This window comes from Haliotis rubra, unplaced genomic scaffold (genome assembly GCF_003918875.1).
Source record: "Haliotis rubra isolate DU_JTF1 unplaced genomic scaffold, ASM391887v1 Scf1239, whole genome shotgun sequence".
NCBI classification, from domain to species: Eukaryota; Metazoa; Mollusca; class Gastropoda; order Lepetellida; family Haliotidae; genus Haliotis; species Haliotis rubra.
The window spans coordinates 17581-88238 of record NW_025765158.1 but is presented as its reverse complement, the minus strand read 5'-3'; the positions used below and the strand labels follow the sequence as shown (position 1 = coordinate 88238).

Genomic DNA, 70658 nt, shown 5'->3' with positions numbered 1-70658 from the left:
GTTCAAGTTTGAGGCCTCCGAATCCTTCGGGATTGGTCGTTGCTATGAAGCCCTCACATGCTGCTTCTGGTTTGGTTAATGAAGTCCTGTCTGTGATGCTGGGCTCTGAGGTCTGTACGTCATCTGACTTCATGATGTCCTCGATGGAGAATGGAACACGGCGTCTGGGAGGCGCTCTCTGGGCCTCTGAGGACAACGTATTTGTGGGACCTTGGAACACACGTCTAGATGGAGTCGGGACAGCCTCGGGCACAACCTGAAACGTAATAACGAAGGCAGATGCAATATTCATAGGCGTACGGGTATGCTACAAAGTCAATGCCAGATAATAACCAGTCTCGATTATCCGACTAAATACTTTCCATTGGGCGTAAAAGGTGAGCATGTCCTGACTCACAGGAAGCAGTTACAATGTCAGTAGTCAGCCTTGTACACAATCAACCATCACCACATTTTTAGATTTTACGCTAACAGAATGCCTCAACTTACACGGATGGAATGTGCTCTCTACTTACTATGGGCAGATAGATATATGAAGTGGAAAGGTAAAAGGTATAATACAAGAAATTGCATTAGTAACCATAGTCTACAGACATGTGTTATATTAAACATCAACATTTTCAAAAGGAACAATTTTCGGTGAAAGGTGTTGAGACATAACTGACTATGGGCAGATAGATATATGAAGTGAAAAGGTATAATACAAGAAATTGCATGAGTAACGATAGTCTAGGAAGTCTACAGACATGTGTTATATTAAACATAAAATTTTTCAAAAGAAACAATTTTCAGTGAAAGGTGTCACAGGTTGAGACATAACATACTTGAATAACACTCACATACAGGCACAAAATGAAATTCATCTTCAGTAAGATTTTCTGCATTATATATGAAATGTGTTGGACGGGACATGCAAATAGGTGTTAGTGAATTCTGACGCAACATGTTTCTGTATAACACATCATGACATGTTAATTCAATGTAAACCATTCACTGTTCTTTACATTAACACTTATGAGCACGGGATTTACTTATGGGGCTGTATAGTTGAACTGTATAGCTATGGCTTACAACATATTCATGTGTGTACCTGTGAAGAATCCATTTGGGTTGAGCTGTATTCAGTACATGTATATTCAAAATGCTTCAGGACAGGCAGGAGGTGTTATAAAGACCATGGAGAACTATCCTACCATTTTATAGTGATGAGTGAGTTCACTTGTCGTCTCACTCAGACAAAGGGACAGATTGGGGAAGGATTAAATGATCACAGTGACATGACGTCTCAATCAGCAGCAGCATCTGTAACAACATCTAATCATTGCCGGTATGCGTAAAGGGTTCATTCTCGGGAAGACGACAACAAATCAGTGGAACATGCAAGGATTTTGTGTGATTTTAAGCACAGGGATGATACTAAATTGTTAACCGGTAAATATGAAATACTCCCACGAACCATTAAAATACATATCACATTTTAATCCGTGACCATTTTATCGATAACAAACAATTTATATACATTGAATGTCATTATTTTCATAGAAAGTATATTTTTACAAGATAGCATTGAATGATGTCCACAGTATTAAATACATATTGATATACATTATTCATAATATGAATTCATTAATTACATAGATGTAAATTATAAACAAGAACACTTCAATTATTTATACACTATCCACAATCAAGAAGCATTTATTAATGTAAACATCACACATGAATGAAAATTCCTCTCACACTCACCTTTAGGACATTATTTACCGGTCCGTGGTTATGTTGGCCAGGACGTTTGGTGATGATGTCGTCAACTGTAGAAACAGTTGAAGTGCAGTTCTTATCTAGGCACATCCATGACGTCCACGATGCAGCATTGCGTTTGCGATTCACTCTAAACTTGTATCCATCTGCACAGAGATACCTCCCTCTACGTGAAGTTGGAATGAACTTGTACTCTAACTGCTGATTTGCCATTTCGAAAGTGATGCATTGGGTTGCGGATAAACAGGATATATACCCATAATAATTAGTGAGTAAATATAAACACATAATTAGTGAACTAAAATCAGTGTCAAAGGCAATCAGTTAGTAGTGAGTCAATGTCAATCAATAAGCAGTGAGTTGATATCAATGGAAATCAACAACCAGTGAGTTGATATCATGTTCATATTACTATGTGAGTTGATATCATGTAAATGAACACCGATTTCGTTATGCAGTTCAGTTTATAGTATAACCCACCTCACTGATCCATTAAAACAACATGAGTCTACCTCGGCGAAACATCAAAGGATTTTCACAGTAATACCAAATGTCGTCTTCCCGGGAAGACACCGCGTAAAGATGCAGATAGGGGAAAATGGCGGTAAAATGCATGTTTAATCCCTTTTCTAGAATTAAGTGAGTAGAAAAATAGAAATAGTATTTCATCAATTCCTTATACATCGAAGCATTCATGAAATGTATACTTTCTTTGTAACATATGATTCATGTTAAAGGTTCCGCCATACATTTTAATTGGGTTGTTATATATAGGTACTTTTAACATAGTGTCATTATTTATAAACTGATTACTGGGATGGTAATATAATATACCCCCTTGCCTTTTCACTTTTTTAATCTACTTTTTCAAACTGCAAACATGTTTTGAAGCGTTGTAGTATTTGCTGGAAGTTACGACTTTATCTATTTTACGGAACAATACACAAAGTTGTGAGTTTCGGAAACTGAATTAGAGTTTCAGAATAGCTAACGAGATAACTGAACTGACAGATAAAAGAAAGCATACACATATATTTGACGGCGGTTAAAATTGACACAAATAAAAATGGTTATTGGATTGCGATGTATTTTATACGGATGTCATAGTGCCGTGTTCGACCTTCAGTTTGCAGCCTTTCGACGTTTGTTTTAAGACCTGGACGTTTTGGTCATAGACACCTTTCACTTGTGTACTTTCTTTTGCAGGCCAATTTACAAGCGTATCGTAATGTTGTTTATTAGAGGTGAATCATTTACAAAACAGAAGTTATATATAATCATATTTTTCAACAGTACATATAGACATAAAATGTTTCAACTTTGATAGATATTAATTGACACAACGCTTAAATCTGGGGAGTTGACATGGTTATGACCTAAATCCACGTATGGATCGGAAGTTTGTTCATTAGCTTATGATCGGAAGTGAATCTTACCTAGTACAAACATTCACACTTGGTATCTATTCAGCAAATGATCTTTACTCACCAAGACTCACCCGTCACTCAGTTGACACTAGTGTAATTAATCTTGACTGACTAACTTCATCCGGGACATTGTGAAGCGTTGATTGTTTGTGTGTTTATTATGAGTTATTTACGTCACTCATCTTCTGATCACAAAGCGGCTTGTGTTTTTGTAGAATGGCGTGCGATGGTGAGGTCCGTGGTGTCAAAAATTGGCGTATGAGGTTAAAAGTATTGTGTCAAGCATTGGATAAAGTGAAATATGGTTACGGCAGGAATTACTACTATATTATCAAATAGTTGTGAATCAAAGAAAATATGATCAAGCTATTCAGTTTATCTTTAACGAATCGAATACTACAACAATGTTTTGAAAAGAAATCTATCTACTCCCGACATGGATTATGCTTCCCGGAACCGTATCTTTAGCGGTACTCCCTCTTTAAATTGTCTCGTCACACCGTTTTTAAAGTAATCAAAACTATAAATCAATACATTATTACAAAGCATTCTTTCCTGTATAAAATGGACACAGTGATGATCAATATATGTGAAAGCGAAAACTCTTGCGCATCTATTTTTCCACTTTTTTATAGATCGTTTATAGAAACATTTAAATAAACAAACAAACAAACAAATAAATAATACCAAAACACTAGCTGTGTACTTTCTTTTGTACGTCAGTTTAGTTGAGCATATACACGTGCTAATGATATAGGTGAGGTGAGGTAAAATGGGGTTTAACGTCGTATTCAAGAATATTTCGCTCTAATGACGACGTGCATGCGTGTGTATGTGTGGCTGCCTGTACTAGCCCAGACTTTTAATTTATAGTGCTAGCTCATTGCCACATGAATACCCAGCTCAGAACATTATACTGACTCCGAGCCGACCAGGCCTCGTTGTACACATTAATGCCGAGCGCCATACAGGGACCACGTCTTTTGGTATGACGCTGCATTAGGGATCGAACCCGCGACCCTCTCCTGGCGTAAAACCTCCAACACCGGGTGTCCCACACCGGGTGTCCCACAGTAACAGTCGTGGCGACGGATGTAGCCATGGTGACAAATATCAGTATTCATTGTATGTCTTTATTTCACGTTATTTTCAACAAAAAACAGTACATAAGGTCCGCTTCAATGTCTAACAAGCACTATCTGGGGGTTCAGCTCCGTCACTGCTGATAGTGGAACGGGTAGGGATACCCTGGGTACAGACTGGGAGGGTACATCATCGGTACGTGGGGTGCCGGGTACTGATACATGGGCTGGTGCATCATGGGAGGCATGTAGCCGTATCCTCGATCAGACGACAACATGGCCGCCATGTTTTGCTGCTATCTCCATACAACTCTACATCCGGGTATTTGTTCTCCAGAAACACCTGCTTCAACCGCCTCGCTTGCTTCTCGCTGTAGTTCTTCCTCAGATTCGCGGAGACACAGTCTTCCTCCAGTGTCTTTGGTGAGGACCTCTCTGACACAATTTCTTCTTCCTCGGTAATGGAGGATGTTTCCACAGAGACATGATCTTCTTCCTGACCATTTGGGGAACCACGATCATCCTGAGTACCTGTAGAGGTTCGCCCTGAGAGGGAGGAACTGTCGGGGCTGTGGGTCGGGCTGGAGTTGCTGTAGAAACCACTGGAAGCTGTACTTCCGTTTGGACTGGCGCTTTCGACATCAATGAGGTCATCTGCTGATAAAAGGTACGGTTTGTCTTTAGAAACTCATATTAACAACATAAAAGCAGCGAGTGATGTTTTACGCCGCAATATCCCAGCAATATCACGGTGGGATACACAAGAATTGGGCTTCACGTACCGTGTCCACCGTATCCATGTAGGGTCTCCAGCATTACGGCCGAACGCTAAGCTACCCCACCGACTTAAAAGCAGTGGTGTGCATGCTAGGATAATAGTATTTATTCGTAGTAGTACATGATATACTGTCTCTTGGTGTATAGCATTCATGGATGAATCGACCAATTCATCAGTTAATACATAAATAATTACTGTAAATTGAGAACATAATTTCTTGGACAGAATATTAGTATGTTACAGGTTCTTGATCCCTGTATGTGTAATACAGCAATCTTACCATAAGGATCGCTTAATGATGGAAGCGTCCTCGTCTTCAGAATCCGGACATCCAGTTGTTCTATGTGTGATGGAGACAGGCTAACCGGTAGGCTGATGGTTGGGGGCGTGTCTGTACAGGTCTGGAGACTGAGGGGTAACTCAGAGTAGGACTGGAGGTGGTGAAGACTGACAGGAAAAGCAGGAATTTCACATCTTTCGATTTTGTTTTGAAGGTAACATCTGTAAGGGTGACTGAGCTTTCCATCAACTTTGGATGTCTGCGGAGACTCTGGTATCTGACAACGAAGAAGATGTTCAAGTTTGAGGCCTCCAAATCCTTCGGGATTGGTCGTTGCTATGAAGCCCTCACATGCTGCTTCTGGTTTGGTTAATGAAGTCCTGTCTGTGATGGTGGGCTCTGAGGTCTGGACGTCACCTGACTTCATGATGTCCTCGATGGAGAATGGAACACGGCGTCTGGGAGGCGCTCTCTGGGCCTCTGAGGACAACGTATTCGTGGGACCTTGGAACACACGTCTAGATGGAGTCGGGACAGCCTCGGGCACAACCTGAAACGTAATAACGAAGGCTGATGCTATATTCACAGGTGTACGGGTATGCTACAAAGTCAATGCCAGATAATAACCAGTCTCGATTATCCGACTAAATAGTTTCCATTGGGCGTAAAAGGTGAGCATGTCCTGACTCACAGGAAGCAGTTACAATGTCAGTAGTCAGCCTTGTACACAATCAACCAGCACCACATTTTTACGATTGTACGCTAACAGAATGCCTCATTCGGATGGAATGTGCGCTCTACTTACTATGGGCAGATAGATATATGAAGTGGAAAGGTAAAAGGTATAATACAAGAAATTGCATGAGTAACGATAGTCTAGGAAGTCTACAGACATGTGTTATATTAAACATAATTTTTTTCAAAAGAAACAATTTTCAGTGAAACGTGTTACAGGTTGAGACATAACATACTTGAATAACACTAACATACAGGCACAAAATGAAATTCATCTTCAGTAAGATTTTCCGCACTCTATATGAAGTATGTGTTGTACGCGACATGCAAATAGGTGTTATTGAATTCTGACGCAACATGTTTCCGTATAACACCTCATGACATGTTAACTTAATTCAATGTAAACCATTCACTGTTCTTTACATTAACACTTATGAGCACAGGATTTACGTATGGGGCTGTATAGTTGAGCTGTATAGTTGAACTGTATAGTTGAGCTGTATAGTTCAGCTATGGCTTACAACATATTCAAGTGTGTACCTGTGAAGAATCCATTTGGGTAGAGCTGTATTCAATATATTCAAGATGCTTCAGGACAGGCAGGAGGTGTTATAAAGACCAAGGAGAACTATCCTACCAATTTACAGTGATGAGTGAGTTCACTTGTCGTCTCACTCAGACAAAGGGACAGATTGGGGAAGGATTAAATGATCAGTGACATTACGTCTCAATCAGCAGCAGTATCTGTAACAATATCTAATCATTGCCGGTATGCGTAAAGGGTTCATTCCCGGGAAGACGACAACAAATCAGTGGAACATGCAAGGATTTTGTGTGATTTTAAGCACAGGGATGATACTAAATTGTTAACCGGTAAATATGAAATACTCCAACGAACCATTAAAATACATATCACATTTTATCCGTGACCATTTCATCGATAACAAACAATTTATATACATTGAATGTCATTATTTTCATAGAAAGTATATTTTTAAAAGATAGCATTGAATGATGTCCACAGTATTAAATACATATTGATATACATTTTTCATAATATGAATGAATTAATTACATAGATGTAAATTATAAACAATAACACTACAATTATTTATACACTATCCACAATCAAGAAGCATTTATTAATGTAAACATCACACATGAATGAAAATTCCTCTCACACTCACCTTTAGGACATTATTTACCGGTCCGTGGTTATGTTGGCCAGGACGTTTGGTGATGATGTCGTCAACTGTAGAAACAGTTGAAGTGCAGTTCTTATCTAGGCACATCTATGACGTCCACGATGCAGCATTGCGTTTGCGATTCACTCTAAACTTGTATCCATCTGCACAGAGATACCTCCCTCCACGTGAAGTTGGAATGAACTTGTACTCTAACTGCTGATTTGCCATTTCGAAAGTGATGCATTGGGTTGCAGATAAGCAGGATATATACCCATAATAATTAGTGAGTAAATATTAACACATAATTAGTGAACTAAAATCAGTGTCAAAGGCAATCAGTAGTAGTGAGTTGAAATAAATCAATGTCAATCAACAACCAGTGAGTTATATCATGTTTATATTACTATGTGAGTTGATATCATGTAAATGAACACCGATTTCGTTATGCAGATCAGTTTATAGTATAACCCACCTCACTGATCCATTAAAACAACATGAGTTCTACCTCGGCGAAACATCAAAGGATTTTCACAGTAATACCAAATGTCGTCTTCCCGGGAAGACACCGCGTAAAGATGCAGACAGGGGGAAATGGCGGTAAAATGCATGTTTAATCCCTTTTCTAGAATTAAGTGAGTAGAAAAATAGAAATAGTATTTCATCAATTCCTTATACATCGAAGCATTCATAAAATGTATACTTTCTTTGTAACATATGATTCATGTTAAAGGTTCCGCCATACATTTTAATTGGGTTGTTATATATAGGTAATTCTAACATAGTGTCATTATTTATAAACTGATTACTGGGATGGTCTGTTTTAATATACCTTGTCACTTTTTTAATCTACTTTTTCAAACTGCAAACATGTTTTGAAGCGTTGTATTATTTGCTGGAAGTTACGACTTTATCTATTTTACGGAACAATACACAAAGTTGTGAGTTTCGAAAACTGAATTAGAGTTTCAGAATAGCTAACAAGATAACTGAACTGACAGATAAAAGAAAGCATACACATATATTTGACGGCGGTTAAAATTGACACAAATAAAAATGGTTATTGGATTGCGATGTATTTTATACGGATGTCATAGTGCCGTGTTCGACCTTCAGTTTGCAGCCTTTCGACGTTTGTTTTAAGACCTGGACGTTTTGGTCAAAGACACCTTTCACTTGTGTACTTTCTTTTGCAGGCCAATTTACAAGCGTATCGTAATGTTGTTTATTAGAGGTGAATCATTTACAAAACAGAAGTTATATATAATCATATTTTTCAACAGTACATATAGACATAAAATGTTTCAACTTTGATAGATATTAATTGACACAACGCTTAAATCTGGGGAGTTGACATGGTTATGACCTAAATCCACGTATGGATCGGAAGTTCATTAGCTTATGATCGGAAGTGAATCTTACCTAGTACAAACATTCGCAATTGGTATCTATTCAGCAAATGATCTTTACTCACCAAGACTCACCCGCTACTCAGTTGACACTAGTGTAATTAATCTTGACTGACTAACTTCATCCGGGGTATTGTGAAGCGTTGATTGCTCGTGTGTTTATTATGAGTTATTTACGTCACTCATCTTCTGATCACAAAGCGGCTTGTGTTTTTGTAGAATGGGGTGCGATGGTGAGGTCCGTGGTGTCAAAAATTGGCGTATGAGGTTAAAAGTATTTTGTCAAGCATTGGATAAAGTGAAATATGGTTACGGCAGGAATTACTACTATATTATCTAATAGTTATGAAACAAAGAAAATATGATCAAGCTTACAGTTTATCTTTAACGAATCGAAAACTACAACAATGTTTTGAAAAGAAATCTATCTACTCCCGACATGGATTATGCTTCCCGGAACCGCATCTTTAGCGGTACTCCCTCTTTAAATTGTCTCGTCACACCGTTTTTAAAGTAATCAAAACTATAAATCAATACATTATTACAAAGCATTCTTTCCTGTATAAAATGGACACAGTGCTGATCAATATATGTGAAAGCGAAAACTCTTGCGCATCTATTTTTCCACTTTATTATAGATCTTCATATAAAAATAAATAAATAAATAAATAAATAAATAAATAAATAAATAAATAAATAAATAAATAAATAAATAAATAAATAAATAAATAAATAAATAAATAAATAAATAAATAAATAAATAAATAAATAAATAAATAAATAAATAAATAAATAAATAAATAAATAAATAAATAAATAAATAATACCAAAACCCTAGCTGTGTACTTTGTTTTATACTTCAGTTTAGTTGAGCATATACACGTGCTAATGATATAGGTGAGGTGAGGTGAAATGGGGTTTAACGTCGTATTCAAGAATATTTCGCTCTAATGACGACGTGCATGCGTGTGTATGTGTGGCTGCCTGTACTAGCCCAGACTTTGAATTTATAGTGCTAGCTCATTGCCACAGCCAATACCCAGCTCAGAACATTATACTGACTCCGAGCCAACCAGGCCTCGTTGCACCCATTAATGTACAAACAAACAAATAAATAATACCAAAACACTAGCTGTGTACTTTCTTTTGTACGTCAGTTTAGTTGAGCATATACACGTGCTAATGATATAGGTGAGGTAAAATGGGGTTTAACGTCGTATTCAAGAATATTTCGCTCTAATGACGACGTGCATGCGTGTGTATGTGTGGCTGCCTGTACTAGCCCAGACTTTTAATTTATAGTGCTAGCTCATTGCCACATGAATACCCAGCTCAGAACATTATACTGACTCCGAGCCGACCAGGCCTCGTTGTACACATTAATGCCGAGCGCCATACAGGGACCACGTCTTTTGGTATGACGCTGCAAGGGATCGAACCCGCGACCCTCTCCTGGCGTAAAAACCTCCAACACCGGGTGTCCCACAGTAACAGTCGTGGCGACGGATGTAGCCATGGTGACAAATATCAGTATTCATTGTATGTCTTTATTTCACGTTATTTTCAACAAAAACAGTACATAAGGTCCGCTTCAATGTCTAACAAGCACTATCTGGGGGTTCAGCTCCTTCACTGCTGATAGTGGAACGGGTAGGGATACCCTGGGTACAGACTGGGAGGGTACATCATCGGTACGTGGGGTGCTGGGTACTGATACATGGGCTGGTGCATCATGGGAGGCATGTAGCCGTATCCTGGAGCAGACGACAACATGGCCGCCATGTTTTTGGAGAGTGTAGTTCATCATCTTGGTGTCGGATGCTCTCTTGTTGCGTGATCGCCTGTTCTGAAACCACACCTGTGAGGCAAAACAAGAATGATTTGGTAACTCAAAGAAACAGCATTAGCACCACTAGTAAATTGATTCTGGCTGTTTGACATCACATAAGGAGAAATGTTTTCAATCAGATAGCATGGGACTTCTCTCAAACAAAAGGCTCAATTAGGAGGAATGTTTTCACAGTCACATCACTTGACATCTTACTCCAACAGAAGACTGAATGAGAAGAAATGAACAATCATCATTACACACTTCTAAGGTATGCTGGCATAGTGTACGTAATGTACGTAACAAGGTACAATCAGATTACAATAGAATGTTTACCTTTAATCTCTTTACTGGAATATTCAGCTCCTGGGACAAATCTTCATACAAGTCTATATCCGGGTATTTGTTCTCCAGAAACACCTGCTTCAACCGCCTCGCTTGCTTCTCGCTGTAGTTCTTCCTCGGATTCGCGGAGACACAGTCTTCCTCCAGTGTCTTTGGTGAGGACCTCTCTGACACAATTTCTTCTTCCTGGGTAATGGAGAATGTTTCCACAGAGACATGATCTTCTTCCTGACCTTTTGGGGAACCACGATCATCCTGAGTTCCTGTAGAGGTTTGCCCTGAGAGGGAGGAACTGTCGGCGCTGTGGGTCGGGCTGGAGTTACTGTAGAAACCACTGGAAGCTGTACTTCCGTTTGGACTGGCGCTTTCGACATCAATGAGGTCATCTGCTGATAAAAGGTTTGTCTTTAGAAACTCAACAACATATTAACAACATAAAAAGCAGCCAGGTTGTTTTATGCCGATTACCAGGCCATTCAAACATATTAGGAAACGACACAGCAGATACAGCAGCCAAATTAGCAACAACACATAAATCACCAAATATAAACTTTCATACATCCAAAACAGAAACTAAACAACTCATTAAATCAAATATTCTTCATACTGACTTTCAACACAACATAAACAACAACAAATCAACATGGGTTACTTCCATTATAAAATCACCCTTAAGGAAAATCCCTACATTTTCAAACATTAAAAATATTGACACGGCCATAAACAGACTCATCACAGGCATCACAAACCTCAACCACACACTTTACAAACAAAATAGACATGCAGATGGACTATGCACACACTGTAATACCCAAGAAGACATAAATCACATACTCATACACTGCCAGCTACAAAAGACAAACATTAAGCAACTACAAAACAGCATTCCCTCTAAATATCACAATAACATCCCACTACTCCTCAACCCACACAACCCAACAAGTATCTTCAACGCCCTAACATTATTTCTACAAAACTCAAACCTTCTAAAAAGAATCTAGAACTCATTAAATAAGCTTCAGCCACCTCTCTCACCTCCCACTCACTGCAACATTCAGGCCAGCCGTTCAAACCTCAGTTATCCATTCTGCCCCCCTACAACTTTAGACACGGCTCTCAATTTCATTTATCCATACTCTGCACACGCCACGCTCGCTCTCCCCTCTCGCTAATGTAAACAACCCGTCACAAGCCCATACTGCCAAGGTCAAGGTCACTCGCCAGCCAGCTCACTACTACCGCTTGTCCCTCAACCCGGCCTATGCCTCATTGCGCCTCCCTTGCTCCCCTCAGCCCCCCCCCCAACCCCCGCCCGCCTCTACCCGTCCAACTTAACACCTTTTTTTTATTCATTCTGTATATAGCCCCTTATATAACTTATGCAGCTTAACTGCATTTAAATATCTGCCCCTATGCTATACATGTTCAGTATTCAACCCCCGTCCCCCACAATCCCCACCCCTAGGCCCCCTTTTATGTCACCTATCGTTTATTTCAACTCTATCTCTTACTTATTAACAATCACTACTCCTATTTATCCCTCCTTTCTCCTTCTTTTAACTTGGCTTTTTATTATTTTTATCTCTATTTATGTTTATAAATGTTTTTTATTCAAATTCAACTTAGGTTTAACGCCACAGCAGTTATATTTTTGGGGTAAGGTGGTTTATCCCTTATTAACATTTATTACTTATTACATTAGCTCCCACCTACCCCGTCGGCGAAATTGGCTTATGCCAGAAGCCGACGTTAAACATTTAATTTCGTCGTCGAGTTGGTATACAGTTCCATCCCCAGGCATGAATCCTGACTGCAAATTCGTTAATACGTTATTATCTAAAAAAAAGTTAAACACATGTTTAAAAATACATTTCTCAAATGCCTTTGATAAACAGCTGGTAAGAGCATCTTGTCTATAGTTTTTACATTCATTAAAACTACCTTTTTGATGAATAGGAGTGACAATAGCTTCCTTCCATATTGTTGGGAATTTACAATATTCTAGGGATAAATTGAATAGATTAGTAAGAGGAGTACAAAGGGATGGCACGATCATTTTGATAAATCTGTTACCTATTTTACTTTACATTCAAGTGTAGGAGTCTCCTTATCAGGATAGTCAACTTGTGCATGGTTAGCAAAATATTCATTAAATGTATTTGCTTTATCTTTACTATCATTGATCAGATTATCGTTATGAATAATCGAAGGAAATTTCTTATAATCTCCATTTTTGGATTTTATATACTTATTCACTAAAGCTCACCCAAATGTAGAGTTACTCCCCTGATTGATCTTATCATTTAAATCAGAAATATATTTCAATTTGACTGCTCTCACGGCTGCTGTTACTTTGTTCCGTAAAAGCCTAAATTTGTGCCAGTCTTTATCATAATTTCGAGTCTTTGCTTTCTTATGCTGTCTATTTCTTTTCCTGATAAGTATTCTTATAGCACTATTCATCCATGGATTGTCCCGAGGTCTTATACTTACCACATTGTTTGGGACATAAATATCACATATATTTCTCAAAACATCAACACATTCATAGTATATCAATATCATTACATCTAAAGATGGAATCCCAGTCAACGTTGTTAAGGCCGCGATTCATTCCCTCAGTATTAGCTCAAACACTTTCCTTTTAAATTTTAAAGGCGTTGAATCAGAGCCCCCAACAGAGACATAAACTGGACAATGATCACTGCGAAAAGGATCAAGCACACCCGAAGTGCGAAAACAATTAGGGTTTGAAACAAAGATTAAATCAATTAACGTACTAGTCGTTTGGGTGATCCTTGTTGGTTCTGTGATAAGTTGCTGTAAGTCATATGTATCAAGATGATTGTCAATCATGTTATTAGTCTGGTTATGTATATTGATGTTAAAGTCACCAGCAATAATAGTATCGATGCCCATGTCAATGCCATTACCAACTGATTGGAGGACTGGTTCCCAATAAAGATCACTTTTATCTGCTCTGTAAAAGTTTCCAATCAAATAGCTCTTGTTTTTACACATAACTTTAACCCAGATCGCTTCTAAACCTAAGGGAGACAACTTATCAGCATATGTAACATGCAGGTTCTCTCTCACATAGATAGCAACACCTCGAGACTAGAAAGTTACGCCCACTCTCAACCAGAGGATTTGCTGTGCTTCCCCATGCATATAAGAGGCACTGTCATACGTTAGAATATTGGTGAGTGGAACGTTAATCAACGAACACAAACATAGGGTTCATATTAGCTGTCAGTAGTTGTTATTGTTGAGTTCGGTGTAAAACAACCAAAGAGTCAAGAGATGGCATATGTCCCCGGTCATGTGCATTTTGGAATTTGGCCACTTACACACCAAACCGAAACATAAGTCTCATTAACCTATTCAGACAATGACCTACTTTTCAGCCGATCCGAGTTTTCTCGTGTGAAAGGGAAAATAAAAATCACAAACAACTATTGTTACACTGAATTCCAATTCCTTGTTTCATACAAAAATGGTATTTACAACTGAATTTTAATTTTAAACTTTAATAACATCGTATTTCTAAATGATATGGCGAGGTGTAGGCAGCATGACCTTAACTAAGACGTCACAGACTGCCCCAGTTTGATGAGGTCGTAAAATTATTCATAATGCATCTGGCTCAATGGTTACACCTGTTATGTGTTTTGTGTGCTTCGTCAGTGTAGTTCTGTAACGCAAAATGTGATTAATAACATATCGGGTCCGTACCAGACCGCCAAACTTTTCTAGCGTGAGAGCCTCGTTTTGAGATTTCCACGATTTCCAGGTTTCTGTTTGTCAGTGCTCGCTGTACGACAGAGCACGCTGCACGACGTGTTTGTAAGGATCAGAAGGAGCGTACTGTTGCAATATACAAGTGCTGAGATGTATCAAATAATACGGATTAATGATTACGCATTCAGTTAAATGAATTGGTCCCAACATTCTGGACTGGTTATTGTACTAAGTTGCGCACTAGGACGGGACCCAGTCAACAGGAAACGAGACTGTTGTGTAATCAATGTTTCGACTTGAAACAATTTTGCCAAATTAGCATAATGTCACTCATGAAATACACTTCGACATATTACAAGACGCATTTCCCTCCAAACTTGTCAAACACATGCTTCATCAATCACTCAGTGTTGACCAATTAGAGATGTTATTTGATGCTGACCAGCAGTAGAGGCGATTACTGGTTGGAGACAATGGACGCGGGGAGTACTGGTCAACAACATTCCGCGCCTTTCCCACGTGCTTGTTAACATACGCGTGTGTGTATAAATAATTATAACATAGGTCAATATCAATAGTAAATGGTTAATCTTCAGTTAGCCCAATACCTCGAAAACATGCCTCTCTACAAACACTGCAAGTCGGGATTCCACCAACTGTAGACGTAATTCACACGTTGGATACCGTAGCATACATTGCATTCACGTCAGTGAATGAACGATTTCATCATCGTATATATACGGAGGCTCGTCGTTTAAGATGAATCACAAAGCTCTCTCGTTATCTGTGTTCGGTTACTTTGTTTGGCTTCTTAGTTTCACCGTGGCTTCAAGTCGTTACTACCGAGCACATATGTCGTCGTCGATGAACGTCAAATTCAACGTGACGCCGTTATTGACGTTCACGTCGACGTCCCTTCTGGCGTGCACGCAGGCCTGTACGTGTACATCAGCGTGCCACTCCTTCAATACGGGACCCGGAAGGAGATGTGAGCTTCTTGGTTCCTTCCTGTGTGACGGACGTGGGGATTTGGTACCGGAAGTGGGATTTCGACATCGACCCTGACCTTGGGGATGAAGTAAGTACTTTCATTTTATGAGTTAAGGAATTACGATTTGAATTTATTTTTACAAATCTCTCACATGCAAAACATATATTGTCATTGGTTTAAAGAAGGTGATCCTCAACTGATTAGAATTGGTCATTGGAAACCCATTGTGGTGAAGAGCGGCGGTGACGGGTTAGAGCGTATCTTCGAACGGCTTGGATCGTCCAATAACTATCAATCACTGGATTATCCGACTGGGCCCAGCGTGGTATAAACGTTATCTGTATTTTCACTGTACTTTAAACTGGGACAGACTGACATGGTAAAGTACTTGTACAGGCTGTTTAGCACAGACCTGAATTGTGGCTACATGCATAATCGAAAAGAGCACGTAGTTCAACAAAGGTGGCGCTGTACGCTGCTGCAATTTCGCACCTAGTTGAATCATGTACGTACGACAGAAGCGATTTAACGAAAACTGCATTTGATTTGGTAAGTCAGCTCACCCTGATGTCTCCACGAACCCGAGCTCCGCTTACATAAAACCATGCTGGTATAATGCCCTGACAGGTTTTATAACAGTCAAAATGCAAAGAGTGAGTGAGTTTGGTTTTACACCGCTTTTAGCAATATTCCAGCAATATCACCGCGGGGGGACACAAGAAATGAGCTTCACACACTGTACCCATGTGGGGAATTGAACCCGGGTCTTCGTTGTGACGAACGAAAAAAATTGTTAGCGTTATTTTTTAGATTTTCCTATTCAGGTTGTAGTTGCAGATAAGTATAAAGAAAAAAACATTTGGTTCTCTGTTGTTGTTTTTTTGTTTTATTTAGAAACGGCACAAATTACATTTGCAAATTTCAAGTCCAGTGTAAAATGATTCAGTTCCAGTGTAACATTACCTTCCCAGATTCTTCAAGAAATATTCAGTCATGACTTTTCAGAAAGTGAAGTGAGTTTTCTAAGAATTAAACACGTTTTCAGGCCCTGACAACGTCCTAGTTTTTTCCCATCATCAAGTATTTCAAACTCTATTACAGCGGTTCCAAAATCGTTTGTGTTCCATTATGAGAAAATGTGATCGATTGTTTGGTTGTTTGGTCACTGCGACCAATCTTCGATTATTTCAATTAATCGGATCACCACTAGAAGGTACCAATTTTGCAGAACAAAACGGTGGCAGTACATGGTCAAAGGCAAACTATAATACAAGTGCAGTGATTACAGTAATAAAGACAGTGATTACAGTAATGAAGACAGTGATTACAGTAATAAAGACAGTGATTGCATTGATAAAGACAGTGATTACAGTAATAAAGACAGTGACTACAGTAATAAAGACAGTGATTACAGTGATGAAACAGTGATTACAGTAATAAAGACAGTGAATACAGTGATAAAGACAGTGATTACAGTAATAAAGACAGTGATTACAGTGATAAAGACAGTGATTGCAGTGATAAAGACAGTGATAACAGTAATAAAGACAGTGATTACAATGATAAAGACAGTGATTACAGAAATAAAGACAATGATTACAGTAATAGAGACAGTGATTACAGTAATAAAGACAGTGATTACAGTAATAAAGACAGTGATTACAGTAATAAAGACAGTAATTACAGTGATGAAACAGTGATAACAGTAATAAAGACAGTGAATACAGTGATAAAGACAGTGATTACAGTAATAAAGACAGTGATTACAACGATAAAGACAGTGATTGCAGTGATAAAGACAGTGATAACAGTAATAAAGACAGTGATTACAGTGATAAAGACAGTGATTACAGAAATAAAGACAATGATTACAGTGATAAAGACAGTGATTACAGTAATAAAGACAGTGATTACAGTAATAAAGACAGTGATACAGACAGTGATTACGGTAATGAAGACAGTGATTACAGTGATAAGGACAGTGATTACAGTGATAAAGACAGTGATTACAGTGATAAGGACAGTCATTACAGTGATAAAGACAGTGATTACAGTGATAAGGACAATGATTACAGTGATAAAGACAGTGATTACAGTGATAAAGAGAGTTATTACAGAAATAAAGACAATGATTACACTGATAAAGACAGTGATTACAGTAATAAAGACAGTGATAACAGTAATAAAGACAGTGATACAGACAGTGATTACGGTAATGAAGACAGTGATTACAGTGATAAGGACAGTGATTACAGTAATAAAGACAGTGATAACAGTAATAAAGACAGTGATACAGACAGTGATTACGGTAATGAAGACAGTGATTACAGTGATAAGGACAGTGATAACAGTGATAAAGACAGTGATTACAGTGATAAGGACAGTCATTACAGTAATAAAGACAGTGATTACAGTGATAAGGACAGTGATTACAGTGATAAAGACAGTGACTACAGTAATAAAGACAGTGATTACAGTGATGAAACAGTGATTACAGTAATAAAGACAGTGAATACAGTGATAAAGACAGTGATTACAGTAATAAAGACAGTGATTACAGTGATAAAGACAGTGATTGCAGTGATAAAGACAGTGATAACAGTAATAAAGACAGTGATTACAATGATAAAGACAGTGATTACAGAAATAAAGACAATGATTACAGTAATAGAGACAGTGATTACAATAATAAAGACAGTGATACAGACAGTGATTACAGTAATAAAGACAGTGATTACAGTAATAAAGACAGTAATTACAGTGATGAAACAGTGACTACAGTAATAAAGACAGTGAATACAGTGATAAAGACAGTGATTACAGTAATAAAGACAGTGATTACAGTAATAAAGACAGTGATTGCAGTGATAAAGACAGTGATAACAGTAATAAAGACAGTGAATACAGTGATAAAGACAGTGATTACAGTAATAAAGACAGTGATTACAGTGATAAAGACAGTGATTGCAGTGATAAAGACAGTGATAACAGTAATAAAGACAGTGATTACAGTGATAAAGACAGTGATTACAGAAATAAAGACAATGATTACAGTGATAAAGACAGTGATTACAGTAATAAAGACAGTGATACAGACAGTGATTACGGTAATGAAGACAGTGATTACAGTGATAAGGACAGTGATAACAGTGATAAAGACAGTGATTACAGTGATAAGGACAGTCATTACAGTGATAAAGACAGTGATTACAGTGATAAGGACAGTGATTACAGTGATAAAGACAGTGATTACAGTGATAAGGACAGTGATTACAGTGATAAAGACAGCGATTACAGTGATAAAGAGAGTGATTACAGTAATAAAGACAGTGATTGCAGTGATAAGGACAGTGATTACAGTGATAAAGACAGTGATTACAGTGATAAGAACAGTGATTACAGTAATAAAGACAGTGATTACAGTAATAAAGACAGTAATTACAGTGATGAAACAGTGATTACAGTAATAAAGACAGTGAATACAGTGATAAAGACAGTGATTACAGTAATAAAGACAGTGATTACAGTGCTAAAGACAGTGATTGCAGTGATAAAGACAGTGATAACAGTAATAAAGACAGTGATTACAGTGATAAAGACAGTGATTACAGAAATAAAGACAGTGATTACAGTAATAAAAACAGTGATACAGAGAGTGATTACGGTAATGAAGACAGTGATTACAGTGATAAAGACAGTGATTACAGTGATAAAGACAGTGATTACAGTGATAAGGACAGTGATTACAGTGATAAAGACAGTGATTACAGTGATAAAGACAGTGATTACAGTGATAAAGAGAGTGATTACAGTAATAAAGACAGTGATTGCAGTGATAAGGACAGTGATTACAGTGATAAAGACAGTGATTACAGTGATAAGAACAGTGATTACAGTGATAAAGACAGTGATTACAGTGATAAGGACAGTGATTACAGTGATAAAGACAGTGATTACAGTGATAAGAACAGTGATTACAGTGATAAAGACAGTGATTACAGTGATAAAGACAGCGATTACAGTGATAAAGAGAGTGATTACAGTAATAAAGACAGTGATTACAGTGATAAGGACAGTGATTACAGTGATAAAGACAGTGATTACAGTGATAAGAACAGTGATTACAGTGATAAAGACAGTGATTACAGTGATAAGGACAGTGATAAGGACAGTGATTACAGTAATAAAGACAGTGATTACTGTTGATAAAGACAGTGATTACAGTGATAAAGACAGCGATTACAGTGATAAAGAGAGTGATTACAGTAATAAAGACAGTGATTACAGTTATGAAAACAGTGATTACAGTAATAAAGACAGTGATTACAGTGATAAAGACAGCGATTACAGTGATAAAGAGAGTGATTACAGTCATAAAGACAGTGATTACAGTAATAAAGACAGTGATTACAGTAATAAAGACAGTGATTACAGTGATAAAGACAGTGATTACAGTATTAGAGACAGTGAATACAGTGATAAAGACAGTGATTACAGTAATAAAGACAGTGATTACAGTAATAAAGACAGTGATTACAGTGATAAAGACAGTGATTACAGTAATAAAGACAGTGATTACAGTGATAAAGACAGTGATTACAGTAATAAAGACAAGTAATTACAGTAATAAAGACAGTGATTACAGTGATAAAGACAGTGATTACAGTGATAAAGACAGTGATTACAGTGATAAAGACAGTGATTACAGTAATAAAGACAGTGATTACAGTGATAAAGACAGTGATTACAGTGATAAAGACAGTGATTACAGTGATAAAGACAGTGAGTTTGATATTCCCCTCAGTAACAGTAAGCCTCGTCCAACTTCTGAAATAACGTCCACACAAGAGTGTCCCAGGGTACAGAGAGATCACACAAAATGATGGTCTTCTTGTGGCTTGAGATGTAATGTGAAAATCTCATATGTAACAACATGGATCTTTCTATAAAAACTCATATGGTCATAACATGGGTGGAAGCCACTAGAGCTCTGTCTAAATTAAGCACACCACTGCCCCTTACTGAATCCACAGGTATATCGTTGGTTGGTTTGGTTGGTTTGTTGTTTAACGCCGCACTCAGTAATATTCCAGCTATATAGCGGCGGTCTGTAAATAATCGAGTCTGGACAAGACAATCCAGTGATCTACAGCATGCGCATCGATCTACGCAATTGGGATACGATGACAAGTGTCAACCAAGTCAGCGAGGCTGACCACCCGTTCCCGTTAGTCGGCTCTTACGACAAGCATGGGTTACTGAAGATCAATTCTAACCCGGATCTTCACTGGTCACAGGTATAATGTACAGATGAAACGTTGTTACACAAGGTATAACACTGCCTCAAAACAACTCACACTTTACAAAATTGATAATATGTACTTTCGTATTTCAGCCACCGATTAAAGGTTATGATACTAAAATCAGTAAAAAAATACAGTCCCTGTCATTGATATTCACAGAGTTTACAGACGGCCTACACGAGGCCTGCATGCATGGAAGACCACAAGTGCTCCCCAAAGTGTCGTAAGTCTCTGGTACTTTATACAGTAAAACCTCTCTACACCAAACTTTCTCTAATTGTCACCCTGTATGTCATATGATGCACCGTAAAACACGGCATCATCTTACTATTTTTTATCCTACGTTTGAACATCTATCTGATCCTTCATTTCTGCACTGATCTAATTGTTGCGTGGTGGACACAGGGGGTCAAGTTGTTTGTGTACAGTTGCGTCGTTTAGTTCTGCCAGGAACCTACAAATCCAATCCAAAGACTTCCGTTGTCACTGAGGATTTCCTCCTCATTGTCCTGACACGCCGTGATGAAGCTGGAACACTTTGAAAAGCGGTGTTAGTTTCAATTCACATATTCATTGTTGATGTTTGTCTTCAATCTGTGGGTCAAAGCTGTTGTATTTGTGGCTTTGTCGCGCTTTGGTTAATTTTGACATGTTTTGCTTGTATTTGCGCCACAATGCGACAACGCAATAATGTCCCCTCTAGGATTCCATATAAACAAATTGTCTGGAAATACCTGGTCGCCACGCATTCACAAAATAGGTACAGAACCATCTAGTCATCCATCTTGAATCAGTTTCCCAGTTTATGTCATTATGTCATTACAAAAAAAATTCATGATTCATTTCATGACCAGGAACGATGCATATATTGGGGACGTCATGCACGACAGACGCTGACTGCAGGGACGTCACGGCAGCGGCGTGTAGAGAGGCCACATGTCAGTGCAAGCCACACTTTCACACCAGACACGCCTATGATTCGTGTGTAGAAGGTACATAGTATTACTTTTATTTACTTCTGAAGCTTAAAAACTATTTTTACCCAATTACTAAATTAATGTATACAGTGGAAGCCCTCCAAACCGGCTGCCCTCCAATGCGGCATGCTCTCAATATCGGCACTAGAAATCTAGACTTGCCACATTTTCTAGACTTGCGCTTTCTTGGATATATTTGCTTCAGGGTCTGTATGATAAACTAGTGCTCGACCGGATGATATCTTTGTTGATGAATAAGGAATATGATGACTATCAACACGTTGTTCACTCGTATTTTAGGGCACACGGAAGATCATTCTCAGGTTGAAAAAGAAAAATTTCTCTAAACCGGCACACCCTCTGTACCGGTATTTTTTGCCGGTCCCAACGAATGCTGGTTTAGCGGGCTTCCACTGTATATATTTATTGCATATATTATACAATGTGTAAAGCCGTGATATTGCTGGAATATTGCTAAAAGTGGGTCAAAACTATACTCATTCATTCCTTGTTGTGACTAATAGCGTGTTATCTAATCTTGAAGACTTAGACACGGACGAACACGCCGTTGAACGTTACACTGATAGTAACAGTCGCATCGCGACATTGCGGGCTTGTCAGTAGTGAAGGATTGAGTGTAAAGTCCCTGGTGACAGCATATCTTACAAGGTATTAAAGCAATCAGGTGTCAGCTTATTGGTGGACAATAACTAACACTATGGAATGCGACGTTTTGGCTATTAGTATTTGTCGCATTGTCGCGGTTATTTTGACGTGCTATGTATGCTTGGTTTTGTAAGGGTGACAACGCCAGAATGCGACAACGCGACAGCGCGAAAATGTCCTTCCTAGGATTCCAAAAAACACTGTCACAGAAAGTTTGTTTGATGTTTAAGGCCGCACTCAGCAGTATTCCAACTATATGGCGACGGTTTGTATTTGTCGAGTCTGAACCAGACAATCCAGTGATCAACATCATGAGCATCGATCTACACAATTGGGATACGATGACATATGTCAACCAAGTCAGTGAGCCTGACCACCCGATCCTGTTAGTCACCTGTTACGACAAGCATGGTTTACTGAAGCCCAGTTTTAAGCATCATGTAAGTGTCTGATCTTTTAATTACTGTATTGTCAGATCTAAATTCGAATATTTACAGCTGTAAGTTTGACAACTGCTGACATAGACAGGAATGAAGCAACATATTTGTACCGTCGACCATGGTCATCGGATCTTGGTAAGATCAATAGAGCAAAACCTTAGATGATTGGCCGTCCACACCTTCCATCTAATAGATGTCCAATGTCCAATGACAACATGTTTTAATGACGGAACAATCGGGTTCACTTAAAATTAATTAGTGTCATGCGAAGAAAGGCTATGATCCATTTTGGATATTTATTGTTTATATGATCACGTGTCTCTCCTCTACAATAGTTTGACATATTTTCGATGGATAAACTTCAAAATATGTATATTAATTTGAAACTGCTTTCTCTGTAGCTCAACACTGCACCTCCTTCAGCACCAACTTCACCGTCACACGCGGCTACGCCCTCACCGACTACAACAATGACGTATATATGTCCAGATACACTTTCAGCCAGTGCAGACTCGCCTGTATCAGCGCCACCTATCTCTGTCGCAGTTTTGAATTCGGTCCATCTTCAGGGTCCTGCTTCCTGAGTTCAAACTCCTGTTCCGACATGAAGAACGTGTTCTGCGGTACCAATGCCCAGTTTGACTACTACAGCCGCGACTGCAACTAGATCCTGACCTAGCAGCATCGGCGGCGGCGAGGAAGCCCAGTGGTAACATCTTCACTTCTTACGAAATCGGACAGGGTTCTTTTCCCGTATAGACAATCCAGCAAGATGGTGCACTGTACCTTCACCATCATTCCTTCATCCAATCACATTTATATCATATTTATCCCCCCCTAAAATTAACCTACTTAAATGAGGCAATATTGTTTGAACTACCTTCTGTATATTCATTGTTCATTAAAACGTTGCATCCAGTTCCCAAAAACATAGCACAGAGGGTTCCGGATTGGTTAGAGCATATCTAAACATGTAAGCAGATAATTCTGTACTACATTATCAGCAAGGTGGTTCAGTCAAGTCATAGTATACTTCCGCGATATCTAACGTTACGTCAGTAAATACAAACTTGTCAAACTGATAGTGACATATTGAATTTGTATTTCTAATGTTATTTCGCTCATATTATATTAAAGAAGTTGTATATCCATAGAACTCACCTCGTTGTTCATTTCTAATGCATACGGCAGCAAATCCGGTCAGTTATCTATATTTATTGAGGCTCTAACGGAATGGGAAGTGACGGAGGATGGACAACAAATACTAATACACCTTTAACATTTTTTTCCCCTGCTTTTAACTATTCTGGATATATAAATATTATATTCTCTCCTAAATACATACATGTTCTACAGAAAGAACCTCATACAGCCCATGTTAGGTGGCGACTAACGGGATCGGGCTCACTGACTTGGTTGACATACGTCATCGTGTCCCAATTGCAAAGGTCGAAGCTCATGATGTCAATCACTGGATTGTCAAGACTCGCAATATATTAAGCTGACTAGGACGTAAAAAATTAAACAAACTACACAAAGGACGGCTACTTAACACGTGCAACCAGTGAAAATCCGGGTTACAATTGGTCTTCAACAACCAATGCTTGTCATAAGATGCGACTAACGGGATCGGTGGTCACTGACGTCGTTGACATATGTCATCGTTTCCCAGTTGCGTAGATCGATGCTCATGACGTCAATCACTGGATTGTTTGCACCAGATTCAATTATTTACAGACTGCCGCCATATATGTAGCTGGAATATCGTAGAGTGTGGCGTTAAACAACAAACAAAAAACCTTTAAACTCATACACTATGGATAAGATTATTATCTCGCTTCATGGTCTTACTCATTCTCTTTCCACAGAGGTTACTTGTCATATCTTCCTCGTAGGAAGGTATGACAAGTAACCTCTGTGGGAAGAGAATGGGGTTAACTTTCAATCAGTGTTTCCGGGAGATAGTAACAGAAAACATGATGTCAAATAATTAAAACAATATTACTTTTATTTCCACAAGAGTCATTCCAATTAATCCAGACATTTATCAATAATTGTATACGGATGATGTCATTTGAAAGCGTCCATTTGATAACTGCACTAACAGTGTCCCCAAATCAAAATGTTATCTATGTTGAACAGATTTGTGCGTCGTTACATAAAGACGCTATGTCGACGCTGGAAAAATCTGTCTTGATTATTTTCCCAGTAGGATCTTGAAATAATATAAATGGATTCCTTGTGATAAAACCAGGTGTCCAGGAAAAGGGGAATCTTTTCCTAGTCACACATTCAACAGGAACATACCTGCATACATGTGTATTTACCTATTCAGCAGGAACATACATCTATATATGTATATTTACCCATTCAGCAGGAACATACCTGTATATATATGTATATTTACCCATTCAACAGGAACATACATGCATTTATTACCTACGAGTGCGAAAATATCGGGGTTCATATTTTTCATACGATGCCCAAGGGCAAAATATCACTTTGCCATGGTGACGTGACGTCATGAACAATGCTATGAGGTCACGTTTCTTCTGTGACTTTGTGTTCTACATCGGCGACGGCGGGTAGCCAGCCTATGTTTGAAAGTAGATTTGGGTTTATTTTCCTCAAATTGACGACTTCGTTAATAAACAGAATATTATATATATATATATATATATATATATATATATATATATATATTCGTGCCAATATCACACTATGTTTACGACACTCGTGCCTAATGATCGGTATATCCCTCGCTTACGCTCGGGAAATACCAACATTTAGCCACTCGTATCGTAAACATAGTATGACATGTGCACTCATATAATATTCTCTATATATGTATATTTACCCATTCAGTAGGAACATACATGTATATTTACCCATTCAGCAGGAACATACATGTATATTTACCCATTCAGCAGGAACATACATGCATATATGTATATTCACCCATTCAGCAGGAACGTACATGTATATTTACCCATTCAGCAGGAACATACCTGCATATATATATATATATATATATATATATATATATTTACCCATTCAGCAGAAACATACCTGCATATATGTATATTTACAAAGCTGAATAATGAAATTTTCTCCGAATGGTTTGGATATGGGGAAATTGTCACTGTTACTAAACGTTATAATGGAAAGTCAAAACTAATAAATGTTGAATTTTTTTGTCAATATGTATATAAATATGTATCAGTGATTCTACAAAATTAATTGTCTCAAGTATTGCACGAAGTCTCTAGATTAAAAACGACTATTAAAAAAATAATTACATGTTTTATAACACCAGCCTCGCTAAAATGAAGCGATTACTTTACATTTTCGGTGGTATTGTATCTACATATTTGATTTACAACATGTCATATTCATCAAAAAGCAAAGATAGAGTTTAGTTGATCATGTAGCGCTATATGGAGGGGGCGACACGGTGTAAACGGGGGCCGGGTTCTGCACTCCGTACTGGGGGGTGAGGGCCATGTTGTTCTGCACTACCGTCTGGCCGCCGTACATAACGGGGGAACGCTGAAAACAAATAATGTGGTATGGGGTTATCAATGAACGGGTGCGTTTGAAAAATATGTCAATGAATTCGTGTGTTGAAGACCATCCTCATGGTGTGAGGTTATTAGTAAATAAGTGCGTTTGAAAAAAATGTTTCTACCGGTGAAGATCCGGGTTAGAATTGGTCTTCAGTAACCCATGCTTGTCGTAATTATGGGGCGTTTAACGGGATCGGGTGGTCAGACTCGCTGACATGGTTGACACATGTCAAAGTATCCAAATTGTGTAGATCGATACTCATGTTGTTGATCACTGGATTGTCTGGTCAAGACTCGATGTCATCGTATCCCGACTCCGTTTGCTTATGATGCCAATCGCTTGACTACCCTGTTCAGTCCCGTTTAATTACAGACAGCTAATTAACTGGTGCTGTATGTTTTCAGCGAGTGAGTGCCACGCCGCACTCAACAATATTCCAGCTATATAATGTCTGTCTGTAAATAATCGAGCCTGAACCAGACAAACCAGTGATCAACAGCATGACTATCGATCAAAGCAATAGGGATACGATGATATGTGCCAACCAAGTCAGCGAGGCTGACCACCCGTTCCCCTTAGTCGGAGACCAATTCTTAGCCGAGTTCTCACGTGTGTCAACCTGGGGGAAAGCAAAGGTAGAAAATGTCCCAGACGTTTTTCACTTTGATGACGTCCATATTGCTGATCACAAGGATCAGAAGGATCATAATCGGAGAAACCAGAAAAAACTAAAGGGTAGTGAATGAGTGAGTGAGTAAGCGGGGTTTTTTCCCAGTTATACGGCACGTCAGCTTGTGTGAGATAATTTCGATGTGATGCTGATCTAAGATGTGATCACTTTGATTAAGTCCACGAGGACTATGGTACTGGCAAACCAAGAAACACACATGTAATTATAGCGAATATGGTATTTGAACCCACGGTCATAAGTTCCTGGCACGCACAAGGGAGGTAACTAGCATTATTCGTATGGGCCACCCGTCTGTAGTGTAAGACGTAGTACTTTGAATTAATGGAGGAGCAGGATGTACAGTTACGGAAAACAAAGTCGTTCTTTAAAAACAAATGATCAAACTACATTCCAAACCATAAAAAAAAACAATGCAGTAAAACTACGTTTATAACAGACTCAAGTGGACCACCAATTTTTGTTCGTTACAACCCTAGTTCGTTTTACCGTTTGATTAAAATATATAGCAAGAGGCGTGACCAAACAATTTGTTTTATCCGTCATTTCATTATAAACGTGTTCGGTATAATTGTAGTTTACTTCCCTGATAACGCTCTAGTCAGGACTCGAAGTGTCTTACCCAAAACACAGTCCCGTATGTTCTTCGTCTATAGACTGCAAAAGAAATGCCGAAGAATATGAGGACGGTACAGGTGACGGCGACAGCAACACCGGCGATGCTTCCTGCTCCCCAGGTACACCCGGAGGTTTCATCGGAGTCGTCGGTGCAGTCGTCGTAGCCGTCACAAGTGACGGAGCTGTCCACACATCGGCCGTTATCACACTCATATTCGCCATATTCGTCACAGACACCTGCAGAAGAGCATAACTCTGGTATTGAAGTACTTGTTTTGTTTCAAATTGTTTGTTCCTTGTTTAACGCCGCACGGGTGCGGCGTAAACCATAACTCACTCACTCACTACTGTTAGAAAGGTCTGCTTCGTATTTGTTGCTAGGTGTACCACTCAAATATATGCCTGCATTACCACATTGGAAATACTATGGTAAGTTATTGAACTAGGGTCAGACAAACCAGTGATAGATATTGTCAGCCAAGAGATGATGACACGATGACAGCTAGGTCACAAACTAGACCACCAGGCCCATTTAGTCGCCTTCCAGAAACAAAGGGTGGTGGGGACCCATCACCATAAAAAAAAATCAATTTATGAGTCGATTTATTGAGTGCGTGGGTCATGGATTGACTTTGTGAAATTTGGCGTCATCTTGTCACAATGGTATGGTCGAGGCTGATACTTTCGAACATACTGCTGCAACATTTCTCCTAGTGCATACAACTGCAACAATGAATAACTGCATCGTATGGTCCAGATTCGAATGTTTGGAACAACCATACATCTGTAATTTTAAGAACGCAGCGTTAAACGACACAACATCTAACCCTGAGTACCCGTGAAGGTCCGGGTTAGAATGTACCTTCAGCAACCCATGCTTGTCGTAAAAGGCGACTAACGGGATCGGGTGGTCAGGCTCGCTGGCTTGGTTGACACATGTCATGGGTCCCAAATTGTGCAGATCGATGCTCATGCTTTTGATCACTGGGTTTTCTGCTCCAGACTCGATTATTTACAGACCAACGCCACATAGATGGAATATTGCTGAGTGCGGCGTAAAACTAAACTCACTCACTCATTCTAACCCTGAGCGCCATTGCGGTTTAATAGCGTCGGTTTTAACATGGACCTTTGACGGACGGACGTTATATTTGACAGGCGAACTCACCATTGGCAAACTGCGACACCAAGATCCGGAATGACCCGGTCTGCCCCGACTGGAGACGTTTGAGTCTGACCACTACACTGTCGCCAGTGCTTGTCCAGGGCTGATCAAACGGCGTCGTGTAGCCACACACACCCGACTGACCTGAAACACACACACACGTGCCTCCTCATGTTATAACATATCAGGATAGATAGGTTTCAGACACGTATACAACCAGGAACAACCTTTCATTCCGAGACATAGGATTCTAATTATACTATTAATCTGCCTGAATACACTGCGGAGAACGTCTTATTTGTTGAATAACTGTAGGTCAGAAATCATTTTTTACGAATGCGATGTAGTAAGAGACTAAGGCAAAATAATATACTGAGGAAACGTGAAATTGAACCGTGAAAACGCCTTGGTTTTGCGCAAAGACACCAAGACATGATGATTGCAAACACAGAAATATCCCAATGCCTAAAGGGGTTGGTGGGGTAGCCTAGTGGTTAAATCGTTCGCTCATCACGCCGAAGACCCGGGTTCGATTCCCAAATTGGGTACAATGTGTAAAGCCAATGTCTGGTGTCCCCTGCCGTGATATTGCTGATACTCACTCACTCACTCACTCACTCACTCACTCACTCTTGCTGAAATGATCATTATGTTAATGTCAACCCATCGACAAGGCATTACCAGAAGTGGAAATGTTTCGGTGCAAAATGTGTGACATCAGTACTGCAAAAATGGCATATCATCGACCGCCGTCATATAGCAGGAATATTGCTGATTGCGGCGATACACAGCGTACAAACAAACAAAGACGCCACGAGTCACTTAAGGGGAGGTTGGATAGCCTAGTGGTGAAAGCGTTCGCTCATCCCGCCGAAGACCTGGGTTCGATTGCCCACGAAATGTGAAGCCGATTTCTGGTGTCCCCGCTGTGATATTGCTGAAATATTGCTAAAAGCGGCGTAAAACTACACTCAGTCATTCACGAGTCACTTACTGCTCAGGAAGGTGCCGTATGAATCCTTGACATCCACACGACTGCGGGGGCAGTCGCCCGAAAGACCGTCAGGAAGGGCGATGTCGAGGAACTGCACAGAGAGGTAGGCGTTGGTGTGGTAGAAGTTGCTTGCCGTGAGCGTAACTGAGCATGTATCGTCGTTAGGCCAGGAGTAACTCTTTAGCTTCAGGATCACGGAATCGAAGACAGTGATTGTACTGTCACAGTAGAAGTTGATGTTGTCTGGTGAAAAACACATGGAGAATCACGGAGTTGTTTACAACGTTTGATGTCATCGGTTCCCTTTTGCGCAGATCGATGCTCATGCTGTTGATCACTGGATTGTCTGGTCCAGACTCGATTATTTCCAGACCGCCGCCATATAGCTGGGATATTGCTGAGTGCGGCGTAAAACTAAACTAAACTCACTCACTCACTCAATTATAACATTTGATGTGTAATTTTTAATCTCTATGATCACAATTATGTATTTATTTATGATAATGATATGATAACTACCCCTGAACCGGCCACCACCGTTTCATGAAGGAAGCGACATCACCATATTCGCATAGAATTCATGTAGACTAACGCTTACTCTCTCAGTATACATAATTTTGATAGCAACAAACAATTTCTTATGAATTGAAAAGGGGCCCCAGTGAGATGGGAGATTCCAAACCTGAACCTGGGGAAATCTAGACTTACTACATTCAGAGTTTGCAGAAAGGGAAAAAGATGCGGTTCGGGGACTGTGAGACAGACTAAGGATTTATGTTTATTATTATCATAATTCTTCATTTGATCTGTGGTAATGTTCACCCAAATCCCGGAACATTACGAAATGCTGATCTTAAAATAATAAGTACCATTCCAACGTACGGAGTCTTAGAGATAAGTTAGACATACTCCAGGCTGAACTGGAATCATATGATGTCATTTGTATTTCAGAATCATGGTTGCACCATGGTATAGATAGCAATGATATCAACATTCCAGGATTCCATTTACCATTAAGAAAAGACAGGCAGAGTAGGGGTGGAGGTGTAGAAGTATATATTTATACTACTTGTCTTTCGAATGTATGAATGATTTAGACTTGCCTGAGCTTGAAGCAATATGGGTCAAAATAAGATGTAAGAAACGAAATTATCCAATTGGGACATTTTACAGGGCAGATAAAAGCGACGCCTATTAGAATTTAATAGAAGAATCTGTTGGTAACGCTAATGATCTTGGCTTGATTATAATTGTGACGGGTGATTTTAATGAAGATATTCTAACCACAGATTCGAGCAGAGTTGATCAAATCAAAGTGATAAATGGATTATCTCAAATCATAACCGATCCTACCTCTAGTACTTTGATTGATCTTATCTTTGTTTCACATGTTGCTACTGTACTAGAATCCGGTGTACTTGATCCTATATGTAGTGATCACTGTCCTGTGTATGCTACTTTGAAGGAAATAATAACTAAAACAGTTACATATAAATGAAAAATCTATGACTATACTTCAACCTACATCGAAGCCCTTACTGATGAACTCTTTTGATTGGAATACAATACTTTCCTCTCGTGATGTAAATCAAGTAGTAGATCAATTAACCAATAATTATCATAATTAATCTACTAGTATGTAACAAACACGTGCCTAACAAAATTATCACTATCAGGCCAAATTATGTGCCATGGATGAACAATGAAACCCGGAGTTTGATCCGAAAACGTATACGCTGACACAAGATTGCTAAACGGCGCAACTTACCTTCCGATTGGACAAAATTCATACTATACAGAAATACAGCTGTATCATCCGTCAGAACGGCAAAACAATTATGTACAGACAAAACTGATAATTTAAGTAATGACATTGTCAAGCATAGAACTAAAGTCTGGTGGCGTCTGATTACAAATTATACAAAAGGTCCTTTCCCCCAGTATTAAATAATGATCAACGTTATGACGCTAGCACTGAAATTGCAAATATAATGAATGAATATTTCACAAATCAAACAAAAGTTAGTTATCCAGACTGGGACGTTGAAGAAGTTGTTTCGTATACTGAGAATTCTTTATGTGATGTTTATCTGAACCCAAGCGAAGTCTATGATATTCTTTCTTCTGTAGATACTACAAAAGCAACATGCCCAGGCGAAATTAGTAATGTTTCTGAAAATGAATGCTCGATTTTTGGCTGCTCCTCTATCAGATGTCATTGAGCAATCCCTTTCTGAAAGTACCTTTCCTCAAGTTTGGAAGGAAGCCTCTGTCGTCCCTATTCACAAAAAGGTAGTATTAATGACTGTTCCAAGTATAGACCCGTTGCACTCTGGCAAATTCTTTTTTCAAAAGTGCGTTTTCAAACAGTCTTCAATTATTTCAGAGAAAACGAAATAGTTTCTAATCTCCAATGAATCCGGATTCAAACCAGGAGATTCTACTGGTAATCAAGTACGTATCTATATGATTTCATTGCCGGTGCAGTAGATAAGGGAAAAGAAATTAGAGCAGTATTTGGTGATGTAAGCAAAGCATTCCACAGGGTTTGGCACAAGGGTATCATTTATAAATTAAAAAGATATCGTATATATTAAATGGTTTGAGAGTTATCTTGAAATTAGAGAACAACGTGTCGTTATTAATGGATATAGATCTGATAATGCTGTTTTTGCCGGTGTACCCCAGGGTTCAGTTTTGGGGCCGGTCTTGTTTATTGTTCATATAATTGATATAGTTGAAGGCATAAATAGTAATATACGCCTTTTTGCGGATGATACAACTTTATATGCGATCATTGATGATCCCGAGGTAAGTGCTATTGTAATGAACGATGATTTACAGCGAATTGCCGAATGGGCAGAAAAATGGCAAGTATCTTCTAATCCCAATAAGACAGAGTCAATATGCTTTACTCGTAAATTGCAACCAACTCCAATGCCGAACCTAACTATGAATGGCTATGTCATTAGTTCCGTTCAAAGCCATAAACATTTAGGTCTTATACTTCAGCATGATTGCTCATGGAATGAACACATTAACGACTGTGCTAAAAAAAAGTGTCTAGGAAGTCTCAAATATCGTTTAAACCGAAAAGCATTAGAAACAATGTACAAGCAGTTCATATTACCAGTTGTTTTATTATTGCAGTCATATATGGAATAATTGTTTCAAACAGCAAGCAGATATACTTCAAAAGCTCAATCTTGATGCTCAAAGAACTGTGTGTGGTGCTGTTCGTGGTACCAGCCATCATAAAATATACAAAGAAACTAATTGTCAACCGTACTTTGATACTTTCATAAAATGACAATTTTTACAAAATGGTCAGTAACACTACGCCAAGTTATCTTAGTAACCTTGTTCCGCCTAGAGTATTAGATATCGTTGGCTATAATCTGCGCGATGATTCAAGTCTTCAGACTATAAACTGTAAATCTGTAAATTATTCGAGGTCCTTTCTTCCAGATACTGTTAAATTATGGAATTCATTAGAGAATCGCCGTGCCTATCGAGATTCAAAAATGTAATTTTAAACGATTCTAATATCTACATTCATTTTGACTTCAATTTCGCTTGCAGATTTTGTCAAATCAATTTTGTTTGGAAACCAAAATTGATCCTCAATAGTGAACAAAGAACTTCTAATTTTAATTATTTTTTTGTTTGGACAATTATGGAACAAAGAACTTTTAATTTTGGAGGAATTATTTTTTTACAATTATGGAGGATTAATTTGAAACCTGTAAAAACAACTCTTACACTAGACGCCAAAAGAAGGGTTACCCTCCTACCTTTATGAATTACTGAAAAACTATCAAAGATATGTTAGAAGGTTTTAGTTAACAAGAAAGCTTAACAACACAGCTTTATGCAAATCACGAAAACAAATTTCTCAAAAGCATTCATATTGAGGTGAAATGCATCTTTTTCAGAAAAGTTAAATTGTCCTATATTCGTCCATGCCGAAATAAACCAATAATAGTGATTTTGATGTCCAAAAGAAAGGTTGAAATAAAATTAATCATTCCTATGATTTCAGTGTTTTAAAACATTTTCTGCTGATTTGCATTAGTGAAAACAAGTAAAACATGTCTTTGATATTGTGAAAAAATGTTTACGAACATCTAAAATTATCTTTGCTAATATTTTTGCTTCCAAAGTACATGTAACACTTTTCCATTTTCTGTTTACACATAGCAATATCAATCGCCGAAACGCAGCAATATTCAAGCAGTATTTACATCCATTTCACATGTGGAATGATTCTGTAGGGTATGAAGAGAGCCTAGAATACATGATCTGATGCACAAGTACCAGAAATATGCCACGATTAACAGCTGAAGGGAGAGAAAGAGCCATTGGGATGGTGCAGATGGGGTCGACATACAATGATGTTGCAAACGCCTTCGGATGCCACCGTATCACGGTTATAAGGCTGATTTAGGGCTTCGGACAGACTGGGGTCACCGTAGACAAACCAAGAAGTGGACGTCCACGCATCACAACGCCAGCTGAAGATAGGTACCTCCGTCATTAAGGAAGGAGGGTAACGTTTCTTTTGGCGTTGAGTGTATACACAAAGAATTTAATTAAGCACCCCTGTATTTTTGCAATGATAGATTTTCAACACGTACATAAAACTTCTCCTGGTGTTTTTCTGACCCGTATGATCCTTTGACTCATAAAAAAAACGACAAAATGATTGGAATCCAAGTTGATTTTATGATGATAATTGCTCATTTGAAGAAACCCACTGATTTGCGTACAAAACCATGTCTATATATACGTATGACCCTGGAATGTTTTATGTTGAATTTATTGGTGAATGTGAACATTCAAAATGTCATTTTGCGTGTCTTACACGTTCAAAGTCAATACCGAGTGTAACCGCCACGTGACTGTATGACAGCCAGCACTCTCCTCCTCATACCCCCTGTCAGCCTCCTGATCCTCTGAAGGGGAAGTCTACGCCATTCCTGTAAAGCAGCCTCCAATTGGGCCAGGTTCCGTCCAGGAGGATCCCTTTGTTGCACACGACGACCCTCATATGCTCCAAAGGGTTAAGATCGGGGCTCATTCAAGGGGTGCTTAACTAAGATTTTTGTGTATAGAAAGGATTCTAGGTGATTAATTGTAGTTATTGGTCATCTGGTCATTTGAACGCATTTCACGACACCGCAAATGGCAAAGACTGAATTGAATTGAAATAACATGGCAATAACAAGTATAATTTAAATGTGTATATAATTCAGCTTTATGCCAAAACATGTACATCAACTGAGAAAATGGTATTTTCCAGAACTATATACACATACATGTATAATTATTATTTTCACAAGACAATACAATTTGATTAAGAACATAATACATTTAAGACTAAAAGAATATCTAAGGACAACTGTGGAATATCATAGCACCAGTGTCACTCATTGACAGTGCAGTAGAGGATAATCAGCATATATAGTAGCACCAATCCGCGGATTATTTCCAACTTACCCGAGGCAAACAAAACAAGGATTATTCGCATTTTACGACAGAATACCACAACACACTTTTGCCTTGTATTGTACGTAGATTGAATAAGATCAGCTGACAGGAGAGTTACGACCAGTTTAAGAAAACCTGTAAACAATGACTGGTGCTGTTGCAATACTAGCTGTAGTTGCCAAGAAAACGCGCTGAAGGAAGACAGTAAATTTTACTAAAAACACAATTATTTTAAGAAACCCACCAAAAATAATTAAAAACATAAAAATAGCATAGATATTACGATATTGCACCTTTATGTGAAAATGATGTTTTTACATTAAAGGGTGCAATTTTGTAATAAGAGTTAATACTCAACCATCAATGCATTTTTTTGGACACTCAAAGAACACTTTTTACGTTAAGTTTGCAACGCTGATTCCGTGAGCCGAAGCTGTTCCTATGAGAAGCCGGTGAAGATCCGGGTTAGAATTGGTCATCAGCAACCCATGACTGTCGTAAGAGTTGACTAACAGGATCGAGTGGTCAGACTCGCTGACTTAGTTGACCATATCATCGTATCCCTATTACGTAGATTGATGCATATGCTGTTAATCACTGGATTGTCTGGTCCAGACTCGATATATACCACCGTCATACAAATGGATTATTGCTGAGTGCGGCGTAAAACTAAACTAACTCTCTCCTTTGTGTAATAATGGCCATTATTTTAATCATTGATAGTTGTGTTGAAACTGTTGCTCAGTGACCACCTCTTGCGTAATATTACCACTCCACATTTTCAGGTTCTCCTTTTTTTGTGTAATATGCATAATTGGAATTTGCTGCTTTTTGACGATAATTAACAATGATGTCATATCAATGCTTTACATGCATAGATTGTTGACTTCTTTTAGAATAGATAGCTGAAGCTATGAGAGAAAAACGTGTTTCCTTCTTAATTAAAATAATGCAACACACCTGTACATACCACACACACACACACACACACACACACACACACACACACACACATGGCAATCGATCTAAAGACTATGTTTATGTTTGAATGATGTGAAGTATGTGATGTTTAATGGTTATGTCGCACAAACACAATAAAAAACATAATATTATCGTTGTCACCAATTGTGAAGAAAATGCACGTGAAATGAGTGGAATTCATCAGTAGAGACAATGACTATAAAAGCCCGATTCATTTACTTCATTGTATCACACATATTCATGAGGAATGAAAGACGCAAAATGCCATGACTGAATGCCGCTGACCGGAACATTGCTATTGGACGTCTGGAAGCTGGAGAAAGCTTCATTATAACGTCCACCAAAGCACAATATCTCGTCTGTGGGCCCGTTATACAGCATTCAATTCGACACGAGATCGCCCAAGAAGTGGACGACCACGAGTGACCATCCCCGCTCAGGATAGGTACATCCGGGTGTTCCACCTACGTCATCGGCAAGCCCGAGCCACGGATGCAGCAGGACGACGAGTATCCGACCAAACGATCCGCAACTGTCTGAGAGAGGCGGGAATTCGAGCGAGACGCCCTATGGTTGGGCCTGTGTTGAGCCGTCTACATCGACGTCGACGTCCTCGTTGGTGCACCACCGTACAGCCCTGGAATCTCGCTAACTGGAGAAGAATCTGGTTCAGTGATAAATCACATTTTCTCCTGCAACGCCATGATGGGAGACAACGTGTGTACCGACGTAGGAATAAAGTTACGCGCCTAACTGCGTACGACAGGTCGATCGCTTCGATGGGGGTAGTGTTATGATGTTGGGTCTAATTTCATACACTGGTAGGACCGACTTAGTGCTGATTCAGGGGAATCTGACTGCAAACCGGTACATCAACCAGATTCTTCGTCCACACGTCCGTCCGTCCTATTATCAACCGCTAGCGAGAGATCTTACAGCAAGATAACGCTCGACCCCATTCGGCACGTGTGACAATGGCCTACCTTGCCAATGAGAACATTAATGTCTTGCCATGGCCGTCCAGGTCCCTCGACTTGATCCCCATAGAACATCTTTGGGATCAGCTGGATCGCCGTGTACGTCAACGTCAACGGGTCCCGCAGACGCTTGGAGAACTTGCAGTGGCGTTACAGGAGGAATGGCTGAGGCAAGAATCCAAAGTCTCATTTGGTCTGTTCCGAGGAGGTGTCGAGCAGTGATAGCAGCACGTGGTGCTCACACTAGGTACTGACTCTAACGCCTCCTGGGGCCACACCTTGTACAGTGACAGGTCTGACAACGTGATGACACTTTACTATTTACAATACAGTTGTCAATCTGTGTACGCAATTAGGTTCAATTTGGCTCACTAGGTTCATTCTGCTATGATATATGCTCGTTTGCATAAACACAATATAAATCCTGATTTTTCCCGATGCGTTTCTTTTTTTGAAGAGTGTAATAGTCTCGTTCAATCGCGATATCACTTTATCGCCTTTTCATGTCGTGTTTTCCCGTCGCTTTATCGCTTTTCGTGTCGTGTTATCACTGTGTTGATATTGCTATTCCCTGTTTGGTTGCATCGCAATGTTGCTACATGGTGTCGCCAGGCCGTGTCCTGCTATCTCTTTGTCGCCATACCACCTGGACTTTGGCAGTATGGCGATGGCCCCAATTAGCCCTATGCATAATCGACAATATACTCGGAGCAACGAGAAAATACTCGAAATTTCAAGTTTTTGAAATATCATAACGATTTCAATTGTCTAGTCTATTGTTTAATATATAAAGTTTTTGGCCATGCATAGAGAGTGGGATGAGTTATTTACTTCCTTATCTGACATGTCGACATGTCAGTGAATGCTGTCACAGAGCTTATCTGTACATGAATACTCAAGTTACATAATCATATACATAAAAGCATATAGAGTAACAAGTTAAGTCATTATATGGAGTCCTTAACACCTCGGAGATGGCGGACTGACGCCACAAAATACATGTATATTTTGAGAATAAAGGCTTGGCCGGTCCTTATGACGTTGTCATCTGTCATTAGGGATTGTTGATTGACGCCCCTGTAGAGACTCCCAACTTCATTATAGGTTAGTAAATTATAGCTCAAAGACAATTTATTCATGTCCATCTGATTTTATAAATACTGAGGCTGAGGGGTGGACGGACGGAGGGCGGGACAGGGACGCTCTATCATCGACACGGGACGCTCTCTCCGTCCCCTGTCCTGGGCTCTCGGTCACGTTCTTCGTCGACGCCTACCAGTGCCCGTAAATAAAGACTCTACCTTAAGACTCATGTCCAAATTGTCGATCCTGATACCCCCAAAGTAAATAATACATTCCCCACTCTCTGCACAGCTAATACTGTCAAGATGGATTATGTTGGACGTTGTACGTGGTTTAAAGATCATAAGGTTATTTCTCTACGAGGTAGTCGTACTTGTACCGGGATAGCGAAGTCTTACCTGTACTAGGGTATCCAAACACTGTCACGGTAGCCTGTAGAAGTAAACACAAGCTGAGAAGAGACGCCATTTTGATCCTTTACCGCTTATCTCACTAAAGATATGCGGTGCAGAGTGACCTGTGACGAGGTAGAAAGATAGGGTCTCGAATTACAGCTATCTATCAGGAGTCACTTCATCACGTTACTCCATTGTCAGATAACGTCATTCCAGTTTCACTATTGTCAACTGTTAAAAAAGATATATGAACAATCGCCACTATAAGATACTCATTAGATTACTGATTACTGATTCAGCAAACTTTGATTTGGGAAGAAGCGGGTTCGGGTGATTAGGCTCGCTGGTTTGGTTGATAACGACATCCCAATTTCAATATGATATCTACAAGTGGACGGTCTTGTCGAGACTGCATTATTTGCAGGAAGTCGTTATATACTTTCATTATTCTTTCAATATTCCGTGAAACCAACAAAAAAAGCTATGTGTAAAAATGTGTTGAGGTACTGATCGCGTGCAAAATGCAAGAGGTAAACCGTGACGACAAAGCATTATTAGCCTAAAATATCTGCCGAAACACACAGTTACATGGTCTGTCTCAGTCCCTGAACCATATCATTTTCCCCACTGCATAGTCCTCCCTGCAATGATGACCGCCTCAGTTGTGTAGTGGTTAGAGCGTCCGCCCGGAGAGCGGAAGGTCGCGGGTTCGATCCTCGACAGCGTCATACAAAAAGACGTTAAAATATGGTACTTGTTGGTCCCTGCCTGGCGCTCGGCATTAATGGGTACAACAAGGACTGGTCAGCTCGGAGTCAGTATACTGTGTCTGAGTGGGGTATTCATGCTTCACTCCGGCATGGTATCTCAGTGAGCTAGCTCTATAAAACCAGCTTAATTCTGGGCTAGTACAAGCAGCCGCACATACACATACACACGCATGCACGTCGTCATACGAGTGAAATATTCTCCAGCACGACGTTAAACCCAATTTCACCTCACCTCACCCTGCAATGATAAAGTCCTAAATTAAGTAAAAATGGGTTTGTGTTACTATCAAAATTATAATATTCAGAGACTCAACGTTAGTCTATCAGCAGCACGTAAAATACAAATACTGATGAATATGTGGTGTGGTGGGCGAGCTGGCTAATGCGCCAGACTAGTGATCCAACGAACTTAAGGTGACGGGATCGAGCCCACCTGTGACCGGGTGTAAAAACCTTAGAGTCAACTTTGTGTGCAGACACTTTCAGTGTTGTCACAACCTCTAGTATACTGTACAGAACCCACGAATCCGTTGGTATATGACCAGATGGTGGCCACATGAATACGTGCAAACACCTGCTTGCGGGTACAGCAACGTGCAATGAACTTAAACAAAGTACTGTGACTGTGTGTCCCAGTCCACCCAGCTGTAAATGGGTACCTCGTAAGGATGAGAAAGCCGCAATAACTCAATGCGCCTTGTGGCAGCAAGAGTTACATGATCCCCAGGGAGTTGAGATTGATAACAAGATGTACCTTTGGGATTGACATCCAGTGATCGAGGGAAAAATACCAGCGCCTAGAGCATGCACTAGTGCGTGGATATATGCGCTATATAAATATTCAATAATGATAATATTCTATGAACTAATCACAGAAAACTGTGGCAACATCAGTGTTCGCGAGAGAAACGTCCACCCTACCAGTAACACATGCCGCTCACTAACACTTATTTAATACCTAACGGGGAAATACCGTAGGGGTAACGATTTATGTTCGTTTTTGAAAATGATTGTCGCTGAAAATTTTAAAATATTAAAGAAAATTATGCTGCGGGCTGACAGAGTAGTGTATATCCTGAAATGTGTTAATCAGGCTCATTGTTTCAAAGTGTCCCGGGATATCGACCATTTCGGGTGTGCCATGAACCCAGTAACTAAACCGTCGATTTTAGAGCCAGGGGCGTGGGGCACTGGCAACAGCGCAATAGTGTAGTGTTTGCAACTTGGAAGCCACAATCAAAACAATTTTCAAAATGTTTACGTGTGTGTACTTTCTTTTGTACGTCAGTTTAGTTGAGCATATACACGTGCTAATGATATAGATGAGGTGAGGTGAAATGGGGTTTAACGTCGTATTCAAGAACATTTCGCTCTAATGACGACGTGCATGCGTATGTGTGGCTGCTTGTACTAACCCAGACTTAAGCTGATTTTATAGTGCTAACTCATTGCCACAGCCACAATACCCAGCTCAGACACATTATACTGACTCCCAGCCGACAAGGGCTCGTTGTACCCATTAATGCGGAGCGCCATACAGGGACCATGTCTTTTGGAATGACGCGGCTAGGGATCGATCCCGCGACCTTCCGCTCTCCTGGCGGACGCTCTAACCACTACGCCATGGAGGCGGTCCTAATGATATAGTCAAAATGGTTTGTCCTGATTATGAAAGGGTTTTCCTGAAGTGTACCGCTGTTACCCCACTGGCATATTGCCGAGTGCGGCGTAAAACAACCAACCAACCAGACGTGAAGTAAAAACCTCCAACACCGGGTGTCCCACAGTAACAGTCTTGGCGACGCATGTAGCAGAGGGGAGAGTCGGCAAACCATGATGACAAACATCAGTATTCATTTGTCTTTATTTCACGTTATTTTCAACAAAAAACAGTACATAAGGTCCGCTTCAATGTCTAACAAGCACTATCTGGGGGATCAGCTCCTTCACTGCTGATAGTGGAACGGGTAGGGATACCCTGGGTACAGACTGGGAGGGTACATTATCGGTACGTTGGGTGCTGGGTACTGATACATGGGCTGGTGCATCATGGGAGGCGTGTAGCCGTATCCTGGAGCAGACGACAACATGGCCGCCATGTTTTGCTGCTGGAGAGGGTAGTTCATCATCTTGGTTTCGGATGCTCTCTTGTTGCGTGATCGCCTGTTCTGAAACCACACCTGTGAGGAAAAAAAAGAATAATTTGGTAACTCAAAGAAACAGCATTAGCACCACTATTACACTGATTCTGACATCACATAAGAAACGCATAAGGAGAAATGTTTTCAATCAGATAACATAGGACTTCTGTCGAACAAAAGGCTCAATTAAGAGGAATGTTTTCAGTCACATCACTTGACATCTTACTCCAACAGAAGACTGAATGAGACGAAGTTAACAATCATCATTACATCATTATGCTGACATTGTGTACGTAATGTACGTAACAAGGTACAATCAGATTACAAAAGAATGTTTACCTTTAATCTCTTTACTGGAATATTCAGCTCCTGGGACAAATCTTCATACAACTCTACATCAGGGTATTTGTTCTCCAGAAACACCTGCTTCAACCTCCCCGCTTGCTTCTCGTTGTAGTTCTTCCTCGGATTCGCGGAGACACAGTCTTCCTCCAGTGTCTTTGGTGAGGACCTCTCTGACACAATTTCTTCTTCCTCGGTAATGGAGGATGTTTCCACAGAGACATGATCTTCATCCTGACCTTTTGGGGAACCACGATCATCCTGAGTACCTGTAGAGATTCGCCCTGAGAGGGAGGAACTGTCGGCGCTGTGGGTCGGGCTGGAGTTGCTGTAGAAACCACTGGAAGCTGTACTTCCGTTTGGACTGGCGCTTTCGACATCAATGAGGTCATCTGCTGATGTACGGAAACGCAATAACATATTAACAAGCAGAGAGTGATGTTTTACGCTGCTTTTAACAATAATATCACGGTGGGGAACACAAGAATTGGGCTTCACGTACCGTATCCACCGTACCCATGTAGGGTCTCCAGCATGACGGCCGAACGCTAAGCTACCCCACCCCCTTAAAAGCAGTGGTGTGTATACTAGGATAATATTATTTATTCGTAGTAGTACATAGTATACTGTCTCTCGGTGTAAAGCATACATTAATAAATCGACCAATTCATCAGTTAATACATAAATAATTACAGTAAATTGAGAACATAATTTCTTTCACAGAATATTAGTATGTTACAGGTTCCTGATCCACGTATGTGTAATACAGCAATCTTACCATAAGCATCGCTTGATGATGGAAGCGTGCTCGTCTTCAGAATCCGGACATCCAGTTGTTCTACGTGTGATGGACACAGGCTAATCGGTAGGCGGATGGTAGGGGGCGTGTCTGTACGGGTCTGGAGACTGAGGGGTAACTCAGGGTAGGACTGGAGGTGGTGAAGACTGACAGGAAAAGGAGGAAATTCACATCTTTCGATTTTGTTTTGAAGGTAACATCTGTAAGGGTGACTGAGCTTTCCATCAACTTTGGATGTCTGCGGAGACTCGGGTGTCTGACAACGAAGAAGATGTTCAAGTTTGAGGCCTCCGAATCCTTGGGGATTGGTCGTTGCTATGAAGCCTTCACATGCTGCTTCCGGTATGGTTAATGAAGTCCTGTCTGTGATTCTGGGCTCTGAGGTCTGGACGTCATCTGACTTCATGATGTCCTCGATGGAGAATGGAACACGACGTCTGGGAGGCGCTCTCTGGGCCTCTGAGGACAACGTATTCGTGGGACTTTGGAACACACTTCCAGGTGGAGTCGGAACAGCCTCGGGCACAACCTGAAACGTAGTAACGAAGGCAGATGCTATATTCACAGGTGTACAGGTAAGCTACAAAGTCAATGCCAGATAATAACCAGTCTCGATTATCCGACTAAATAGTTTCCATTGGGCGTGAGCATTTCCTGACTCACAGGAAGCAGTTACAATGTCAGTAGTCAGCCTTGTACACAATCAACCAGCACCACATTTTTAGATTTTACGCTAACCGAACTTACAAGGATGGAATGTGCTCTCTACTTACTATGAGCAGATAGATATGAAGTGGAAAGGTAAAAGGTATAATACAAGAAATTGCATGAGTCACGATAGTCTAGGAAGTTAACAGACATGTCTTGAGACATAACATACTTGAACAACACTAACATAGAGGCACAAAATGAAATTCATCTTCAGTAAGATTTTTTCCGCATTATATATGAAGTGTGTGCTGTACGAGACATGGTGTTAATAGGTGTTAGTCAATTCTGACGCAACATGTTTCTGTATAACACATCATGACATGTAAATTCAATGTAAACCATTCACTGTTCTTTACATTAACACGGGATTTACTTATGGGGCTGTATAGTTTCAGCTGTATAGTTCAGCTGTATAGTTCAGCTATGGCTTACAACATATTCATGTGTGTACCTGTGTAGAATCCATTTGGGTAGATCTGTATTCAGTATATTCTTCAGGGCAGACAGGAGGTGTTATAAAGACCAAGGAGAATTATCCTAGCATTTTATAGTGATGAGTGAGTTCACTTGTCGTCTCCCTCAGACAAAGGGACAGATTGGGGAAAAGGATCACAGTTACATGACGTCTCAATCAACAGCAGCATCTGTAACAACATCTGATCATTGCCTGTATGCGTAGATGGTTCATTCCCGGGAAGACGACAACAAATCCGTGGAGCATGCAAGGATTTTGTGTGATTTTAAGAACAGGGATGATACTAAATTGTTAACCGTTAAATAAATGAAATACTCCCACGAACCATTATTTACACCCCTTAAAATACATATCACATTTTTATCCGTGACCATTTTATCGATAACAAACATTCGATATACATTGAATGTCATTATTTTCATAGAAAGTACATTTTTACAAGATAGCATTGAATGATGTCCACAGTATTAAATACATATAGATATACATTTTTCATAATATGAATTAATTAATTACATAGATGTAAATTATAAACAATAACACCACAATTATTTATACACTATCCACAATTAAGAAGCATTTATTAATGCAAACATCACACATGAATGAAAATTCCTCTCACACTCACTTTTATGTCATTATTTACCGGTCCGTGGTTATGTTGGCCAGGACGTTTGGTGATGATGTCGTCAACTGTAGAAATAGTTGAAGTGCAGTTCTTGTCTAGGCACATCCATGACGTCCACGGTGCAGCATTGCGTTTGCGATTCACTCTAAACTTGTATCCATCTGCACAGAGATACCTCCCTCTACGTGAAGTTGGAATGAACTTGTACTCTAACTGCTCATTTGCCATTTCGAAGGTGATGTATTGGGTTGCGGATAAGCAGGATATATACCCATAATAATTAGTGAGTAAATATTAACACATAATCAGTGAACTAAAATCAGTGTCAAAGGCAATCAGTTAGTAGTGAGTTGAAATCAATCAATGCCAATCAATAAGCAGTGAGTTGATATCATGTCAATAAACACCGATCTCGTTATGCAGTTCAGTTTATAGTATAACCCACCTCTCTAATCCATTGAAACAACATGAGTCTACCTCGGCGAAACATCAAAGGATTTTCACAGTAATACCAAATGTCGTCTTCCCGGGAAGATACTGCGTAAACATGCAGATAGGGGAAAATGGCGGTAAAATGCATGTTTAATCCCTTTTCTAGAATTAAGTGAGTAGAAAAATAGAAATAATATTTCATCAATTCCTTATACATCGAAGCATTCATAAAATGTATACTTTCTTTGTAACATACGTTTCATATTAATAGTTCCGCCATACATCTCTTTTAATTGGGTTGTTATATATAGGTACTTTTAATATGGTAGAATTATTTATAAACTGATTACAGGGATGGACTGTTTTAATCTACCCCCTTGCCTTGTCACCTTTTAATCTACTTTTTCAAACTGCAAACATGTTTTGAAGCGTTGTATTATTTCCTGGAAGTTACGACTTCATCTATTTAACGGAACAATACACAAAGTTGTGAGTTTCGAAAACTGAATTAGAGTTTCAGAATAGCTAACGAGATAACTGAATTGACAGATAAAAAAAGCATACACATATATTTGACGGCGGTTAAAATTGACACAAATAAAAATGGTTATTGGATTTCGATGTATTTTATACAGATGTCATAGTGCCGTGTTCGACCTTCAGTTTGCAGCGTTTCGACGTTTGTTTTAAGACCTGGAAGTTTGGTTTCACCTGTGTACTTTCTTTTGCAGGCCAGTTTACAAGCGTATCGTAACGTTGTTTATTAGAGGTGAACCTTTACAAAACAGAAGTTATATATAATCTTATTTTTCAACAGTACATATAGACATAAGATGTTTCAACTTTGATAGATGTTAATTGACACAACGCTTAAATCTAAGGAATTGACACGGTTATTACCTAAATCCACGTATGGACGGAAGTTTGTTCATTAGCTTATGATCGGAAGTGAATGTTACCTAGTACAAACATTCACACTTGGTTCAGCAATGTTACCTAGTTCAAACATTCACTCTTGGTTCAGCAAGTGATCTTTACTCGATCACCAAGACTCACCCGTTTCTCAGTACTGTTGACACTGATGTAATTGATGTTGATTGACTAACCTCATCCGGGACATCATGAAGCGTTGATTGTTTGTGTGTTTATTATGAGTTATTTACGTCAGTCATCTTCTGATCACAAAGCGGCTTGTGTTTTTGTAGAATGGCGTGGGGTGGTGAGGTCCCCGAGCGACGTCATTGGGTCCAGGAGCCGATCCAGTTGGGTAGGCTAGTTGAGTTAAACCTTGTATTCATTACGTCCATGGTCCAGTATTTGACGCCCCTGCCTATTGTCCTCTTGAGTGTACGTAATATGATAGAAACTAAAGTGACGTAAATAGAAGCGACCAGACATCTCTACTAAAAGTAGATGTTACGATTTGAACTTTGCCAGAAGTACGTTTTCATGAATCACGAGGTGTTCGAGAACAGGTTCCCCACTATACTCACAAACCTATTGACGAATTGGTAAACCAGAGTAGATTTATAACTTCTAGAAAACGTCGAGGACATTTAATTGATATCGCTTAATCTATGATTATGTGGGTTATTGTTCTGGCAATAAACCGGTGTCTTGTTCATAATCGAGCCTGGGCTTGCCAAACCAGTGGTTGATAGTATGAAGAACGTACGGCGACATCGTGGTATGGTCCATGCAGTCAAGAAGCCAAGTCACGGAGCTTTTCACATAATGGCCGTCAAGCATCGTTGCTGGGAGTGAGTGAGTGAGTGAGTTTAGTTTTACGCCGCACTCAGCAATATCCTAGCTATATGTCGGTGGTCTTTAAATAATCGAGTCTGGACCAGACACTCCAGGGATCAACAGTATGAACATCGATCTACGCAATTGGGATACGATGATATGTGTCAACCAAGCCAGCGAGCCTGACCACCCGATCTCGTTAGTCGCCTCTTACGACAATTCAATTCTAACACGGACCTTAACGGGTTCGTTACTGGGGACCAATTCTTGTCGGCAAACCTAACTTGATCATGCACTAAAAACTAAGTCCTGATTATAAATCACTGAAAAACATCGTTGAGTTTTTTATTCAAATTGTCTCGTCACACGTTTCTTAAATTATTCAAAACTCTATAATGGAAAACAACAATATAAACTTCCAATATAAATCAGTACAATTGATACAAAGCATTCTTTCCTGTATGAAAATGGACACAGTGAAGATCAATATATGTGAAAGCATCTATTTTTCATAGAAACATTTAAAATTTGGCATGAAGAGGAATTTAATTATAAAAACTGAAATCACGCCATCAACGTTTCTACTTGGAGAGCCTCATCAAAGCATTCCTTCCAAATCAGGCCTCTTCAAACACAAACATGTATCTTTACCAATGAAGATTACGATAAAGAATCCTTATTCTGATCAGCTATTAATAGTGTTACATATATTATATTTAGGATTACACTTTATTAGTTAAGTTCAGATTCTAGTACTTTTGTTGGGTTGAGTCCCATCCGGGATTTGAACCCACACCCTCAGAGTCAGGCACCTAATCGCCAGCACACAAAGTCAGCCGTCTAACCCGCTCAGCCAGCTCGGCTTGTGTGATGGTGATTAGGTACCTGACTCTGGGGGTGTGGGTTCGAATGCCGGATGGGACTCAACCAAACAAAAGTAATAGAATATGTACTTTACTAAGAAAGTGTAATCACAAATATACCATTATCTTTCCAGATATGTTAGCTTTCTTCTCTTAAACCTTTTCCCTGAACGTTATAGGGGCGGTCGGGTAGCCCAGTGGTCAAAGCGTTCGTTCGTCACGCCGATGACCCGGTTTCGATTCCCCCCATGGGTACAATGTGTGAAGCCCATATCTGGAGTCAAACGCCGTGATATTCCTGGAATATTGATAAAAGTGACATAACACTCACTCCCTCACTGACTGTCTGTCATATCTGTTCATATCGGTGTTCCAATGGTTTAACATGTTTTCAGGTACAGAAATATGTATATCGTTTATTATATATAACATGACCCTATGATCACAACCCAGAAGATGCTGCAGTCGATGCACCATGGCGGTGCCTTCTATTTGGAATACCTTACAAAATACATACAACAATATTTTGTTTCGTTACGAAGAAATGTAATCCTGCTACATTTCTATATAAAGATGCTGCAACTACAAACACAAGTTAGATGGAAGACAATGTAATTGTATGATAAAATGGATAAACATAAGTTGTAAAGCTTGTTTACCAATCCCAATTCATTTTCATGAATATAAATATGTTTAAAACAGATGGATAAATCGGAACATTTGGATTAAGATTCCACCTCCCTATTCCGTACTTTCGGAATACCATGAGAGGTGCGCATGCGCATAGGAATCACATCAATACGCATGTTTATAGGAATCGGTTAGTATCAGAAGTTTTTGACTGAGTTGAATATTGTGAATATCTTCAGTGTTTTGCTGTTTCGAAGGAAATGCTACGAGGATAGTGTGCAAGAGGTTCTTCAGAGGCGGTTCACTAAGTTTTATGGACAGTGTTATCGAGGTTTAGCTACTAGGCTATCTGACCTATACGGCCGCGAGTCGTGGTCTGTTCGCCTGAATTTACCAATATGGCGATGCCGCGGGGAAGACAAAGAATTGGGCGATGAGTTCGTGAAGACGACACGCCACAGTATTTTTGAACTGGCAGATACATTGGCATCTCCAAAAGTGGATTACAGTGCTCCCGCTGGGAGAGAAACTGGCAATAACCTGAGAACAGCGGAATTTTCAGGTGTTGGCTCTAGTGCCAAAGTTATTTCTATTAGAGAATTGTCGGCTCTTATTCTACTGAATGCAAGCACCTTTGGAATGAAGCACGCTCCGCTTTTTTATAAGAGATTGGCTAAAGGGAGCTTCGATGAATTAGTTGAACTTGATCAGTTATGTAAAGATGATCTAATTTGGTGGATAGAGAATGCAGGAAATTCCCCTCAGCTCATACAGCAAACGCAGCCAGACTTCCAAAAACAGGAGGGGGGGGGGGGGTAGAACAGGACAGGGGGTCTGTGGACCAAGGAAGAAAGTGAAATGCACATATACTCTTTGGAACTTTTTGCTGCTTTTCTAACTTTGCAATCATTGTGCTCACAACAACAGAATGTGCATATAAGACTTTTAATTGACAACACTACAGCAGTATCTTATATTAACAATATGGGAGACCGTTATGTATCATGGTGCCCCGACCCAGAGGCAGAAGCTGTGGATGCATTTTCCTCGTTCTGGGGACAATGTTACGAATGTTCTGCCCTTTCAGTGTTATCGGAGGGGTTTTGCAGAAAATGCAACAGGAAGAGGCCGAAGTGTTGATTATAGCACTAGTATGGCCAACACAGTTTTGGTTCAGCAGGCTGCTGAACTTACTGACAGATTGTCCAGGGCTGCTCCCAAAGTCAAAATACTTTCTAAGGTTAGCAAACCAACCCGACAGGCAACATCCACTCCAAGGAAAGCTGAAACTTGCAGCATTCAGACTATCAGGGAAGGACTACAAGGTCAAAGAATACAGGAACCAGTTGCAGACATTATTCTGCAATCACAGACAATATGGGACATATTTCCGCAAGTGGTTGTTATTTTGCAATGCAAAGGACACTAGTCCCAATTCACCACCTCTGAGCAAAGGACTAAATTTTCTGCAGGAACTCTCTGCTCAAGGACTAAGCTATTCTGCTGTTAATACTGCACGGTCTGCCTGTAGAAATAAACTCAAGCTGAGAAGAGACGCCATTTTGATCCTTTACCTGTTATCTCACTAAAGATATACGGTGCATAGTGGCGAGGTCAAGATCAAGATCAAGATGGTTTATTGTACATAAGGCCTCTGGCCCGTATACGTAGTATTGTAATGACAGGCAAGGTATGGACATTGCAAACAGTGGAAAGCATCATAACATTGTTAGATTAGTTGACAGGAGAAATTAGACTCTTCCTTAAAGACAGCGAATTTGTTAAAAACATGGCTAGTTTTACATGGACAGATTCGTCTTTTGAAGATAAAATTCTTATAAGTGTTTCCCTTGTAGGGTGACCCAGATATTTTTGTGGAATGTACTCCTTTCTTAAATCGGCATAAGCGTCACATATATACTACCCATCAAAAGTTTAGACTCACTAGTGTAAATGTAGCCACTTACTTCAGTCAACTGTTCTGAATAACATTTTGCAAAATATTCTATACTGTTTAAAGGAACTGTTTACACATGAACTGATGTATTGTAAAACAAATTTGTAGCGTTGAAAAGATTATTGTCATGAGTTCAATAAATGATGAAAATCAGTGAAAATTGGTGAATTCTTAACAAAACTTTAGACCAAAACGCAGCTGTTCACATGTACGATATTTGCACATGCCTTTCAGCAGTTTGATGCATGATTCTCGTGCAACCCATCTGCATAAGGTTTGCTGTTAGATCCCCCAAGTTAGTGGAGAAATTCATCTTCGATGTAACCATATATATCTACATAGCATATAGCGAGTGCTTTAAGTGAGTCTAAACTTTTGATGGGTAGTATAAATAACAGATGATACTCGTCTTCGATATCCGCCATACAGACAGGGCAAATTCTGAGATGTTTGGCGAGTGACTTGTTACGGCCAGTATTGATCATTATATCTGTCAAGCCAAGTCTAAATCTAATAACTGTATTTCTAAATTTTTTGCTTGTAATGTTTGATAGATATGTCTCAGGTTCGATCAATTTTTTCAAGGATCTATATACATCAAATCTTGAACTTAGATTAAGGGTATTCATCCAATTCTGGTGAAACATATCCACGGCTCTTTGGCGAAATTCATTCATAAACAGCCACTCGTTACCGACACCTTGGAAAATCCACACATATCCAAATCCATACGAAAATAACAGATATCTTATATTTGATGCCCATGTTACATAACCAATATTATCTAAATTAAGTAGCATGTTATATGACTTTCTTGGTAGACGCTGTTCATGCATTTTCAGTATTTTGAACCAGTATTTTATGCAGCGAAGGTGAGAGTTTATATAAAGTGGGTATCTTCCACATTCTCCATATACCATATAGTTTGGTGTTGTAATGTTAACATTAAGGAACTTCTTACATGCCAATAGATGTATCTTTTCAATCGGTTCAAAAGTCTGGAAACCCCATATCTCCGCCCCATACAAAAGCATTGGTTGTATCTGTGCATCGAAGAGTTTAAAAAACATCTTTGGTGTTATTGGCGCTAATGGATATAGTGACGAAAGCAGATACACCAGAGCCTTTTTTGCTTTTGCTGATAAGGCAATAGCAGTTTTACCCATATTCAATGTATAATTAAAAAGTATTCCAAGATATTTGTATTCAGAAACTATTTGCATTGGAATGTCGTTATAAGACCATGTTTCGCCATTAGCGATTGGTCCACCCTTTCTAAATACAACAATATTTGACTTATCAAGATTAATATCTAATTTCCATTCTTTCGAGTAGTTCTCCAGAATGTCTTATTGGTTCTGTAAACCTACCACTGAGTCCGATACTAATATCACGTCGTCAGCAAACAGTAGCATTAAAATCTCCAAAATATCAGGATATAGTTGTACACCATGTTTGCCTTTATGAATTATTTCATTTTCCAATTCGCTAATGAAGAAGGAAAAGAGAATAGGGCTTAACAAACATCCTTGCTTCACACCGAGTGGGCACTCAAAATAGTCAGTGAATCCCCCATTGCTACGCACACAAGCCTTTACGCTAGCATAAATACCTCGTAACATAAATAACATTTTCCCATCTAATCCCACCCGCTTTAAACAAGCCCACAATTTCTGTCGATTTACAGAGTCAAATGCTTTCCTAAAGTCAATAAATGCTACATATAATTTACGTTTTCTTCTTATTAAGTACTTTTGCACAATTGCATACAATGTAAAAATATGATCAGATGTGGAATAACCTTTCCTAAAGCCAGCTTGTATTTCAGGAATTTTATCTCTAATATTAGCCCACATGTTTAATCTTTTGAGGATAGATGTAAACAATTTACCAATACTACCCGTCAGAGATATGCCTCTGTAATTGTCAGGGTTATTGATGTCACCCTTCTTATGTAGAGGTACTATGATAGACTGCGCCCAGGTTCTTGGAATGTATCCGGTCTTAAAGACATAGTTAAAACATTTATGTAAAAATGGCAATATAATGTCTTGGGAAGCTTTTAACATCTCCACTAAAATCTTGTCCGGACCAGGTGATTTTCCGTTTATAAGATTTCCTATGGCATCGACAATTTCGGTTTCGGTTATTATTGAATCAAGGATTTCAGCATCAAGTTCTGTATAACCACTGGTCTCCAAACTAGCCTTGATTCCTGCAAGCTAGCTGTATCATTACATTCATATTCTTCATGAAAATGTGAAAAAACAGAACGGAAGTGTAACAACCACTGGTCAGTTGTTATCTTACAAACCACATTATCTTTACTTTTCAAGGAACGAATATCCCGCCAAAATTTATCAGAATTTTGAGTGAAAGTGCTAAGTTTTTTCAATCGGAGATCTCTTGTTTTGCTCTTATATTTTCGACATGATTCTTTATATTTATTTCTCAAAAGTACAAAAAGTCTTTCTGTTGTAGTCGTTTCGTGTAAGTCTAAATTTCCTAAGCGCCCTCCTCGCTTCACGCTTTGCAGACCTACACTCGTCGTTTAAGGGTTGGTGTCTTAAAGTCTGGCATCTAAAAGCTGGTCTTTTCATACATTTGGCTGCATCCAGTAGATGACTTACGAACTGGCTAAGAGCACCATCTAGATTAGTATCTATATATTCAGTTAAACTGTGAAAAAAGGCATTAGCTTTGCAGGTTAGGCAAGCTATAAAGTGATCTGATAAAGCCCTGTTCCACCTGTACGTTTCCGCGAGATTAAGTGTAATACCTGGTTGTTTATCTGACAGCGAATTAGTAACAAAAAAGCTCCAAGGGCTGGTGGTCAGATTCAAGACGTTGACCCACATTTAACATAGCTATTATGTCAAAAAACTCAGCTGAAGAGATAAAATAGTCATTTACACTACTTCCTTGTGCACTTATGAACGTAAATTCACCTTTAGCATCGCCAGGTACTCTGCCATTAACAATGAACAATCCATATGTGTAGCATATATTTAACAATTTTCGACCAAAAGCATTTATCACACTATCGCTGGATTTCCTCTCGCTGACAGGATCATTATCCCCATCAATAAAGGAAGGACCAATAATATCGTCAGCCTCGTTTTCAGCCTCAGGTGAACACGGATTGTTCTCACTTGCAGTTCTAGCATTCATATCGCCACAAAGAAGAACTGCACAATTACTGAAGGAAGAAATATTTTCAAATAAGAATTCCTCAAGCTTATCGAGTGCACAAGAGAAGTTAACCGTGTGGTAATAATTTGATCCCGTGGGAGGGATGTATACGCAGATAAGTATAATACCTTTTTGCCAATCTTTATACAAATAAAGTTGTCCACCCCCATCGTGAGTATCTGGAAATGCTCACTGAACTTCTTCTTTATACATACGCATACACCACCGCATAAGCGACCATATTTTGCCAGTTTAACAGCAGGTGCAAAACATATATCGAAGTCCGCAAACCAATGCTGTGGTGTTGTACTAAGGAAGGTTTCTGTTAGACACACAATGTCAAATGAACTTATATAGCTAGCAAAGTTTGAGTCTTGATATTTACCCACGAGTCCGTTTGAATTCCATGATAGAATGCGCAAGTTTACCCCCTCATTGACAGACGTAAATGTGTTGCCATTACAAAGGCTACAGTCATCAACGTTATCATTTTCACTAGTATCGCTGTTAAAAGTTTCCTGTTTACTGACACCCGAGTCTTGGCCACACCCCTATGGCTGTGAATTCCGTTCTGGCGTAGTGCGAGAGCTAGGGCGTCGTGCTGTCAGCGTTCTTCGGGTTGTAGTGGATTCATCGGGTTGATTTCGGGCTGTACGACGTGTATCCGGTTCAGTGACTAATTTGCCATACTTGAAGTATCCCCTGAGACCCGTACCTTCAAGTTCCTTGAGCTGCTGTCTTTGTCTGGCTGTTAAATCGCTAGAGATTCCGTATCCTGCATTCTTTAGTGACGTTCTCGCTTTGAGTGCCTCAATTTTGTCTTCCGTGTCCTTGAACTTGGAGATCAATGGGCGTGGTCGATCGGAACCTGGACGTTTAGCCCCCAGTCTATGAGCGCGACTAAGATCCGACGCTTGCCACTTCTTTATCTCGACGAATTTATTCATCAAGTTGACCACCTTCTGTTTGCACATCACATAATCCTCATCACAGCATTCGGTTACACCATAAATGGGTAGTAAGATAGGGTCTCGAATTACAGCTATCTATCAGGAGTCACTTCATCACGTTACTCCATTGTCAGATGACGTTATTCCAGTTTCACTATTGTCAACTGTTAAAAAGATAAATTAACAATAGCCACTCATTAGTTTACTGATCACTGATTCAGCAGACTTTGATTTGGAAAGGAGCAATTAACGGATTAGGGTGATTAGGCTCGCTCGTTTGGTTGATAATGTCATCCCAATTTCAATATGATATCTGTAAGTGGACGGTCTTGTCGAGACTGCATTATTTGCAGGGAGTCGTTATATACTTTCAATATGCTTTCAATATTCCGTAAAAAACAACAAAAAAGCTATGTGAAAAAATGTGTTGAGGTATTGATCGCGTGCAAAATGCAAGAGGTAAACTGTGACGACAAAGCATTATCAGCCTAAAATATCTGCTGAAACACACAGTTACATGGTCTGTCTCAGTCCCTGAACCATATCATTTTCCCCACTGCATAGTCCTCCCTACAATGCTAAAGTCCTAAATTAAGCAAGACTGGGGCTCCTTTTCAATTTAAGTGGGTTTGTGTTACTATCATAATTATAATATTTAGAGACTCAACGTTCATCTATCAGCAGCATTTAAAATACAAATACTGTTGAATATGTGGTGTGGTGGGCGAGCTGGCTAAGGCACCAGACTAGTGATCCAACGAACTTGAGGTGACGGGATCGAGCCCACCTGTGACCGGGTGTAAAAACCTTGGAGTCAACTTTGTGTGCGGACTATTTCAGTGTTATCACAACCCCTAGTGTACTGTACACAACCCTGTGCACTTAAAAGAACCCACGAATCCGTTGGACAATCAACTTGGACAAGTACTGTGACTGTGTGTGCCAGTCCACCCAGCTGTGAATGGGTACCTCGTAAGGATGAGAAAGCCGCAATAACTCAGTGAGTTGTATGATCCCCAGGGAGTTGAGATTGATAATAAGATGTGCCTTTGGGATTGACATCCAGTGATCGAGGGAAAAATTACCAGCGCCTTGAGCATGTACTAGTGCGTGGATATGTGCGCTACATAAATATTCAATAATAATAATAATAATATTCTATGAACTAATCACAGAAAACTGTGGCAACATCAGTGTTCGCGAGGGAAATTTCCACCCTACCAGTAACACCTGTCGCTCACTCACTCGTATTAAATACCTAACGAGGAAATACCGTAGGGGTAACGATTTATGTTCGTTTTTGAAAATGATTGTTGCTGAAAATTTTAAAATATTAAAGAAAATTATGCTGCCGACTGACAGAGTAGTGTATATCCTGAAATGTGTTCAGGCTCATTGTTTCAAACTGTCCCGGGATATCGACCATTGTGGGCGTGCCATGAACCCAGCAACTAAACAGTCGATTTTAGAGCCAGGGACGTGGGGCACTGGCAACATTGCAATAGTGTAGTGTTTGCAACTTGGAAGCCACAATGAAAACGTTTTTCAAAATGTTTACGTGTTTTGTTTTAAACACTAGGTGTGAACTTTCTTTTGTACGTCAGTTTAGTTGAGCATATACACGTGCTAATGATATAGGTGAGGTGAGGTGAAATGGGGTTTAACGTCGTATTCAAGAATATTTCACTCTAATGACGACGTGCATGCATATGTGTGGTTGTTTGTACTAGCCCAGACTTAAGCTGGTTTTATAGTGCTAACTCATTGCCACATGAATACCCAGCTCAGACACATTATACTGACTCCGAGCCGACCAGGCCTCGTTGTACCCATTCATGCGGAGCGACATATAGGGACCACGTATTTTGGTATGACGCGGCCGGGGATCGAACCCACGACCATCCGCTCTCCTGGCGGACGCTCTAACCACTACGCCATGGAGGCGGTCCTAGTGATATAGTCAAAATGGTTTGTCCTGATTATGAAAGGGTTTTCCTGAAGTGTACCGCTGTTACCCCACTGGCATATTGCCGAGTGCGGCGTAAAACGACCAACCAACCAGACGTGAAGTAAAAACCTCCAACACCGGGTATCCCACAGTAACAGTCTTGGCGACGGATCTGGGGGATCAGCTCCTTCACTGCTGATAGTGGAACGGGTAGGGATACCCTGGGTACAGACTGGGAGGGTACATTATCGGTACGTTGGGTGCTGGGTACTGATACATGGGCTGGTGCATGTAGAAATAGTTGAAGTGCAGTTCTTGTCTAGGCACATCCATGACGTCCACGATGCAGCATTGCGTTTGCGATTCACTCTAAACTTGTATCCATCTGCACAGAGATACCTCCCTCTACGTGAAGTTGGAATGAACTTGTAGTCTAACTGCTCATTTGCCATTTCGAAGGTGATGTATTGGGTTGCGGATAAGTAGAATATATACCCATAATAATTAGTGAGTAAATATTAACACATAATCAGTGAACTAAAATCAGTGTCAAAGGCAATCAGTTAGTAGTGGGTTGAAATCAATCAATGCCAATCAATAAGCAGTGAGCTGATACCATGTCAATAAACACCGATCTCGTTATGCAGTTCAGTTTATAGTATAACCCACCTCTCTAATCCATTGAAACAACATGAGTCTACCTCGGCGAAACATCAAAGGATTTTCACAGTAATACCAAATGTCGTCTTCCCGGGGAAGACACCGCGTAAAGATGCAGATAGGGGGAAATGGCGGTAAAATGCATGTTTAATCCCTTTTATAGAATTAAGTGAGTAGAAAAATAGAAATCATATTTCATCAATTCCTTATACATCGAAGCATTCATAAAATGTATACTTTCTTTGTAACATATGTATCATATTAAAGGTTCTGCCATACGTCTCTTTTAATTGGATTGTTAGTGTAAACATATTGTATTTAAAATAAATTGAACTAGGATTGGTAAACAAGCCGTAATGGCTTATTTGAATACCTCTCCATTTCAGTGATACATGAATAAAACAAATATTAAATAATATGCAGCATGATAGGAAAGCAAGCAACCTGCGTATTAAACATTATTAATCATTTATCAAACCTATGCGATTTTATTATAAAAGTATGGACAGATTGTAGTATGAAACAATTTACAAGTACAGTTTTGTTTGGATTACCATTTAGGACAGAATTTAAATTATATCCATGTTCGTAAAAATACATGCGATGTCTGATGTTAGAATAATTAGGACAAGTAAAGAAGTAATGTAAAGTATCCTCATAGGGGGTGACCACAGGAACAGAATGGATCAACTGAAATGTGCCGTTCAAACATGTGCGCTTTCAAATTACTGCACCCAAGTCTGAGGCATGAGTGGATAATTTGGCAGAAACGTGTACCAACGTTTTTATCAAATATATTAAAATTGGGTGGTTTTGATGATTGAATGCATTTTGAATTTGCCTATGGTTTCAATATCGTACATATTCTCAGGCAAATCATTCCATTGTCGTATTGTATCTGGTAAAAACGAGTTGCTATACAAATCACTACGGCATCTTATAGTTTGAATGTTATTACAGTTTCTTTGTCTATGGTCACTTAACTGTGATACCTTTTCGGGCAGTAGATCACTTAAATAAACTGGTGTCATATGATGAACCATTTTGTAAAATAATGATAACTTGCTAATTTGTCTACGGTCAACTAGGGGCATAGAGTTAGTTTCCTTATGTATTAAATCATGACCAACTGGTCTATAGTTTTTACATTCATTAAAACTACCTTTTTTATGAATAGGAGTGACAACAGCTTCCTTCCATATTGTTTGGAATTTACAACATTCTAGGGATAAATTGAATAGATTAGTAAGAGGAGTACAAAGGGATGGCACGATCACTTTGATAAATCTGTTACCTATTTTACTTTACATTCAGGTGTAGGAGTCTCCTTATCAGGATAGTCAACTTGTGCATGGTTAGCAAAATATTCATTAAATATATTTGCTTTATCTTTACTATCATTGATCAGATTATCGTTATGAATAATCGAAGGAAATTTCTTATAATCTCCATTTTTTGAATTTTATATACTTATTCACTAAAGCCCACCAACATTTAGAATTACTCCCCTGATTGATCTTATCATCTAAATCAGAAATATATTTCAATTTGACTGCTCTCACGGCTGCTGTTACTTTGTTCCGTAAAAGCCTAAATATTTGCCAGTCTTTATCATAATTTCGAGTCTTTGCTTTCTTATGCTGTCTATTTCTTTTCCTTGTAAGTACTCTTATAGCACTATTCATCCATGGATTGTCCCGAGGTCTTATAATTACCACATTGTTTGGGACATAAATATCGGATATATTTCACAAAACATCATCAAATTCATGTGTTAGTATATCAATATCATTACATCTAAAGATGGAATTGGGTTGTTATATATAGGTACTTTTAATATTGTGGAATTATTTATAAACTGATTACAGGGATGGACTGTTTTAATCTACCCCCTTGTCTTGTCACCTTTTAATCTACTTTTTCAAACTGCAAACATGTTTTGAAGCGTTGTATTATTTTCTGGAAGTTACGACTTCATCTATTTAATGGAACAATACACAAAGTTGTGAGTTTCGAAAACTGAATTAGAGTTTCAGAATAGCTTACGAGATAACTGAACTGACAGATAAAAAAAGCATACACATATATTTGCATTGACGGCGGTTAAAATTGACAAAAATAAAAATGGTTATTGGATTGCGATATATTTTTAATACGGATGTCATAGTGCCGTGTTCGACCTTCAGTTTGCAGCGTTTCGACGTTTGTTTTAAGACCTGGACGTTTGGTTTCACTTGTGTACTTTCTTTTGCAGGCCAATTTACAAGCGTATCGTAACGTTGTTTATTAGAGGTGAATCATTTACAAAACAGAAGTTATATATAATCTTATTTTTCAACACTACATATAATAATAATAATAATGTGTCCATTTATATAGCGCCAAACTCCACACTAGGTATGCTCATAGCGCTAACAATCAAGGCCATTATTACCCCGGATAACCCAAGCTGCCTGTTAGGCGCTAGAAGGTTAAATTTTTCCAACGGGTACCCATTTTCCTGCTGGGTGAACAGAGACAATTTTGAACAAACTCACTTGCCTTAGGTGAGACCACATGTGTCAGATGTGCTTCGTTGTGGGGCAGGACTCAAGTCCTAGAAACTCTCAGGACTCAAGCTGCCAAACACGGTCACCCATCCAAGGACTCTCCGAGCTCGACGCTGCTTAACTTCACCGATTTGTGACCTGAGCTTTAAGCACAGGACCACGCGCCACCACTAGGACTACGCGCCACCACAAGACATAAAATGTTTCAACTTTGAGAGATATTAATTGACTCAACGCTTAAATCTGGGGAGTTGACACGGTTATGACCTAAATCCACGTATGGACGGAAGTTTGTTCATTAGCTTATGATCGGAAGTGAATGTTACCTGGTACAAACATTCACACTTGGTGAAGCAATGTTACCTAGTACAAACATTCACACTTGGTGAAGCAATGTTACCTGGTACAAACATTCACACTTGGTGAAGCAATGTTACCTAGTACAAACATTCACACTTGGTATCTATTCAGCAAGTCATCTTTACTCACCAAGACTCACCCGTTACTCAGTACTATTGACACTGATGTAATTAATCTTAACTGACTAACCTCATCCGGGACATTGTGAAGCGTTGATTGCTTGTGTGTTTATTATGAGTGAGTTACTTACGTCACTCATCTTCTGATCACAAAGCGGCTTGTGTTTTTGTAGAATGGTATGGGATGGTGAGGTCCGTGGTGTCAAAATTGGCGTATCAGGTTAAAATATTTTGTCAAGCATTGGATTAAGTAAAATATGGTTAAGGCAGGAATTACTACTATATTATCTAATAGTTATGAAACAAAAACAAAAAGACCAAGGCGGCGGGTAGCCTAGTGGTTAAAGCGTTCGCTCGTCACGCCGAAGACCCGGGGTTCGAATTCCCACATGGGTACAATGTGTGAAGCCCATTTCTGGTGTCCCCCCGCCGTGATGTTGCTGGAATATTGCTAAAGAGGCGAAAACCAAACTCAGTCAGTCAGTACTGCTGACACTGATGTAATTAATGTTGACTGACTAACCTCATCCGGGACATCATGAAGCGTTGATTGTTTGTGTGTTTATTATGAGTTATTTACGTCAGTCATCTTCTGATCACAAAGCGGCTTGTGTTTTTGTAGAATGGCGTGGGGTGGTGAGGTCCTCGAGCGACGTCATTGGGTCCAGGAGCCGATCCAGTTGGGTAGGCTAGTTGAGTTAAACCTTGTATTCATTGCATCCATGGTCCAGTATTTGACGCCCCTGCCTAGTGTCCTCTTGAGTGTACGTAATATGATAGAAACTTGCTAAAGTGTCGTAAATAGAAGCGACTAGACACTTCCTATGTTGAAAAGACATCTCCACCAAAAGTAGAGTCGATGTTACGATTTGAACTTTGCCAGAAGTACGTTTTCATGAATCACGAGGTGTTCGCGAATAGGTTCCCCACTACTCACAAACCTTTCACTTGATCCATTTGTAGTGACGATTCATTTTTATTGACGAAGTGGTAAACCAGAGTAGATTTATAACTTCCAGAATACGTCGAGGACATTTAATTGAAGGATGAGAAAGCCGCAATAACTCAGTGAGTTGTATGATCCCCAGGGAGTTGAGATTGATAATAAGATGTGCCTTTGGGATTGACATCCAGTGATCGACGGAATAATTACCAGCGCCTTCAGCATGTACTAGTGCGTGGATATGTGCGCTACATAAATATTCAATAATAATAATAATAATATTCTATGAACTAATCACAGAAAACCGTGTTCGCGAGGGAAATTTCCACCCTACCAGTAACACCTGCCGCTCACTAACTCGTATTAAATACCTAACGAGGAAATACCGTAGGGATAACGATTTATGTTCGTTTTTTGAAAATAATTGTTGCTGGAAATTTTAAAATATTAAAGAAAATTATGCTGCCGACTGACAGAGTAGTGTATATCCTGAAATGTGTTAATCAGGCTCATTGTTTCAAAGTGTCCCGGGATATCGACCATTTTGGGCGTGCCATGAACCCAGCAACTAAACAGTCGATTTTACAGCCAGGGACGTGGGGCACTGGCAACATTGCAATAGTGTAGTGTTTGCAACTTGGAAGCCACAATGAAACGTTTTTCAAAATGTTTACGTGTTTTGTTTTAAACAACACCAAAACTCTAGGTGTGTACTTTCTTTTTGTACGTCAGTTTAGTTGAGCATATACACGTGCTAATGATATAGGTGATCGAGGTGAGTTGAAATGGGGTTTAACGTCGTATTCAAGAATATTTCACTCTAATGACGACGTGCATGCATATGTGTGGCTGTTTGTATTAGCCCAGACTTAAACTGGTTTTATAGTGCTAGCTCATTGCCACAGGAATACCCAGCTCAGACACATTATACTGACTCCGAGCCGACCAGGCCTCGTTGTACCCATTCATGCGGAACGCCATATAGGGACCACGTATTTTGGTATGACGCGGCCGGGGATCGAACCCACGACCATCCGCTCTCCTGGCGGACGCTCTAACCACTACGCCATGGAGGCGGTCCTAATGATATAGTCAAAATGGTTTGTCCTGATTATGAAAGGGTTTCCTGAAGTGTACCGCTGTTACCCCACTGGCATATTGCCGAGTGCGGCGTAAAACAACCAACCAACAAGACGTGAAGTAAAAACCTCCAACACCGGGTGTCCCACAGTAACAGTCTTGGCGACGGATGTAGCAGAGGGAGAGTCGGCAAACCATGATGACAAACATCAGTATTCATTTTGTCTTTATTTCACGTTATTTTCAACAAAAACAGTACCTAAGGTCCGCTTCAATGTCTAACAAGCACTATCTGGGGGATCAGCTCCTTCACTGCTGATAGTGGAACGGGTAGGGATACCCTGGGTACAGACTGGGAGGGTACATCATCGGTACGTTGGGTGCTGGGTACTGATACATGGGCTGGTGCATCATGGGAGGCGTGTAGCCGTATCCTGGAGCAGACGACAACATGGCCGCCATGTTTTGCTGCTGGAGAGGGTAGTTCATCATCTTGGTGTCGGATGTTCTCTTGTTGCGTGATCGCCTGTTCTGAAACCACACCTGTGAGGAAAACAAGAATAATTTGGTAACTCAAAGAACAGCATTAGCACCACTAGTACACTGATTCTGGCTGTTCGACATCACATAAGAAACGCATAAGGAGAAATGACTTCTGTCAAACTGTCAAATTAAGAGAATGTTTTCAGTCACATCACTTAGTCCAACAGAAGACTGAATGAGAAGAAATGAACAATCATCATTACATCATTATGCTGGCATTGTGTACGTAATGTACGTAACAAGGTACAATCAGATTACAAAAGAATGTTTACCTTTAATCTCTTTACTGGAATATTCAGCTCCTGGGACAAATCTTCATACAACTCTACATCAGGGTATTTGTTCTCCAGAAACACCTGCTTCAACCTCCTCGCTTGCTTCTCGTTGTAGTTCTTCCTCGGATTCGCGGAGACACAGTCTTCCTCCAGTGTCTTTGGTGAGGACAGCTCTGACACAATTTCTTCTTCCTCGGTAATGGAGGATGTTTCCACAGAGACATGATCTTCTTCCTGACCTTTTGGGGAACCACGATCATCCTGAGTACCTGTAGAGATTCGCCCTGAGAGGGAGGAACTGTCGGCGCTGTGGGTCGGGCTGGAGTTACTGTAGAAACCACTGGAAGCTGTACTTCCGTTTGGACTGGCGCTTTCGACATCAATGAGGTCATCTGCTGATGTACGGAAACGCACTAACATATTAACAAGCCGCTTTTAACAATATCCCAGCAATATCAACCAATTCATCAGTTAATACATAAATAATTACAGTAAATTGAGAACATAATTTCTTTGACAGAATATTAGTATGTTACAGGTTCTTGATCCCTGTATGTGTAATACGACAATCTTACCATAAGCATCGCTTGATGATGGAAGCGTGCTCGTCTTCAGAATCCGGACATCCAGTTGTTCTACGTGTGATGGACACAGGCTAACCGGTAGGCTGATGGTTGGGGGCGTGTCTGTACGGGTCTGGAGACTGAGGGGTAACTCAGGGTAGGACTGGAGGTGGTGAAGACTGACAGGAAAAGCAGGAATTTCACATCTTTCGATTTTGTTTTGAAGGTAACATCTGTAAGGGTGACTGAGCTTTCCATCAACTTTGGATGTCTGCGGAGACTCTGGTATCTGACAACGAAGAAGATGTTCAAGTTTGAGGCCTCCGAATCCTTGGGGATTGGTCGTTGCTATGAAGCCCTCACATGCTGCTTCCGGTTTGGTTAATGAAGTCCTGTCTGTGATGCTGGGCTCTGAGGTCTGGACGTCATCTGACTTCATGATGTCCTCGATGGAGAATGGAACACGACGTCTGGGAGGCGCTCTCTGTGCCTCTGAGGACAACGTATTCGTGGGACCTTGGAACACACTTCCAGATGGAGTCGGAACAGCCTCGGCACAACCTGAAACGTAATAACGAAGGCAGATGCTATATTCACAGGTGTACGGGTATGCTTTGGTCAATGCCAATCTCGATTACCCGACTAAATAGTTTCCATGTCCTGACTCACAGGAAGCAGTTACAATGTCAGTAGTCAGCCTTGTACACAATCAACCATCACCACAATTTCAGATTTTACGCAATTTCAAGGATGGAATGTGCTCTCTACTTACTATGGGCAGATAGATATATGAAGTGGAAAGGTAAAATGTATAATACAAGAAATTGCATGAGTAACGATAGCCTAGGAAGTCTACAGACATGTATTATATTAAACATCAAAACTTTCAAAAGAAACAATTTTCAGTGAAAGGTGTTACAGGCTGAGACATAACATACTTGAATAAAACTATACAGGCACAAAATGAAATTCATCTTCAGTAAGATTTTCCGCATTTAATGTGTGTTGTACGCGACATGCAAATAGGTGTTATTGAATTCTGACGCAACATGTTTCTGTATCACATCTCATGACATGTTAACTTATTTCAATGTAAACCATTCACTTTTCTTTGCATTAACACTTATGAGCACGGGATTTGCGTATGGGGCTGTGTGGAGTTGAGCTGTATAGTTGAGCTGAATAGTTCAGCTATGGCTTACAACATATTCATGTGTGTACCTGTGTAGAATCCATTTGGGTAGATCTGTATTCAATATATTCAAGATGCTTCAGGACCGACAGGAGGTGTTATAAAGACCAAGGAGAACTATCCTAGCATTTTATAGTGATGAGTGAGTTCACTTGTCGTCTCCCTCAGACAAAGCGACAGATTGGGGAAAAGGATCACAGTTACATGACGTCTCAATCAGCAGCAGCATCTGTAACAACATCTGATCATTGCCTGTATGCGTAGAGGGTTCATTCCTGGAAGACGACAACAAATCCGTGGAGCATGCAAGGATTTTGTGTGATTTTAAGAACAGGGATGATACTAAATTGTTCACCGGTAAATAAATGATATACTCCCACGAACAATTATTTACACCCCTTAAAATACATATCACATTTTTATCCGTGACCATTTTTCGATAATAAATAATTTATATACATTGAATGTCATTATTTTCATGGAAAGTATATTTTACAAGATAGCATTGAATGATGTCCACAGTATTTAATACATATAGATATACATTTTTCATAATATGAATTAATTAATTACATATATGTAAATTATAAACAATAACACCACAATTATTTATACACCATCCACAATTAAGAAGCATTTATTAATGTAAACATCACACATGAATGAAAATTCCTCTCACACTCACTTTTATGTCATTATTTACCGGTCCGTGGTTATGTTGGCCAGGACGTTTGGTGATGATGTCGTCAACTGTAGAAATAGTTGAAGTGCAGTTCTTGTCTAGGCACATCCATGACGTCCACGATGCAGCATTGCGTTTGCGATTCACTCTAAACTTGTATCCATCTGCACAGAGATACCTCCTCTACGTGAAGTTGGAATGAACTTGTACTCTAACTGCTCATTTGCCATTTCGAAGGTGATGTATTGGGTTGCGGATAAGCAGGATATATACCCATAATAATTAGTGAGTAAATATTAACACATAATCAGTGAACTAAAATCAGTGTCAAAGGCAATCAGTTAGTAGTGAGTTGAAATCAATGAATGCCAATCAATAAGCAGTGAGTTGATACCATGTCAATTAACACCGATCTCGTTATGCAGTTCAGTTTATAGTATAACCCACCTCTCTAATCCATTGAAACAACATGAGTCTACCTCGGCGAAACATCAAAGGATTTTCACAGTAATACCAAATGTCGTCTTCCCGGAAGACACCGCGTAAAGATGCAGATAGGGGGAAATGGCGGTAAAATGCATGTTTAATCCCTTTTATAGAATTAAGTGAGTAGAAAAATAGAAATCATATTTCATCAATTCCTTATACATCGAAGCATTCATAAAATGTATACTTTCTTTGTAACATATGTATCATGTTAAAGGTTCCGCCATACATCTCTTTTAATTGGATTGTTAGTGTAAACATATTGTATTTAAAATAAATTGAACTAGGATTGGTAAACAAGCCGTAATGGCTTATTTGAATACCTCTCCATTTCAGTGATACATGCATAAAACAAATATTAAATAATATGCAGCATGATAGGAAAGCAAGCAACCTGCGTATTAAACATTATTGATCATTTATCAAACCTATGCGATTTTATTATAAAAGTATGGACAGATTGTAGTATGAAACAATTTACAAGTACAGTTTTGTTTGGATTACCATTTAGGACAGAATTTAAATTATATCCATGTTCGTAAAAATACATGCGATGTCTGATGTTAGAATAATTAGGACAAGTAAAGAAGTAATGTAAAAAGTATCCTCATAGGGGTGACCACAGGAACAGAATGGATCAACTGAAATGTGCCGTTCAAACATGTGCGCTTTCAAATTACTGCACCCAAGTCTGAGGCGTGAGTGGATAATTTGGCAGAAACGTGTACCAACGTTTTATCAAATATATTAAAATTGGGTGGTTTTGATGATTGAATGCATTTTTGAATTTGCCTATGGTTTCAATATCGTACATATTCTCAGGCAAATCATTCCATTGTCGTATTGTATCTGGTAAAAACGAGTTGCTATACAAATCACTACGGCATCTTATAGTTTGAATGTTATTACAGTTTCTTTGTCTATGGTCACTTAACTGTGATACCTTTTCGGGCAGTAGATCACTTAAATAAACTGGTGTCATATGATGAACCATTTTGTAAAATAATGATAACTTGCTAATTTGTCTACGGTCAACTAGGGGCATAGAGTTAGTTTCCTTATGTATTTAATCATGACCAACTGGTCTATAGTTGTTACATTCATTAAAACTACCTTTTTTATGAATAGGAGTAACAACAGCTTCCTTCCATATTGTTTGGAATTTACAACATTCTAGGGATAAATTGAATAGATTAGTAAGAGGAGTACAAAGGGATGGCACGATCACTTTGATAAATCTGTTACCTATTTTACTTTACATTCAGGTGTAGGAGTCTCCTTATCAGGATAGTCAACTTGTGCATGGTTAGCAAAATATTCATTAAATATATTTGCTTTATCTTTACTATCATTGATCAGATTATCGTTATGAATAATCGAAGGAAATTTCTTATAATCTCCATTTTTGAATTTTATATACTTATTCACTAAAGCCCACCAACATTTAGAATTACTCCCCTGATTGATCTTATCATCTAAATCAGAAATATATTTCAATTTGACTGCTCTCACGGCTGCTGTTACTTTGTTCCGTAAAAGCCTAAATATTTGCCAGTCTTTATCATAATTTCGAGTCTTTGCTTTCTTATGCTGTCTATTTCTTTTCCTGATAAGTATTCTTATAGCACTATTCATCCATGGATTGACCCGAGGTCTTATAATTACCACATTGTTTGGGACATAAATATCGGATATATTTCTCAAAACATCAACAAATTCATGTGTTAGTATATCAATATCATTACATCTAAAGATGGAATTGGGTTGTTATATATAGGTACTTTTAATATGGTGGAATTATTTATAAACTGATTACAGGGATGGACTGTTTTAATCTACCCCCTTGTCTTGTCACCTTTTAATCTACTTTTAGAAACTGCAAACATGTTTTGAAGCGTTGTATTATTTCCTGGAAGTTACGACTTCATCTATTTAACGGAACAATACACAAAGTTGTGAGTTTCGAAAACTGAATTAGAGTTTCAGAATAGCTTACGAGATAACTGAACTGACAGATAAAAAAAGCATACACATATATTTGCATTGACGGCGGTTAAAATTGACACAAATATAAATGGTTATTGGATTGCGATATATTTTTAATACGGATGTCATAGTGCCGTGTTCGACCTTCAGTTTGCAGCGTTTCGACGTTTGTTTTAAGACCTGGACGTTTGGTTTCACTTGTGTACTTTCTTTTGCAGGCCAATTTACAAGCGTATCGTAACGTTGTTTATTAGAGGTGAATCATTTACAAAACAGAAGTTATATATAATCTTATTTTTCAACACTACATATAATAATAATAATAATAATGTGTCCATTTATATAGCCCCAAACTCCACACTAGGTATGCTCATAGCGCTAACAATCAAGGCCATTATTACCCCGGATAACCCAAGCTGCCTGTTAGGCGCTAGAAGGTTAACTTTTTTTCCACCGGGTACCCATTTTCCTGCTGGGTGAACAGAGACAATTTTGAACAAACTCACTTGCCTTAGGTGAGACCACATGTGTCAGATGTGCTTCGTTGTGGGACAGGACTCAAGTCCTAGAAACTCTCAGGACTCAAGCTGCCAAACACGGTCACCCATCCAAGGACTCTCCGAGCTCGACGCTGCTTAACTTCACCGATTTGTGACCTGAGCTTTAAGCACAGGACCACGCGCCACCACTAGGACTACGCGCCACCACTAGACATAAAATGTTTCAACTTTGAGAGATATTAATTGACTCAACGCTTAAATCTGGGGAGTTGACACGGTTATGACCTAAATCCACGTATGGACGGAAGTTTGTTCATTAGCTTATGATCGGAAGTGAATGTTACCTGGTACAAACATTCACACTTGGTGAAGCAATGTTACCTAGTACAAACATTCACACTTGGTGAAGCAATGTTACCTGGTACAAACATTCACACTTGGTGAAGCAATGTTACCTAGTACAAACATTCACACTTGGTATCTATTCAGCAAGTCATCTTTACTCACCAAGACTCACCCGTTACTCAGTACTATTGACACTGATGTAATTAATCTTAACTGACTAACCTCATCCGGGACATTGTGAAGCGTTGATTGCTTGTGTGTTTATTATGAGTGAGTTACTTACGTCACTCATCTTCTGATCACAAAGCGGCTTGTGTTTTTGTAGAATGGTATGGGATGGTGAGGTCCGTGGTGTCAAAAATTGGCGTATCAGGTTAAAAATATTTTGTCAAGCATTGGATTAAGTAAAATATGGTTAAGGCAGGAATTACTACTATATTATCTAATAGTTATGAAACAAAAACCAAAAAAAGACCAAGGCGGCGGGGTAGCCTAGTGGTTAAAGCGTTCGCTCGTCACGCCGAAGACCCGGGTTCGAATTCCCACATGGGTACAATGTGTGAAGCCCATTTCTGGTGTCCCCCGCCGTGATGTTGCTGGAATATTGCTAAAAGAGGCGAAAAACCAAACTCAGTCAGTCAGTACTGTTGACACTGATGTAATTAATGTTGACTGACTAACCTCATCCGGGACATCATGAAGCGTTGATTGTTTGTGTGTTTATTATGAGTTATTTACGTCAGTCATCTTCTGATCACAAAGCGGCTTGTGTTTTTGTAGAATGGCGTGGGGTGGTGAGGTCCTCGAGCGACGTCATTGGGTCCAGGAGCCGATCCAGTTGGGTAGGCTAGTTGAGTTAAACCTTGTATTCATTGCATCCATGGTCCAGTATTTGACGCCCCTGCCTAGTGTCCTCTTGAGTGTACGTAATATGATAGAAACTTGCTAAAGTGTCGTAAATAGAAGCGACTAGACACTTCCTATGTTGAAAAGACATCTCCACCAAAAGTAGAGTCGATGTTACGATTTGAACTTTGCCAGAAGTACGTTTTCATGAATCACGAGGTGTTCGCGAATAGGTTCCCCACTACTCACAAACCTTTCACTTGATCCATTTGTAGTGACGATTCATTTTTATTGACGAAGTGGTAAACCAGAGTAGATTTATAACTTCCAGAATACGTCGAGGACATTTAATTGAAGGATGAGAAAGCCGCAATAACTCAGTGAGTTGTATGATCCCCAGGGAGTTGAGATTGATAATAAGATGTGCCTTTGGGATTGACATCCAGTGATCGACGGAATAATTACCAGCGCCTTCAGCATGTACTAGTGCGTGGATATGTGCGCTACATAAATATTCAATAATAATAATAATAATATTCTATGAACTAATCACAGAAAACCGTGTTCGCGAGGGAAATTTCCACCCTACCAGTAACACCTGCCGCTCACTAACTCGTATTAAATACCTAACGAGGAAATACCGTAGGGATAACGATTTATGTTCGTTTTTGAAAATAATTGTTGCTGGAAATTTTAAAATATTAAAGAAAATTATGCTGCCGACTGACAGAGTAGTGTATATCCTGAAATGTGTTAATCAGGCTCATTGTTTCAAAGTGTCCCGGGATATCGACCATTTTGGGCGTGCCATGAACCCAGCAACTAAACAGTCGATTTTACAGCCAGGGACGTGGGGCACTGGCAACATTGCAATAGTGTAGTGTTTGCAACTTGGAAGCCACAATGAAACGTTTTTCAAAATGTTTACGTGTTTTGTTTTAAACAACACCAAAACTCTAGGTGTGTACTTTCTTTTGTACGTCAGTTTAGTTGAGCATATACACGTGCTAATGATATAGGTGATCGAGGTGAGTTGAAAT

General features: G+C 39.4%; 2 protein-coding genes across 4 annotated transcripts; both read right to left on the bottom strand.

Moving 5' to 3' along the window:
* Nucleotides 1-24937: 24937 nt before the first annotated feature.
* LOC124266197 lies at nucleotides 24938-39028 on the bottom strand. Of its 3 annotated transcripts, none has more exons than XM_046701000.1 (6): nucleotides 38909-39028; nucleotides 29980-30222; nucleotides 28989-29129; nucleotides 27825-28057; nucleotides 25824-26496; nucleotides 24938-25332 (listed from the first exon to the last, which is right to left on the bottom strand). In XM_046701000.1, exons 1-5 carry the CDS (start codon nucleotides 38976-38978, stop codon nucleotides 26371-26373), a joined length of 813 nt encoding a protein of 270 aa, XP_046556956.1. In that variant the 5' UTR covers nucleotides 38979-39028; the 3' UTR covers nucleotides 24938-25332; nucleotides 25824-26370. The 3 variants fall into 3 exon arrangements, with proteins under 3 accessions (XP_046556956.1, XP_046556957.1, XP_046556958.1); XM_046701001.1 differs by having other exon boundaries at nucleotides 25855-26496; XM_046701002.1 differs by having other exon boundaries at nucleotides 25925-26496.
* A 23442-nt stretch (nucleotides 39029-62470) lies between these two features.
* Nucleotides 62471-65685, bottom strand: LOC124266198 (segmentation polarity homeobox protein engrailed-like). The gene is made up of 4 exons (XM_046701003.1): nucleotides 65634-65685; nucleotides 63594-64142; nucleotides 63016-63413; nucleotides 62471-62743 (listed from the first exon to the last, which is right to left on the bottom strand). Exons 1-4 carry the CDS (start codon nucleotides 65683-65685, stop codon nucleotides 62510-62512), a joined length of 1233 nt encoding a protein of 410 aa, XP_046556959.1. The 3' UTR covers nucleotides 62471-62509.
* Between the last annotated feature and the right edge of the window lie 4973 nt (nucleotides 65686-70658).

Bases quoted from the DNA above. Each gene is read 5' to 3' on its own strand.
- LOC124266197 (XM_046701000.1), bottom strand. From the start codon at position 38,978: ATGGCGTCTCTTCTCAGCTTGTGTTTACTTCTACAGGCTACCGTGACA. The intron at 30,223-38,908 runs GTAAGACTTCGC...GTTTTTCACCAG, and splicing joins GTTTGGATACCCTAGTACAG to ACAACATCAACTTCTACTGT. The intron at 29,130-29,979 runs GTAAGTGACTCG...TGTGTGTTTCAG, and splicing joins ATACGGCACCTTCCTGAGCA to GTCAGTCGGGTGTGTGTGGC.
- LOC124266198 (XM_046701003.1), bottom strand. From the start codon at position 65,685: ATGGCAAATGAGCAGTTAGAGTACAAGTTCATTCCAACTTCACGTAGA. The intron at 64,143-65,633 runs GTATCTCTGTGC...ATTACGTTTCAG, and splicing joins TCCAACTTCACGTAGAGGAG to GTTGTGCCGAGGCTGTTCCG. The intron at 62,744-63,015 runs GTAAACATTCTT...TTTTCCTCACAG, and splicing joins TTCCAGTAAAGAGATTAAAG to GTGTGGTTTCAGAACAGGCG.